The 72,089-nt window shown below is 34.4% G+C and overlaps 3 protein-coding genes and 1 non-coding gene across 4 annotated transcripts; 2 read left to right on the top strand and 2 right to left on the bottom strand.

The window, feature by feature from the left end:
• Positions 1-22,316: 22,316 nt before the first annotated feature.
• LOC139845978 (small nucleolar RNA R71) lies at positions 22,317-22,423 on the top strand. The gene has a single exon (XR_011758727.1). It is a non-coding gene; the product is annotated as a small nucleolar RNA R71 (small nucleolar RNA).
• A 9,030-nt stretch (positions 22,424-31,453) lies between these two features.
• LOC139840588 (uncharacterized) lies at positions 31,454-32,296 on the bottom strand. Its single transcript, XM_071830847.1, has one exon. It carries the CDS (start codon positions 32,294-32,296, stop codon positions 31,454-31,456), a length of 843 nt encoding a protein of 280 aa, XP_071686948.1.
• Positions 32,297-43,425: 11,129 nt separating this feature from the next.
• Positions 43,426-46,191, top strand: LOC139840191 (cytochrome P450 CYP72A219-like). Its single transcript, XM_071830419.1, has 5 exons — positions 43,426-43,708; positions 44,440-44,660; positions 44,734-44,978; positions 45,044-45,428; positions 45,766-46,191. Exons 1-5 carry the CDS (start codon positions 43,426-43,428, stop codon positions 46,189-46,191), a joined length of 1,560 nt encoding a protein of 519 aa, XP_071686520.1.
• A 257-nt stretch (positions 46,192-46,448) lies between these two features.
• LOC139845176 (HVA22-like protein f) lies at positions 46,449-48,864 on the bottom strand. The gene is made up of 5 exons (XM_071835418.1): positions 48,778-48,864; positions 48,666-48,692; positions 47,532-47,657; positions 47,146-47,392; positions 46,449-46,612 (listed from the first exon to the last, which is right to left on the bottom strand). The coding sequence occupies exons 1-5, from the start codon at positions 48,822-48,824 to the stop codon at positions 46,586-46,588; spliced, it is 474 nt and encodes a 157-aa protein (XP_071691519.1). The 5' UTR covers positions 48,825-48,864; the 3' UTR covers positions 46,449-46,585.
• Positions 48,865-72,089: the final 23,225 nt, after the last annotated feature.

The following is a 72,089-nucleotide window of genomic DNA, read 5'->3' as shown; positions in this document are numbered from 1 at the left end:
TGATTGTAGTTAAGGGTTTGGCGATTCTATAGAAATCTTGAATGAATCTACGGTAGTAACCAGCAAGACCTAAGAATAGGCGGATTTGTGTTGGAGTCTTCGGTGTTTCCCATTTACTAATGGCTTCGATCTTGGCGGGGTCAACTTTAATTCCATGTTTACTAACAACATGGCCCAAAAACTGTACTTCTTGTAACCAGAAATCACACTTTGAAAATTTTGCGTACAATTCTTCTTTCTTGAGTATCTCTAGTACCAGTCTTAAGTGTTGCTCATGTTCTTCCTTGTTCTTCGAGTAAATCAATATGTCTTCGATAAAAACAATGATAAATTTGTCTAAATACGGTCTACAGATACGATTCATTAGATCCATGAATACTGCTGGAGCATTAGTCAATCCAAAAGGCATGACTAAAAACTCATAGTGACCGTAACGGGTTCTGAACGCGGTTTTAGGAACATCTTCTTCCTTCACTCTCAGCTGATGATATCCAGAGCGTAGATCAATCTTAGAATAAACACTTGATCCTTGCAATTGATCAAACAAATCATCAATCCTCGATAATGGGTACCGATTCTTGATAGTTAATTTGTTTAATTCTCGGTAATCTATGCACATTCTCATAGATCCATCCTTCTTCTTGACGAACAGAATAGGAGCACCCCAAGGTGAAAAACTGGGACGAATAAATCCACGGTCCGATAATTCTTGCAACTGGTTTTGTAATTCTTGCACTTCTGAAGGTGCAAGTCTATATGGGGATCGGGCTACAGGTGCGGCTCCTGGTACGAGATCAATCTGGAATTCTACACATCTGTGTGGAGGTAGCCCCGGTAATTCTTCTGGAAATACTCCGGGATATTCTCTTACAACCGACATGTCATCAATGCTTCTTTCTTCAGTATCGATCTTCTTTACGTGTGCCAGAATAGCATAACAACCTTTTCTTATAAGTTTATGGGCCTTCATACAGCTGATAAGGTTCAGCTTCGAGTTGCTCTTTTCCCCATAAATCATTACTGACATTTCATCCTTACGAGGGATACGGATTGTTTTCTCAGCGCAAACAACTTCTGCTCTTGTTTTGGACATCCAGTCCATGCCAACGATTACGTCAAAACTTCCTAATTCTACGGGTATCAAATCGATTTTGAAGGTTTCACCAGCGAGATTTATTTCGCAACCATGGCAAATTTTATCGGCTTTTATCAGTTTACCATTAGCTAATTCAATAGTATATTTATCGTCTAGAGGCAATGATGCACATTTTAGTTTAGAACTAAAGTCTTTACACATATAACTTCTATCAGCACCCGTATCAAACATAATAGAAGCTAGTTGATTATTAACGGTAAACGTACCCGTGACAAGATTAGGATCCCCACGTGCTTCACTGGCACTAACATTAAATGCCCTCCTACGTGTGGGTTCTTTGTTCTTCTCCTTATCAGGGCATTGATTTATAAAGTGACCAGACTTCCCGCATCCAAAACATTTCTTGACATCGGTCGGTTTTGTCTTTACTTCAGAATCGGTGGCATAACAATCTTTCGCCACATGTCCTTTCTTATTGCACTTATCACAGACCACTTGGCAATAACCTGCATGATGTGCGTAACATCTTTTGCAGAACGGATGGGGTCCCTTATAGTTTGGACTAGCAGTTGCCCCATCTTGTTTACCTTTAAAAGTTTCTTGCTTCTTCAGGTGAGTACTTTTGCCCTTATAGTCTTCCCATTTTCTCTTTCCTTCAGTTGTCTTGACTTCGGTAATTGGTGCCTTAATCAAACTCTCTGTGATCTGGTCCATGAGTTGGTGTGCCATTGTCATGGCTTTCTGCATCGTATTCGGTTTGGACGATGTAACATTTCCTTTGATATTGATCGATAAACCGTCAATATACATTTCTATCTTTCGTTTCTCGTTTGGCACCAATTCGGGACACAACAAGGCTAGTTCCATGAAACGATTTTCATAGTTATTGAGATTCGTGCCGAAAACCTTCTGATTACGTAACTCAGATTCCATTTTTCTGATCTCGTTTCGAGGACAGTACTCCTCGATTAGCATCTTGTTCAGTTCTTCCCAAGGAGATATCATATGTCGTATCTACTCCTTCTGCTTTAGCATAATTGTTCCACCAAGTAAGTGCACCGTCTTGCAACGTGCACGAAGCATACTTTGACTTGTCTCCGTCCGCACAATTACTGATTTTGAAAACGGACTCCATCTTTTCAAACCATCGGGTTAGACCGACTGGTCCCTCGGTCCCACTAAACGTTTGTGGTTTGCATCCTTGAAAAGTTTTGTATGAGAATCCTTTTCGTGAGTTTGTGTTCATGGTTGCTGCTTTGGCTACTGCTTCAGTTGCTGCTTTGGCTTCCTCGGCTGCAGAAATTCTTTCATTCACACGTTTCTTGAATAGTTCCTCGAACTCAGCATCCGACATTTGAGACATGTTTCTTCAATAAACATATAAGATAATTTAATCACGTAGAATATTATAAATGTAGCGAGTAATTAATGGTACATCGTGTCATATTTTTAATATGAGCCAATTATTATAAAAGCCTTTTCTTCTTATTAGCATTTTATAATTATTTCTTAGGGTATTACCTGCCCGTTAAAGTTCATACTTAATAGCTTAATACAACAATTAACTACTACCGTTCAAATAATATTCTATTATGAAAAACTAATGCATTATCATTTAACGCTTTATTCTTCAATGCATTTTCGTACAACGATACAATACCACTTATTCATATAAGTTTATTTTACATAAAACATATGTAGAATAAAGTAAAGCACGCTAATTAATATTATACAATACGTGAAGTGATGTCGTAGCGGAAATGATTTTTAAAAGCAGTGAGGCTTCTTGTTATCAGATACTGGAATATCGCTTATTCGAGCGGTAGGTTTATATTTCTGTAGGGGTTCTGAGGTACATGATACCTCAATAGAGTTGGTAAGAGAAGGGTGACTAGGGGCAGCAATATTAGGAGTAACAATTGCTTTATTAATTTTTGGATTTGGCAATTCTGGGTTGGTGACTACAGGTTCCTTATCTTTGTTAACTTCTTTTTCTGTAATCTCCTTTACTTCCTCCTCCTCCTCACTGATCTCACCTAATGAACTGTCTGAGTCATGTGTAGGAGAATATGTACCGGTGGTCATGAACCGATATCTGCCAGGCGTAATCGGCACAACCCGCCCGTCGGCGGTGTATCTGGCACAATGTCCCTGTTCGTTTAGAAATGGACGATCCTCGTTTATTCCAAGGATCACGGTACCATCAAAACGATACCGTGGCTCCGAAAAACAAAGGATGGGTGGAGCTGAGACCTCCTCTGGGTTTACCTGGAGTTGAGATTCCCCGGCTAACACAATTTCTTCTTTAATAGGTATTGGAACGTCCTTTTTAGTTGTGGGAAGAATGGATTCAGTGTCCGATTCCGAGTCGTACAAAATGATAGGATTAGAAGAAGTCATCTATCACATAATTGAAACAACAATTACGTTAGCATATAAATATATCATTTATAGTGTTTTTGACAAGATGATAAGCAAAAATCGGTAAAAACAGATATGGTCATAGTCCAGACTCACTAATGCATCCTAACAATTACCAGTTAAACACATTAAATCAAATTCTGGTTCCATATAACCTCAAGCTCGGATACCAACTGTAACGACCCGTCAAAATCGCTATTGACACGGCACGTTAATCATTGATTCCACAGTGAGGTTTTGACCTCTATATGATACGTTTTGATAAAATATTGCATTCATTAAAATAAGTGACTTTCTAAACATAGAAAGTTATAAGCATGTGGGCGAGTGCTTAGGTATAAGCAAATCCCCAAAATACATAAGTCTTTATTTTACAGGTTGACATCACAGTCAAATTATTTATTACACAACGTAGTTTTGTTTTGAATGCAATAAACTTTATACAAAGCATGAGAGACTCCATGCAGGCAACAAACACATCACAGCGGAAGCAGTCTAAGGACCTGAGAATAAAACATGCTAAAAAGTCAACGCGAATGTTGGTGAGTTATAGGTTTAATTGCTCGAGTCATAAATATATATAAAGATAGACCACAAGATTTTGTCAAAAGTTTATCAATAGATTCTATGTAACAGAGCACCCTGGTAACTAAACTTAACGCTATAATGATAATTACCCTATTCGTTTTAATACACGCAAACCAACGTGTCATAAACTCAAATAACATACGTCCGTTAAAAGGCTAGCGCTCTAGCTCGGACGGGGATGTCAAGCCCTATGGATCCATATACAATTATTCGCGCCCACCAGTCCATATCCTATGTACTGGCAGCTACTAGTTACCAAAGCTAAGGGATTTTCGGTTTAACTCAGTGTAGAATTTAGTATGTACTTGTGTCTTATTGCGTTTAAAATAAATTGCATGTATTCTCAGCCCAAAAATATTTAAGGTATTTAAAGAGGGAGACTATAAACTCACGGTTCAATATTGAGATTCAATATTGTAGGCAAATTGCGTAGACGTAATGATGGTAGACGACTGTATGGTTGGCCTTGGATTCAAGAACAATACCTCGAACAATACCCAATATTTCCTTAGCTTAAAACGGTTTGAAACCCGAATTAAAACACCCTCGTATATACTTTATTATTATTAAACTTAAATTAAAATTATAATTATAATTATAAATATAAATTTAAATTACAGAAGATGTAACATCCCGCGTTTTTCCGTTAAATTATTTTAACGCCCGTCTTTTTATTTTAATAATATCCTCAGTATCTCGATTCGTATCCTCCATTAGCTTACATTCTTAAAATATTTTCGTCATTTGGATTATAACATTTCTCGTTCTCTCGTGTAATTTAAAAATATTCGTTCGGTTAATTCCCGCACCCGATTACAAACATGAGGGACTAAACTTGCCAAAGTGTCAAAGATTTAACTAGGTCAAAGGAGTCAAACACCACCTCCTCCATTCATTATTTTCATTTTCATTTTCATTTTCTTCTCATACTTTCACATTTTCTCTAAATTCTCCAAACAAAGAATTCATCATCCATTCATGATCTAGCAAGTGTTTCACAAAACAAATTACATATTTGGAATCCTCCCTTCATCCTCTTCGACTTGATACCAATTTCATCTCATTTGGGTAACTTTCTAAAATTACTAGATTTTGTGTTCTTGATGTTTTTGAATTATAAAAGTGTTAATTAGTGTCTATGGCTCGTGTATAACATGAATATATGTTTTGTTTGTTCGATTTGTTGATTTGAGTAACTAGTTTGAACACTTGAAAATGGGTTTGCTTAATCTTTGATTTTGGAAGATTAAATGTTGTTAAATTGTTAAAGTTCATGTTTTAATTGTGTTACTAGTATCACTAGATTCGTTATGATGCGTAGGTTGATTAAGAAAACTTCAAATACATGATTTGTGATTTTTGTGAATTTTGATTAGGGTTTGATGAACTTGAAATGAACTTTTGATACTTTGGATGCCATGAAATGTTGTTAGTAAGTGTTTAGTTGTATTGCATGAGTAATTACCTTCGAAACGGCATATCATATGTGTGGATTGGATTCCCGAATCATGTAATGCATTTCAAGAACTTGAAACTTTGAAAATGGACCTTGAATGACCACTTGGCGAGAAATCGGTTATTGTAAATGATGTTTTCGCTTGATGAAAAGTAGTTAGTTGTGTTCCTTGTCAAAATACCTTTCCGATGATATAAGATACATGTTTTGGTTGTTTGCGAGTCATAAATGGTGATTGTTTGAAGTTAGGTTCGTGCATAAAACTTAAAAAAAAAAAAAAAAAAAAAAAAAACTGCCAGAATTCTCTGCACAGGTAATGGCGCGGCGCGCCAAAGTGGGCTGTCCAATTTTGTCAATTTTCGAATAATGTTTGCCATGCTACGGACCTCCGATTCACATGAAACTTGTTCTAACATGCTTATATATGAATAACTAGCACAGAAAAAATAGTTCGGGACCCGACCCGAATGTGTTGACTTTTTCGTTGACTTTGACCGACCAAAGTTTGACTTTTTGTCAAACTTAACCAAATGATTATGCAATCTTTCTAACATGATTCTTTACTTGTATCTTGCATGAAACTTGACAATTTGATTCACATGCTATATAATCGAGTCGTAACGAGCCATATGACTAATTGAACATCTTTGATCGATCGTGTTTACCGTTATTGATACAACCCTATTTGTTTAGGTCAAGACTAGCTTTGTCTTTGCACGCGTTTACTTGTTGAAGTACTTTATTACTCTTGCACTCAAGGTGAGATCATAGTCCCACTTTTACTCTTTTGAACTTATATTTGGGATGAGAAAACATAAACGTTTCTTCTTAACTAAGTGAACACAAGTACAGGAAAACAAACATTCTACATACGAGTTTAGAACGAAAGCCTCAATTCGATTATCATTAGTTACACTTGCAGGGTGTAAGTGTAGGCGTGAACTTATGTTGTATGGCCATATGGGTTTGACAAACCCTCATCTTGGACGGTTCGCTACCGTCTACGGATGAAATATATTTTCGAGAAACAGTGTTGTTCTAGCACTATTAATGGGGTATCAACGGACGGAACGTTAAGCCTTGATAATTGGGTGCTCGTGAATATTAACTTTTAGAATGTATTACTATTATTTCAACTTTGCAAATCTTGTGGTTCGGCTTACTTTACTTACTCAATTACTTACTTAAACCTATGATTTCACCAACGTTTTCGTTGACAGATTTATATGTTTTTCTCAGGTCTTTGAACGATATGTGAAACATGCTTCCGCTCATTATTTGATATTTGCATTGGATGTCGAGTATATATGCACTACATGGAGCGTCTTTTGACTTTCTTTAAACTGTGTCGCATAGTATTCACTTGTACTTATAACTTTGTAACGTAACTTTGGATGAACAATTCTTGTAAACTTTGAAACAAATCTTAACTTTTGAAATGAATGCGACATACTTTTGGTCAAACGTTATTTTTAAAGACCTACGACCACGTAACGGGACCTAAGTAGTCGACGCTGTCAATGACGATTTGTAGGGGTCGCTACAGAAGAAACAAAAGAAAGAGTGTGAAGAGTTCGTCGAGCAAACTGGCGTATTTATAGTACTTTTCCATTTCCTGTAGCCCATGCGATCGCATGGGTTTTCAGTGCTTTTGCCATGCGATCGCATGGCCAGGCTGGACAGCTCAACATGTTTTTGTTTGCTAGTTCGTCGACATAATATATACTGTAGCAAATAGTGTTTTTGGTCCCCATGCGATCGCATGGGCTTTTGGTGTATCTGCCATGCGATCGCATGGCTAGTCTGGTCTTTTGTTTGCTAGTTTGTTGACATATTATACTGTAGCAATAGTGTTTACTGTAGCAAATAGTGTTTACTGTAGCAAATAGTGTTTACTGTAGCAAAGTCATTTTCACTGTAGCAAATAGTATTTACTGTAGCAAAGTCGTGTTTACTGTAGCAAATCGTATTTTACTGTAGCAAAGTCGTTTTCACTGTAGCAAATAGTGTTTTACTGTAGCTAAGTCGTTTTTACTGTAGCAAATAGTATTTTACTTGTACATCTTTGATTTAATTGTGTTTCTTCTTATAAATTTAAAAAAAACTTACATTATAAAAATAACGTTTTAAGATTCAGCATATTAGGTTCGCTTATCGTGTCGGACACATTTATCCTGTAATTAATTTATTAATATGAAATTTTCTGGGTCATCACACAGTACCTGTGAAGGTATGCGTAGCGTACTTTACTTTGTCTTCTTCAGTACATTTACTTATGGCAAACACCAATTCAACCTTCTCGGTCCACCATTTCAATCCGATTGGACCCTCGGTTCCATCAAATTCCAAAGGTTTGCAGGCAGTGAATTCTTTGTAGGAGCATCCTACACAATTTCTTGTGGAATTAGTTCCACTGCTAGAACCATAGTTATTGTTGTTATTTTGCATTGCAGCATGCACTGCGGCTATGTTCGCAGCAAGGAAAACACGGAAGTCTTCCTCACTCATGTTCAAGTTCTGACGAGTCATCGGTGCTATTTCCTTCAAAAATAGCCAAAAGAATTGAGTTAATCATATAGAATTTAAAAGTAGTCAATAGTATATTCGTAGCATAATATGAACTTATTTATAAAAGCTTTTTCTTCATATTAGCATTTTATAGTTTTAATTCAGGTAATACCTACCCGTTAAGTTCATACTTAGTAGCTACTATACAATTCAACTACTACGATTCTATATGAAAAACTTATTACAATAATATTTCGCGTTCAAACTTTTATACAATATTTTACAAACATACAATACCACTATTATACATATAGGATGAAATATAGCACATAATAACTTTGCTACACGGCAGCTATAAAGGCAATTCTAGTTAATACGCAAGTCGTTCAGCAAAAGAAATAAAGACACGTAATTCATAAGTCTAGAAACAAGTCATGCATTCGAGTTTTACTAGTATTATTTCCCATCCTTGGTCTTGTGGAAAATAACCATTATGACCGTTGGCTAGGCAGCATGTTGTAATGTCATCAAAAGGACGGGGGTTACGTAATGCGCAACAGCCCCGTAACAATCTAAAAACCTTGTTTCTCACCTCAACTACCGAATCCGTTACTTGTGGGAATGTTTTATTTAAAAGTTGCAACCCAATGTTCTTTTTCTCAATTTGGTGAGAAGCGAACATTACTAACCCGTAAGCATAACATGCTTCTTTATGTTGCATGTTAGAAGCTCTTTCTAAAGAACGGAGTCCTATGTTGGGATATGTTGAGTCAAAATAGGTTCTTAACCCGTAGCGTAAAATCGCATCTGGGTTTTTCGCACTAAATGCCTTAAAGAAAACCTGGCGTAACTTAAAGTCTCCCCAGTCTGATATACCCCATCTTTCAAAGGAAAGCCTTTTATAAACTGAGGCATGCCTGGAATGTCTTTCAAACGTTCGACAAACTATTTTTGCCGTAAATAATTGTGCTGATGAATTCTGCCCAACTCTAGACAAGATTTCATCAATCATATCCCCTGGTAGGTCTTCTAAAATTTTTGGTTGTCGATCCTTAACGTCCATTTTTTTGTTTTTATACTGTAAAATAAACAAGGATTAGATTCGTAAAAGATAATTAACAAACAATACAAGCAATTTTTACATATTTCTTAAAAGTACAAGCACACAATAATACATATATTACACAGTATGATTACAACTCTTTATTCTGACTCACTCGTTTCTTCTTCTTCGGACTTGGTTCGTTTGGCTAATTTCCTAGGGATACATGGTGATCCTCTAATATGAGCCGTCATTTTCACAAATGGTTTAGAAAAACCTGGTGGCCTAGATGTTCCCGGATTATTGTTAAAATCTAAGAAATACGGGCGTTTATGATACACATAAAGTTCATCGGGGTCGGAATCAGGTTTCTCTATTTTGATGCCCTTTCCCATATTATTCTCTTTTGCCTTATTAAATTGAGTTGGGGTAATTTCTATAACATAATCGGAATCCTCGTCGGGATCCGATTCATCAGAAAATTGGTAATTTTCTCATTATTTTGCTTCCTTAGTGGAAACACCATTGACCATTTTTAATTTTGGTACATTGGTTGAGAATTTTCTTTTATTTAATCATTTTAATGTAGGTATTAATATTTCTTCCTCCGGAACCTCTTCTTCTTCCGGTTACTCCTCTTTCGGTTCCTCTTCTTTCGGTTCCTCCTCTTCCGGTTCCTCTTCGGGAATTTGTGAATCTTCCCAAAATATATTCGACTCTTCATTATTATTAGGTGAGTCGATGGGATTTGTACTAGAGGTAGACATCTATCACACAATATCAAACACGTTAAGAGATTAATATATCACATAATATTTACATGTTAATAATATGTAGTTTTCAACAAAAAATGTTAAGCAATCGTTTTTAAAGAAAACACGGTCGAAGTCCAGACTCACTAATGCATCCTAACAAACTCAGTAAGATACACTAATGCAAATTTCTGGTTCTCTAAGACCAACGCTCGTATACCAACTGAAATGTCCCGTTCATATTGATTATAAACGTTCCATATTAATTGATTTCGTTGCGAGGTTTTGACCTCTATATGAGACATTTTTCAAAGACTGCATTCAATTTTAAAATAAACCATAACCTTTAAAATATTACGACGATTATCAAAAATGATAATCTGAAATATAGCGTTTTCACACGACCATTACATAATGGTTTACAATAATATTACTGATGTTATGCGAGGTGTATATAAAATAGCTTTATATTTTATCAGAAAATACTATTAAATACGATACAATTTTACACAAGATATTTATTTATTTAGAGAATGGATATACTTAAACCTTGCTACAACACTTATAGGCAGTGTACCTAATCGTACAGTAGTGTAGTTTTTAGTAAGTCCGGTTCGTTCCACAGGGAAAATCTTTAAACAAAGCTTAACGCTATATTAGTTTACTTTTATAAAAATACAAATATATATATAAGTAATATTATTATTATAAAGGGGGGGTTTTTTATTTTTTTTTTATCGTTTAATGACCGGTTTGTCGATTTTAATTCTTCAGTCGCAGTTAAAACCAAATGTAAAATATTAAATAAAAGACTTAATTTAAAGCGTAAAGTAAATAACGATAATGAAATTACGAATAATAAAAGTGCGATAAAATAAACTTGCGATAATTAAAAAGTACGATAATTAAAAGTGCAATTAAATATAATAACAATGAAAAAAATGCGATAATTAGAAGTGCAATTAAATATAAAATAAAGGAAATTAAATATGAAATAAAAGAATTATGCTTATTTAAACTTCCGTAACCTTGATGTTTGACGTGTTGATTTTAGCTTTATGCCCATGGGTTAATTGTCCTTTATCCTGGATTATTTAATATGTCCGTCTGGTTTTTGTCCATAACAGTCCATCAGTCATATATATAAAGTGCGAGTGTCCTCGTCAAATTATCCTTATACCCGAAGTTAAATATTCCAACTAATTGGGGACTTAAACTGTAACAAGATTTTAATACTTTGTTTAATAATTACACCAGGATGTCGACTGATTGTAACCCAAGGTTTTAATATTTTGTTATCAATTATACCAAGTGTCCTTGTACATAATTTCACCCCTGTTTTAATTATTCTAGTGGCTATTAATCCATTCCCGTGTCCAGTTAAATGAACGATTATTCGTACATATAAATACCCCGCCCATCGTGTCCGATCGAGTGTATATGGTAATTTATAGGGACGCCCAATTGTAAATCTTTATATTAACATTAACAAACTATCATTTAGTTAAACAAATATAAAGCCCATTAATAGCCCATAGTCTAATTTCCACAAGTGTCGTTCTTTTGTCCAAACCTCAATTATGGTACAAAGCCCAATTACCCAATTTTAATAATTAGCCCAACATCATGATTACTTCGGATTAAATAAGCATAATAATAACTTAGCTACGAGACATTAAATTAAAAAGGTTGAACATAACTTACAATGATTAAAAATAGCGTAGCGTTACACGGACAGAATTTCGACTTACACCCTTACAACATTCGCTAACATACCCTTATTATTAGAATTATAATTAAAATTAAAATTAAAATATAAATTATAAATATAAATATTACGTATATAGATAGAGAAATTGATGGATATATGTTTTTGCGTTCACCAAACTGCGAATTTATAGGAGATGTGGCCTGACTTTTCATGCCATGCGATCGCATGGACTTTCTTCTTCCTGGCCATGCGATCGCATGGCCAGCTGGGAGAGCTCACATGTTGCTTGTTTTCTTGTGCCGACGTTTTATAAATATAATATAATATATATATTAATTTTAAGAATTAATTATATATTATATTATATTCATATGCATAGTTAACTTGTAATTTTTAGTCCGTTGCGTCGAGCGTTGAGAGTTGACTCTGGTCCCGGTTCCGGATTTTTGAACGTCCTTGCGTACAATTTAATATCTTGTACTTTACGTTTTGATTCTTGTACTCTTGTGATTTCGAGACGTTTCTTATCAATAATTGGAACCTCTTTGATTGTATTTTGTACTTTTGAGCTTTTTGGACCTTTGCGTCTTCAATTCGTCGAATCTGTCTTTTGTCTTTACCTTTTATTATTTAAACGAATATCACTTGTAAATAGAATAATTGCAACTAAAAGCTTGTCTTTCTTGAGGAATAATGCTATGAAATATATGTTCGCTTTTAGCATTATCAAATATTCCCACACTTGAGCGTTGCTTGTCCTCAAGCAATATAGTCTTGAAATATAAGAATCACTTCTTTATTCTTCACACTTTGTACATCAGTGATTTCTTTACGGCGGTATAAACAATGGTAGTAACGATTTGGTTTACAATCCCACATGACTATAAAATTTAGATCCATTAAGGAAATTGGATCTTTATGAAAACATTTGATCTTTTAAAAATTAAATCTAGTCTTTACCCTAGATAAGTTTTCCGGAATAACCCTTCACCTGTGTTTGCAAAATATTTTTGTGGGCTTGGTGGGTTTCAGATTTGAAAATTTTAGCTCAAAACTTGCGGTTTTGTGTCACCCACTTGCTAACCTTATATTAGGAAAGCAACACGTCCAATTTACTTGTCCCGTATATTACCTTTCAGTAAACTACCGTCCGGTTGTAAAGGAAAGCGTTGAACAAGCAACTGTTAAGGCAATGTCCCCTGACATGCTTTTATTTATGGTCTATAACGTGTCGGACGCAATTACTATCCTTGGTAGGAGCAATAGTAAAGCTCACCCTTATAATTTTCCGGTCTGGCACAAAGTCCTGTCTTTGACTATGCTATGCAACCACCGTTCTTACGGTTGACACCCGATTTGGTTCAGGTGACCTAATGAATTCCAGGTGAATTCCTAGGATTTTACGTTCAATGGTAATGAACGCATTGAAAATGGGTTTTCAGAAAACAAATCGGTTTATAATTTGATCAAAATATTTTCTCGTTCAGGCTCGAGTTTAGATATCATTGAATTCCATGAGTTTGAATTCTCAATATTTAAGGTCAATCTCTAGGATTGAGTAATATCAGGCTTAAAAGCTGATTTTTAATCTTTAAGGAGATTATCCTTTCTGGGGATCTGATTCATTAGTCTTATCCAGCTAATTTGCACGGTGCCCCCCCATTTTACGAGACAGATCCTCTCATGGTTAGGATAAGTCTGACCACTTGGCAACCCTGTTTAATGCTGAGTGTATCAAATCTTAAAATGCGCTGTTTTACCCTGTTTTGTACAATCAACAATATACATACATACAAATATAATCATGCATGGCAATTTGAAATGGGACTTAATATCCCACTTTCAAATTCTAAATATGAAATATTAGTACACAATAATAATAAAAATAATAAAAATTACACAAATATATCCAATAACATAAGTTTAAACATGAAAAAGTCAAAAGATAAAAACATAAAAATCATAAAAATAACCAAATGGAACTAAATCAGTCTGGATATGGGTTCCATTTCATCTCGTCAGCTGGGTTCCATTGTTGGTTATAGGTGTTTTGATAGGCTTGGTTATAGTCATACCGGTTAAAGGGTGGTCGGATATCGGGGCTATGTGGCGGAAAATGAGCAGGTCGAGTAGGTACATAGTTATTTGGTACCTGATATGATAGCTGGCTCATGATTTGGTGCTGATGAACTAACCAGCTATCGTGTTGGCGTCGCCTATAATCCTCGTATACTCGCTCGGAGTTCCACTGCTCATACATACTATGTCTGGCCGCATTCGTCATTGCTTCCTCATCTATATGAACGTGGACGTCAAGAATAGCATCTCGAAAGACATCCCTAATGTCTTCCGCCTCCTCCATTTTCTCGTCTGAGCCTCTCTCTACCTGAGGATGAGATCCCTCATAGGGTACTGCCTGGTTACGTCTACTTTTCAATACCTTAGCACCCACATAAACTTTCAATCCTAAGGGCTCAACCTGTTCTCTACAAAGCTGTAATGGACCCCCTTGGTTCCTATCAACACCTAAATACTCTCCAATGAGAGTCACAAAAATACCTCCTCCTATTATACTCCCGTCCTGCATTCCCTCTACCATTTTAGATAAATAAAAAGCAACACAGTAAGGGATATTGACAAAGCTTCTAGGATCCCGAATACACTTTAGGTAGAATAAATCATGTAAGGTAATTTTTTCTTTATAAAGACCTCTCTGTGTAATCGAGTTAGCCAAAAATCTATGAATAATACGAAGCTCGGCTCTGTCAATATGTGTATAGGAGTGTCCTCCTGCTCGTGTAAAAACATCAAAATGTGACATACGCCTCCAAATGGCGTCAGCGTCAAAGTTACTATCTACCCTTTCACCATAATGAATCAAATTTGTACAATCGGGTAATAGCAACTCACCAGGAGTATATATCTGTAAGGCCCTGGCCATGTCCAACATGGACATTCTGTACATCCTACCACCAAGGATAAACCTACGAAATCTTCTATCATCTATTCTAACTATATTTGTATCAAGTGATACAGTACTCATCAACTCAACACACCATTCCTTATATACAGGTCTACGAATGGTGAAAAGACGTTCCCAATCTGTAAAAGAAGAACTGCCATACCTTTGAACTAAAAGTTGTCTAACACGGTCAGCTAGATGGACCGTTTCCAAAGGGGCCCAATCGATTACCCTTGGCACCTCTACATTTTTTGTTACCAATTTGAATTTGTTCCTTTGATATGTCTCGTAATCTCTCCATCTCCTATCAAATCTCAGATTAGGATGCAGAGTGTGCTCAGGAATCGTTGGGAATTCTACTGGCGGCCTCATTGGGAATACTATGAATTCATCAACAAACTGTACCGGATCATAATAAGGTATGTGCTGATCAGGCTGTTGTTGTTCCTGTTGTGGTTCTTGTTCGTGTTGCATTTCTGGTTCTGGTTCTGGTGCTGGTGCTGGTCGTCTAGATGATGATGCTCATGAACCTCCAATATCGGCTTTCTGCAAAACACATTAAACACAAAATTTGTGCATCCAAATATGCATTAGTGTTAGCAAAATAACAACTTAAAACAATCACTATAACATGTTAAATCAAAATTAAACTTATACACATTTTCACAATTTTTCACAATTCTATACTTTTCAAATAAGCACATATGAAAATGTATACAAAATTCATAAGCATTTAACTTAAATAACATGTCAAAATATTCATTACTAATAATTAAACGAGTCTCAAATGGCAAATATATCAACTTAATCAAGTTCATGAATTTTGGACTTAAAAAGTCCACTTTAATCTCCAAAAATCATGTTTAGGATCAATGTTTGGTTCATTTAACTATCTAAACATGTTACACTACTCAATTTAGCAATAATTCATGACAAAAATCGGCCATAACCTATTTATATCAAAAAGCCCCAAATTGCTCAAGAACACAAACCCTAGATTTCTAAAATTTTTGAAGTTTTTGGCTTCAAATCATGTTAAATAGCATCACTCTAGGTTATATGTGCATAAAATACTAACAATTTAACACTAATTACACTAGAAATTAACAAAATTGCATTAGGTAAAAAATTGGTAATTATCACAAAAACTAGGAATTTATAGAGTTTAGGGGTGTAATTTTTACCAATTTGCTGAAGTATGAGAATCTAGGCATGATTAGAGCAAGAAAAATGACGAATTACGGTAGAAAAATGACGAAAATTGGTGAATTTTTGGGTGAGTTTCGTGAATGTGTGTGTTTTGTGGAGAAGAAACAGACCAGTCTGCTGTATGTATCAGGCCTGTAATTGGCCTCCATGCGATCGCATGGATGGATAGGGTGATTCCCATGCGATCGCATGGGTACCCGGCTACAGTGTTTTTGGCTTTTTTTTTTTTTCAACTTTAACTTATAAAACAATTAAGTGATTAATTTTAAAATTTTGTTTCCCTTTGTCTTAGGACGAGGTCGTTTCGGATCGATGTCCTAGTCCGTCCTTCGACAAAATTTTAAAATTTGTCTTTTTCAAGCGATTGTTTTAAAAGCTTAGATTTTTGGGTTTTTTTAATTTTTTTTTTGGCATACCTTAATTCAATAAGATTAAAAATAATGATAATAAAAGTTCTCGTCCCTCCCTCGGGTAAAGCAATTTCGGTTCAATGACCTAGTCTTCAACTTACGACGAATTTTAAAAATCATATTTTTAACTTAATGAGATAAAGTAAATTTTTATTTTTAAATTCACACCAAACTTAAAATAAAAATACATAAAATTCAAAATTAATATTAAAAATTCACACCAAACTTAAAATTTGAAATGCATAAAATTAAAAATTCTTAAAAAATTCACACCAAACTTAATTTAAAAATTCATATTATAAAATCACACCAAACTTATATTATATTTTTCAAATATTTACAATTTTAAATATATTGTTTTTACAAAGTTTACAATATTAATTTAAGATTTATATATTAATTTTAAAAATATGGTAAAAATAAAATTAAAAATCTTTTTGGCTTTTTATTCGACTTTAATCAATCAAATATTATTAAAAATATGCGCCCCTCTTTTCGGTAAAGTAATTTCGGTTCCATGACCTAATTTAACTCATGACGAATTTTTTTGAAATATTTTGGGTTGATTGATTAAAGATATTTATACCTTAAGAATAAACGTTAAATTTCGCAGTGATGTAATAAATTTTTGAATGATATCAATAATTTCGGTCGCCAAATCTAATTTTATTTAATACCAATTTAATACTTTATAGCGAACAAATTAGCGTTTATTATCAAAAGGTTAAAAATAAAAAAAAAATAAAAACTGTACAGACATACCTGTGAGATAGTATTCTTAGTTATATGATCTATCCCATTCATAAGATAGTCGGTTTAATTGGTTTTCCATAGCTACATAGGCGTAACCTCGAGCATTCAGTGTCTTTTCTTCTAAACATATGAACGGTCCGTCTCTGCATAAAGTAACAAATTCGGTATTTGAATAGGTTTGATTATTTGAACATTTACCTCCATGTAACCATTTTCCGCATTTGTGACATCGTTCTAGGTGTCGTGCTCTTCTTTTCACTGCGGATTTTGATTTTCCTTTACCAAATTGTAACTTATTATCTTCGCATCTGGATTCTTTTCTTACTCCGTCCAATCTTTCTCTGATTACTGATACTATTTCACTCGGTAGTGTGTCATTATTACGTTTAGTGATCAAAGCGTGTAGCATTAGACCATGGTTTAGTTCACAGGCAGTCTTCATTTTGTAAAAACCTAAAAAAATAAAAATTTAGAATGGGGGGAGAAGACTAGTTCTTTAGGGTCTGCTAGGGAAAGACCATTCGGGTTCCATTTTCGAGAACTACATGAAAACATAAAATCTAACTCTAACAGAAATACATATTATCCTTTAAAGACTTGATTCTCCCCACACTTAGTTAGCTGTGGTATCGAAATTGTGATTAACTTCGTTGTCGAATTCCATTGGACTATCTATGTAGTGTTTAACTCTGTGACCATTAACTTTAAATTCAATCCCATTTGAATTTATTAATTCTATCGTTCCGTATGGGAAAACTCTTTTGACTATGAATGGTCCAGACCATCTTGATTTCAATTTTTCAGGAAATAGCTTGAATCGTGAATTGAAAAGAAGAACTCTGTCTCCTTCTTTAAATTCTTTTGAACTTCTGATTCTTTTATCATGCCATTTCTTCGTTCTTTCTTTATAGATTAACGAATTTTCGTATGCTTCATGTCTTAATTCTTCTAATTCGTTTAGTTGACTTAATCGTAGACGTCCGGCTTCATGTAAATCAAGATTACATGTCTTCAAAGCCCAAAATGCTTTGTGTTCAATTTCTACTGGAAGATGACATGCTTTTCCATAAACAAGTCTAAAAGGTGTGGTTCCAATTGGAGTTTTGTAGGCTGTTCTAAAAGCCCAGAGTGCATCCTCCAATTTAATGGACCATTCCTTCGGAATTGATCCTACGGTTTTCTCTAGAATACGTTTTAAAGCTCGGTTGGTATTTTCAACTTGTCCACTTGTTTGTGGATGATATGCGGTGGAAATTTTATGAGTTACTCCATATCTTTTAAGAACTTTCTCAAGTTGATTATTACAGAAATGAGTACCCCGATCACTTATTAAAGCTTTCGGTGTTCCAAACCTTGCAAAAAGACGTTTTAAAAAGTTGACTACAACTCGTGCATCGTTAGTTGGGAGAGCTTGTGCTTTCGCCCATTTAGATACATAATCAATGGCTACGAGTATATATAGATTATTATGAGATTTTGGAAATGGACCCATAAAGTCAATACCCCAAATGTCAAATACTTCACATACTTGGATGACATTTTGTGGCATTTCATCACGTTGACTTATTTTTCCGGCCCTTTGACAAGCATCACAGGATTTGCAAAGAAGGTGTGCGTCTTTGTAAATTGTAGGCCAATAGAATCCAGCATCATAAACTTTTCTTGCTATTAGTTAAGGCCCATAATGCCCTCCTGTTGGTCCTGTGTGACAATGGTTTAAAATTTTACTAGCTTCATCTCCAAATACACATCGGCGTATTATTCCATCGGGACAACTTTTAAACAGATGTGGATCTTCCCAAAAATAGTGTTTTATATCACTGAAGAATTTCTTTCGTTTTTGGTACGATAATCCTTTTTCAAGGAATCCACAAACTAAGTAGTTTGCATAGTCTGCAAACTATGGAATTTCTTTATAATCTATCTTCAATAGATATTCATCAGGAAAGTTGTCTTGTATGGCCGATTCATTTAGAACTTCTAACTCAGGATTTTCAAGACGAGAAAGATGATCAGCGGCGAGATTTTCTGCTCCTCTTTTATCTCGGATTTCAATATCAAACTCTTGTAAGAGTAAGATCCAACGGATTAATCTTGGTTTAGCATCTTGTTTCGAAAATAGGTATCTAAGAGCAGAATGGTCGGTATAGACCACCGTTTTTGCTAGAACGAGATATGATCGAAATTTGTCAAAAGCAAAGACAATAGCAAGGAGTTCTTTTTCAGTAGTTGTATAGTTCGTTTGTGCTCCTTGTAACGTCTTACTAGCATAATATATAGGTTGAAATCGTTTTTCAATCCTTTGTCCTAAAACGGCTCCCATTGCAAAATCACTTGCATCGCACATTAGTTCAAATGGTAGATTCCAATTTGGTGTTATCATGATCGGCGCATTAGTGAGTTTCTCTTTAAGAATATTAAAAGATTTGATACACTCATCTGAAAAGATGAATGGGGCATCCTTTTCTAGGAGTTTATTCATAGGAGTGGCAATTTTAGAAAAATCTTTTATGAAACATCGGTAAAAACCGGCATGCCCTAGAAAACTCCTAACTCCTCTAACATTGGTGGGATGTGGAAGTTTAGCAATTACATCTACTTTAGCTCTATCCACTTCAATTCCTTCTTTTGAAATTTTATGTCCAAGAACAATGCCTTCTTTAACCATGAAATGACATTTCTCCCAATTAAGTACTAGATTTGACTGTTCGCATCTAATGAGCATTCGTTCCAGATTAGCTAGACATGATTCAAATGTATCACCGAAGACTGAAAAGTCATCCATGAAAACTTCCATGCATTCTTCTATCATGTCGTGAAAAATCGCCATCATACACCTTTGAAAGGTTGCAGGGGCGTTGCAAAGTCCAAATGGCATGCGTTTGTAAGCAAAAGTACCATAAGGGCACGTGAATGTGGTTTTCTCTTGGTCCTCTGGTGCTATTGGAATTTGAAAATATCCGGAAAATCCATCTAGAAAACAATAGTAACTATTTCCGGCTAATCTTTCCAACATTTGATCAATGAAAGGTAAGGGAAAGTGATCTTTTCTGGTGGCGTCATTTAATTTTCTATAATCAATACACACACGCTATCCTGTTACAGTCCTAGTAGGAATAAGCTCATTTTTCTCATTTGTAATGACAGTCATGCCACCCTTCTTAGGCACGCATTGAACTGGGCTTACCCATGGACTATCAGAAATTGGATAAATTATACCTGCGTCTAGCAGTTTAATAATTTCTTTTTTAACTACATCTTGCATATTAGGATTTAGTCTTCGTTGGCGTTGCACATACGTTTTATGACCTTCTTCCATAAGGATTTTATGTGTGCAATACGAAGGACTTATTCCTTTAATATCATGAATCTTCCATGCAATGGCTGGTTTATGAGCTTTCAATACAGAAATGAGTTGTGATTTCTCATTTTCAGTAAGAGAAGACGATATTATTACAGGTAATTCAGATTCACCATGTAAATAAGCGTATTCCAAATGGTTTGGAAGTGGCTTTAACTCTAATTTCGGTGGTTCTTTTATCGATGATTTATATCGATATCTGTCTTCTTCTTTTAGCATTTGAATTTCTTCTGTTGTTGGTTCATATCCATTAGCTATAAGTGTAGCTAATATTTCAGCTTCATCAATTGGTTCATTACCTTCTCCTAAAGAACATTCTCCTGTTCCTTGTAATTCTGGAAATTCTTCTAATAATTCTGCATGTGCATCTATAGTTTGAATATAATAACATGTATCATCTGCAGATTGTGGTTGTTGCATTGCTCTATCAACTGAAAAGGTAACACTCTCGTCCTCTATACTTAGGGTCAATTTCTTATCGAACACGTCTATCATTGCTTTAGCCGTATTTAAGAATGGTCTTCCTAATATGAGAGGAACTTGAGAATCTTCTTCCATGTCCAGAACAACAAAATCTACTGGAAATACTAAAGTACCAACTTTAACTAGCATGTTCTCCATTATCCCTCTAGGATATTTTATTGATCTATCGGCTAGTTGTATGCTTATTCTGGTTGGTTTCAATTCTCCAAGGTCTAGTTTAGCGTATAGTGAATACGGCATTAAATTTATACTAGCACCTAAGTTTGCCAATGCTTCTATTGAACTAAGACTACCCAGAAAACATGGAATTGTGAAACTTCCTGGATCAGATAGTTTTTCTGGTATCTTATTCAACAGCACTGCTGAACAATTAGCATTCATAGTAACAGCCGAGAGTTCTTCCATTTTCTTTCTATTCGTGATCAGATCTTTCAAGAATTTAGCGTATCTAGGCATTCCTGAAATCACATCAATGAAAGGAAGATTTACATTTATCTGTTTAAACATATCCAAGAATTTGGATTGCTCGGCTTCAAGTTTCTCTTTCTTCATTCTACTCGGGTAAGGAAGTGGTGGTTGGTATGGTTTAACATAAGGTTTAGCCTTAACTGTGTTATCTTCATTAACCTTCTCAACTACCGGTTCTTTTTCCTTATCTTGATCAGGTTGTGGTTCTTGTGGAGTAGGAATAGCTTCATCAGAATTTACAGGTATTTCAGGTGGTTTAAGTGTTGTACCACTTCTTGTGGTAATAGTTTTAGCTGTTTCATTTCGGGGGTTAGCATTTGTATCACTAGGTAGACTTCCCGGTTTTCTTTCACCTATTAACCTTGCTAGGTTACTTACTTCTTGTTCCAGATTTTGAATAGAAGCTTGTTGATTTCTAAATGCTTGAGCATTTTGTTCATTAGTTTGTTTCTGAGATGTGAAAAACTGCGTTTGAGTTTCAACTAGCTTCGTCATCATATCTTCTAAATTTGGCTTTTTATCATCGGTTTGTTGTGGTGGTTTGTTTTAAAAATTAGGTCTTTGCTGATTGTAAGTATTGTTGGATACTTGTTGATTGCTAGGACCTTGTTGGTTGTTGTATGGAATATTTCGGTTATAGTTCTGATTTTGATTGTAAATAGGTCTTGGCGGTTGATAATTATTCTGATAATTATTTCCAGGCCTTTGGTTTATGTATGAAATATTCTCTATTTGTTCCATTGTTAATTCAATACTGAGACAATCTTTTGTCAAATGTGGTCCTCCACACTGCTCACAACTAATTCGTATTGAGTGAATATCTTTAGTCATCTTTTCCATTCGTCTCTCGACAGCATCTATCTTTACGGAAATGGAATCTAAGTCATGGCTAGAATCGGCTCTAGCTGCTTTAGATGATCTAACGATATCTTTTTCTTGGTACCACTCATGTGAGTGGGAAGCAGTGTTATCAATAATTTTGTAAGCATCAGTTTCGGTTTTCTTCATAATAGAACCACCAGCTGCTATATCTATGTCTTTCCTTGTAGTGATGTCGCATCCTTGGTAGAATATTTGTACTATTTGACAGGTATCTAAACCATGTTGCGGACATCCTCTTAATAACTTTCCAAATCTTTTCCACGCCTCATATAGAGTTTCATTTGGCTTCTGTGTAAACGTAACAATTTATGCTTGAAGTCTTACGGCTTTAGATGCCGGAAAGAATTGTTTAAGAAATTTTTCAACTAAAACGTCTCATGTATCAATCGCCCCTTCAGGTAACGATTCCAACCAATCTTTGGCTTCTCCCTTTAAAGTCCAGGGAAATAACATGAGATATATCTGTTCATCCTCAACTTCTCTTATTTTAAATAGTGTGCAGATCCTATTAAAGGTACGTAGATGTTCATTTGGATCTTCCTTCGGCGCACCACTAAATTGGCATTGATTAGTCACCATGTGTAGAATTTGTCCTTTGATTTCATAATCAGGCGCATTAATGTCTGGATGAGTAATTGCGTGACCTTGGCCAGTGCGTTTAGCTCTCATTCGGTCTTCCATACTTAATGGTTCTGTTACTTCCATAATTGAATTTGTTGAATCGGAATCACTAGAGGATTCGGATTTAATGGTTCGTTCCTCAACAATCTCTGTTTGAATGATTGGTGGTTCCGGAGGAAAATTTAATGGTTCAGGATCTATGAATCGTCCCTGAATATTCTCCGAATTCTCAATTGTGAGGTCGGGTTCAAAAAATGGATTATCAACGGCGACAATATTAGTTAGATGTCTTGATCTAGTTACAGGTGGTGAACGTACAAAAGGTGATGAATGTCTTGCTCGGTGCATTCACTGAATATCCTATTAGTTTTTAAAAGGAAAGAAAAATTATAATAAGTTATCCAATCAATAGACTTTTCTGATTTTGTCCACGTTTCGAATAGCCAAAAGATGCAGCAGAGGGGCAGGATTCGTTTGGTCTCAATATAATTGAGGACTGTTTGGCTCCAATAACCCGGTCCACGTACAAATCCAACTATTACTACGAACCAGAAAATTTTGATGTCTATTAATTTAACCACTTAAAATAAATTTTCGTAATTTTAAGAAATTTAGATAAGAAGTAGATTAAAAAACTATGTCCTAAAAACTAAGATAGCGAGAAATAAGAAAGAAAAAGAGTGCGTCGAAAAAGGTCGAAAAGGAAAAATGGTTGAAAAATAAAAGGTGACGGAAAAATAAAAGAAACTTATAAAACTTAAAAACACTTGACTATCCCAACCTTATCACTACAACTAACTTAAAATTATAATCGCAAATTGAAATTACTAATTGGAATGATAATTGATACATAGGTAAAAGGTGTCTAAAAATATTAAAGCTTACAAGAAAAACTATATCCCAAATGGCAATAACTTAAAAAGAAACTAAAACTTAAAAAGGCGTCGCAAAATTCTAAAGCACCTAAATCTTAGTTTAAAGAAAAAGCACTTAAGAGATTTTACGGCAAAGCCTAAAAAACTAGAAGTAAAAATAACTATGGCAAAAACTATGAGTTAAAAATAAATACGAGCGAAAAATACAAAATTACGCTAAAACTATTAAAAAAAAGACAAAATATAAAAATATACAAAAAGTTGTAAAAAGTACAATTTTTATAAAAATATTATTTTTATATTATTTATTTTATAAAACTATTAAATTTATAATTTATTTAAACTAATTTAACTAAATAATACAAATAATAAATAAACTAAACTAAATAATATAATATATAACCCTAATTAGGGTTTAAATATAATAATAATTATTATAATCCGTAATTAATGCAGTACGATGTCAAACTGTGGCGTGTCAGACGGGCTCATGCGATCGCATGAGTCCTAAGTTACCCAGCCATGCGATCGCATGGGCTAGGGTTTCGGGCCAGTTACTGGGCTGCTACAGTACTGGACTCGAGTGTTTTTTTTTTCCTGATTTGTGTTTTATTTTTCTGTTTTATATATTTATATAATATATTTATATAAATTAAATAAAACTTATATTTTTATAAAATAAAGATAAAGAAACTTTTATAGAACTTAAATATTTAACAAACTCTTAAAAATATTTATATTTATATTTTTCTTTTTATATTTTAGAATATTTAAAACATATTTTTACAAAAGCGTATTTTTTTTTTATAAAAGTAAACTTAAAAATAAAAATCTTTTTTTTATATAGCGTTGCGCTTCCGGCTTTTAAGCTAGATTTGTCCCCGGCAGCGGCGCCAAAAATAACTTGATGTTATGCGAGGTGTATATAAAATAGCTTTATATTTTAGCAGAAAATACTATTAAATACGATACAATTTTACACAAGATATTTATTTATTTAGAGAATGGATATACTTAAACCTTGCTACAACACTTATAGGCAGTGTACCTAATCGTACAGTAGTGTAGTTTTTAGTAAATCCGGTTCGTTCCACAGGGAAAATCTTTAAACAAAGCTTAACGCTATATTAGTTTACTTTTATAAAAATACAAATATATATATAAGTAATATTATTATTATAAAGGGGGGGTTTTTTATTTTTTTTACCGTTTAATGACCGGTTTGTCGATTTTAATTCTTCAGTCGCAGTTAAAACCAAATGTAAAATATTAAATAAAAGACTTAATTTAAAGCGTAAAGTAAATAACGATAATGAAATTACGAATAATAAAAGTGCGATAAAATAAACTTGCGATAATTAAAAAGTACGATAATTAAAAGTGCAATTAAATATAATAACAATGAAAAAAATGCGATAATTAGAAGTGCAATTAAATATAAAATAAAGGAAATTAAATATGAAATAAAAGAATTATGCTTATTTAAACTTCCGTAACCATGATGTTTGACGTGTTGATTTTAGTTTTATGCCCATGGGTTAATTGTCCTTTGTCCTGGATTATTTAATATGTCCGTCTGGTTTTTGTCCATAACAGTCCATCAGTCATAAATATAAAGTGCGAGTGTCCTCGTCAAATTATCCTTATACCCGAAGTTAAATATTCCAACTAATTGGGGACTTAAACTGTAACAAGATTTTAATACTTTGTTTAATAATTACACCAGGATGTCGGCTGAGTGTAACCCAAGGTTTTAATATTTTGTTATCAATTATACCAAGTGTCCTTGTACATAATTTCACCCCTGTTTTAATTATTCTAGTGGCTATTAATCCATTCCCGTGTCCAGTTAAATGAACGATTATTCGTACATATAAATACCCCGCCCATCGTGTCCGATCGAGTGTATATGGTAATTTATAGGGACGCCCAATTGTAAATCTTTATATTAACATTAACAAACTATCATTTAGTTAAACAAATATAAAGCCCATTAATAGCCCATAGTCTAATTTCCACAAGTGTCGTTCTTTTGTCCAAACCTCAATTATGGTACAAAGCCCAATTACCCAATTTTAATAATTAGCCCAACATCATGATTACTTCGTATTAAATAAGCATAATAATAACTTAGCTACGAGACATTAAATTAAAAAGGTTGAACATAACTTACAATGATTAAAAATAGCGTAGCGTTACACGGACAGAATTTCGACTTACACCCTTACAACATTCGCTAACATACCCTTATTATTAGAATTATAATTAAAATTAAAATTAAAATATAAATTATAAATATAAATATTACGTATATAGATAGAGAGATTGATGGATATATGTTTTTGCGTTCACCAAACTGCGAATTTATAGGAGATGTGGCCTGACTTTTCATGCCATGCGATCGCATGGACTTTCTTCTTCCTGGCCATGCGATCGCATGGCCAGCTGGGAGAGCTCACATGTTGCTTGTTTCCTTGTGCCGATGTTTTATAAATATAATATAATATATATATTAATTTTAAGAATTAATTATATATTATATTATATTCATATGCATAGTTGACTTGTAATTTTTAGTCCGTTGCGTCGAGCGTTGAGAGTTGACTCTGGTCCCGGTTCCGGATTTTCGAACGTCCTTGCGTACAATTTAATATCTTGTACTTTGCGTTTTGAATCTTGTACTCTTGTGATTTCGAGACGTTTCTTATCAATAATTGGAACCTCTTTGATTGTATTTTGTACTTTTGAGCTTTTTGGACCTTTGCGTCTTCAATTCGTCGAATCTGTCTTTTGTCTTTACCTTTTATTATTTAAACGAATATCACTTGTAAATAGAACAATTGCAACTAAAAGCTTGTCTTTCTTGAGGAATAATGCTATGAAATATATGTTCGCTTTTAGCATTATCAAATATTCCCACACTTGAGCGTTGCTTGTCCTCAAACAATATAGTCTTGAAATATAAGAATCACTTCTTTATTCTTCACACTTTGTACATCAGTGATTTCTTTACGGCGGTATAAACAATGGTAGTAACGATGTGGTTTACAGTCCCACATGACTATAAAATTTAGATCCATTAAGGAAATTGGATCTTTATGAAAACATTTGATCTTTTAAAAATTAAATCTAGTTTTTACCCTAGATAAGTTTTCTGGAATAACCCTTCACCGGTGTTTGCAAAATATTTTTGTGGGCTTGGTGGGTTTCAGATTTGAAAATTTTAGCTCAAAACTTGCGGTTTTGTGTCACCCACTTGCTAACCTTATATTAGGAAAGCAACACGTCCAGTTTACTTGTCCCGTATATTACCTTTCAGTGAACTACCGTCCAGTTGTAAAGGAAAGCGTTGAACAAGCAACTGTTAAGGCAATGTCCCCTGACATGCTTTTAATTATGGTCTATAACATGTCGGACGCAATTACTATCCTTGGTAGGAGCAATAGTAAAGCTCACCCTTATAATTTTCCGGTCTGGCACAAGGTCCTGTCTTTGACTATGCTATGCAACCACCGTTCTTACGGTTGACACCCGATTTGGTTCAGGTGACCTAATGAATTCCAGGTGAATTCCTAGGATTTTACGTTCAATGGTAATGAACGCATTGAAAATGGGTTTTCAGAAAACAAATCGGTTTATAATTTGATCAAAATATTTTCTCGTTCAGGCTCGAGTTTAGATATCATTGAATTCCATGAGTTTGAATTCTCAATCTTTAAGGTCAATCTCTAGGATTGAGTAATATCAGGCTTAAAAGCTGATTTTTAATCTTTAAGGAGATTATCCTTTCTGGGGATCTGATTCATTAGTCTTATCCAGCTAATTTGCACGGTGCCCCCCAATTTTACGAGACAGATCCTCTCATGGTTAGGATAAGTCTGACCACTTGGCAACCCTGTTTAATGCTGAGTGTATCAAATCTTAAAATGCGATGTTTTACCCTGTTTTATACAATCGACAATATACATACATACAAATATAATCATGCATGGCAATTTGAAATGGGACTTAATATCTCACTTTCAAATTCTAAATATGAAATATTAGTACACAATAATAATAAAAATAATAAAAATTACACAAATATATCCAATAACATAAGTTTAAACATGAAAAAGTCAAAAGATAAAAATATAAAAATCATAAAATAACCAAATGGAACTAAATCAGTCTGGATATGGGTTCCAGTTCATCTCGTCAGGTGGGTTCCATTGTTGGTTATAGGTGTTTTGATAGGCTTGGTTATAGTCATACCGGTTAAAGGGTGGTCGGATATCGGGGCTATGTGGCGGAAAATGAGCAGGTCGAGTAGGTACATAGTTATTTGGTACCTGATATGATAGCTGGCTCATGATTTGGTGTTGATGAACTAACCAGCTATCGTGTTGGCGTCGCCTATAATCCTCGTATACTCGCTCGAAGTTCCACTGCTCATACATACTATGTCTGGCCGCATTCGTCATTGCTTCCTCATCTATACGAACGTGGACGTCAAGAATAGCATCTCGAAAGACATCCCTAATGTCTTCCGCCTCCTCCATTTCCTCGTCTGAGCCTCTCTCTACCTGAGGATGAGATCCCTCATAGGGTACTGCCTGGTTACGTCTACTTTTCAATACCTTAGCACCCACATAAACTTTCAATCCTAAGGGCTCAACCTGTTCTCTACAAAGCTGTAATGGACCCCCTTGGTTCCTATCAACACCTAAATACTCTCCAATGAGAGTCACAAAAATCCCTCCTCCTATTATACTCCCGTCCTGCATTCCCTCTACCATTTTAGATAAATAAAAAGCAACACAGTAAGGGATATTGACAAAGCTTCTAGGATCCCGAATACACTTTAGGTAGAATAAATCATGTAAGGTAATTTTTTCTTTATAAAGACCTCTCTGTGTAATCGAGTTAGACAAAAATCTATGAATAATACGAAGCTCGGCTCTGTCAATATGTGTATAGGAGTGTCCTCCTGCTCGTGTAAAAATATCAAAATGTGACATACGCCTCCAAATGGCGTCAGTGTCAAAGTTACTATCTACCCTTTCACCATAATGAATCAAATTTGTACAATCGAGTAATAGCAACTCACCAGGAGTATATATCTGTAAGGCCCTGGCCATGTCCAACATGGACATTCTGTACATCCTACGGCCAAGGATAAACCTAAGAAATCTTCTATCATCTATTCTAACTATATTTGTATCAAGTGATACAGTACTCATCAACTCAACACACCATTCCTTATATACAGGTCTACGAATGGTGAAAAGACGTTCCCAATCTGTAAAAGAAGAACTGCCATACCTTTGAACTAAAAGCTGTCTAACACGGTCAGCTAGATTGACCGTTTCCAAAGGGGCCCAATCGATTACCCTTGGCACCTCTACATTTTTTGTTACCAATTTGAATTTGTTCATTTGATATGTCTTGTAATCTCTCCATCTCCTATCAAATCTCAGATTAGGATGCAGAGTGTGCTCAGGAATCGTTGGGAATTCTACTGGCAGCCTCATTGGGAATACTATGAATTCATCAACAAACTGTACCGGATCATAATAAGGTATGTGCTGATCAGGCTGTTGTTGTTCCTGTTGTGGTTCTTGTTCATGTTGCATTTCTGGTTCTGGTGCTGGTGCTGGTCGTCTAGATGATGATGCTCCTGAACCTCCAGTATCGGCTTTCTGCAAAACACATTAAACACAAAATTTGTGCATCCAAATATGCATTAGAGTTAGCAAAATAACAACTTAAAACAATCACTATAACATGTTAAATCAAAATTAAACTTATACACATTTTCACAATTTTTCACAATTCTATACTTTTCAAATAAGCACATATGAAAATGTATACAAAATTCATAAGCATTTAACTTAAATAACATGTCAAAATATTCATTACTAATAATTAAACGAGTCTCAAATGGCAAATATATCAACTTAATCAAGTTCATGAATTTTGGACTTAAAAAGTCCACTTTAATCTCCAAAAATCATGTTTAGGATCAATGTTTGGTTCATTTAACTATCTAAACATGTTACACTACTCAATTTAGCAATAATTCATGACAAAAATCGGCCATAACCTATTTATATCAAAAAGCCCCAAATTGCTCAAGAACACAAACCCTAGATTTCTAAAATTTTTGAAGTTTTTGGCTTCAAATCATGTTAAATAGCATCACTCTAGGTTATACATGCATAAAATACTAACAATTTAACACTAATTACACTTGAAATTAACAAAATTGCATTAGGTAAAAAATTGGTAATTATCACAAAAACTAGGAATTTATAGAGTTTAGGGGTGTAATTTTTACCAATTTGCTGAAGAATGAGAATCTAGGCATGATTAGAACAAGAAAAATGACGAATTACGGTGGAAAAATGGCGAAAATTGGTGAATTTTTGGGTGAGTTTCGTGAATGTGTGTGTTTTGTGGAGAAGAAACAGACCAGTCTGCTGTATGTATCAGGCCTGTAATTGGCCTCCATACGATCGCATGGATGGATAGGGTGATTCCCATGCGATCGCATGGGCACCCGGCTACAGTGTTTTTGGCTTCTTTTTTTTTTAACTTTAACTTATAAAACAATTAAGTAATTAATTTTAAAATTTTGTTTCCCTTTGTCTTAGGACGAGGTCGTTTCGGATCGATGTCATAGTCCGTCCTTCGACAAAATTTTAAAATTTGTCTTTTTCAAGCGATTGTTTTAAAAGCTTAGATTTTTGGGTTTTTTTAATTTCTTTTTTGGCATACCTTAATTCAATAAGATTAAAAATAATGATAATAAAAGTTCTCGTCCCTCCCTCGGGTAAAGCAATTTCGGTTCAATGACCTAGTCTTCAACTTACGACGAATTTTAAAAATCATATTTTTAACTTAATGAGATAAAGTAAATTTTTGTTTTTAAATTCACACCAAACTTAAAATAAAAATACATAAAATTCAAAATTAATATTAAAAATTCACACCAAACTTAAAATTTGAAATGCATAAAATTAAAAATTCTTAAAAAATTCACACCAAACTTAATTTAAAAATTCATATTATAAAATCACACCAAACTTATATTATATTTTTCAAATATTTACAATTTTAAATATATTGTTTTTACAAAATTTACAATATTAATTTAAGATTTATATATTAATTTTAAAAATATGGTAAAAATAAAATTAAAAATCTTTTTAGCTTTTTATCCCACTTTAATCAATCAAATATTATCAAAAATATGCGCCCCTCTTTTCGGTAAAGTAATTTCGGTTCCATGACCTAATTTAACTCATTACAAATTTTTTTGAAATATTTTGGGTTGATTGATTAAAGATATTTATACCTTAAGAATAAACGTTAAATTTCGCAGTGATGCCATAAATTTTTGAATGATATCAATAATTTCGGTCGCTAAACCTAATTTTATTTAATACCAATTTAATACTTTATAGCGAACAAATTAGCGTTTATTATCAAAAGGTTAAAAATAAAAAAAAATAAAAACTGTACAGACTTTTTTTTTTTTTTAACGGCAAAGGAAGTATGTATTATATATATCAACACGAAATAATTACAATAATGTCACGCTTACAAAAACGGAACTACATCTAGGAAAACAAAACGACAAATATATAACCGAGATAGTAAGACTCCACAAGTGTGCAGGAAAACGCCGTAGTCCGTTCATTATCATTAAGGTCGAGATTGGACTTGAGAAGAATTAACTAAACAAGCTGGAGTGGGGACAGAGCACAGTGTTGGCAATTCAACGACAAAGCCCCCTGATCCACCTCAAATTCTCTCGACCAAAACGACTACTCCAGGAGTGGGGCAAAAAACCTGCGTGGAGAACAATTAATTAACCTATCCCGGATCTCCTAGACGATAAAGCTAGCGAATCATAACCTCGTGGATTTGCAAGCCAGACATCCCATTCAATATTGGTGCCTTTGATCCTATTAGAGATCCATTCGAAGCATTTAAGTTGGATGTCTTTGAATACCATTGCGCATGTCGGTTTTATCTTAGTGAAAGTGAAAGCGTTCCTACTTTTCCAAATCATGTATCCCGTAACCCATTCCGTAGCTTGCCACAACAGTTTTCCCAAGTCGGAGGTGAAGTTATATCCATTTCCAAGAAAAGATTCATTTATACCCAAGTTTGTAAAAGGGCCGAGCTTCCACCAATCATAGACACGATTCCAAATGTCAAAAGCGAAAGTGCATAAGATGATGGAGTGCTCTACTGATTCTAAACCATTGTCACAAACCGGACAACGTACCGTACCCAAGTCCATACCTCTCTTGTCAAGTTCAACTCTTGTAGGTAACCTTTTGTGTCGAGTACGCCAAATAAACAACTCAACTTTGAGGGGGACCAGTTTGTTGCGGAGCGACTTTATGCTCACGGTTGCGATGTCAGGGCTGCTCTGGACCAGAATATCTGTAAGCTTGTGAACCGAAAACGAGCCATCCTTACTCCAAGACCATGACCATTCTTCTTTACCTGAGCTACACGGGACAAAACTAGATAAAAGATTAGTAAGAGTGGTGAGGTCCCCGGCCAATCTCCCCGAGATATCGCGGGACCAACACCACGTGGCATGAAAGTTCCCGCCCTCCCATCTCGCCCGGTCAAGAATTGTGGCAAATTTATTTGTGTCTAGTCTATAAAGCCTATTAAATTTGTCTTTAAGAACCATTTCCCCAAGCCATAATTCATCCCAAAAACATGTACTAGACCCATCTACGACTCTTTTTTTTGAAAGAATTAGCGAAAGCGGAGTTTGCATTAAAGATATTTTTACCCACCTTAAGGATACCCGCCCAAGTAGAAGAAGCTCGTGAGGAAGGGGGAGAAAAAGAAGTGTTAAGGCCCCCGTCCTCCCCGTAAATATTTTTAATAATAGACACCCAAAGTGAGTCATTCTCATGTTTAAACCGCCACCACCATTTTGCAAGTAAGGCACGATTTTTAAACGCAAGAGGGGCAATATCTAACCCACCAAATTCACGAGGCTTAAGACAAGTATCCCATTTAACCCATGCCATTTTTGAGACCTCGGAAGATCCGCCCCAAAAAAACCGACGTCTCAACCCCTCAAGTTTATCAATAACACAAGACGGGGATATGTAAAGCGAAAAGAAATAAAGAGGTAGACTAGATAATACCGATTTAATTAATGTAAGTCTACCACCATATGAGAGGGATCTAGCTTTCCAATCCGCCAGCCTCTTACCAAACTTGTCAAATACCGGATCCCATGACTTCGAGAGTTTCATCGACGATCCAAGTGGAAGCCCAAGGTAGGTAATAGGGAGTGTACCTGCTGCGCACCCAAGCCAGGCCGCCATATTTTCCGTTTCAACTTTTGAGACCCCGTGTCCATAAACGCAGCTCTTATGAAAATTGATTTTTAGTCCCGATGTCAATTCAAAGCACTTAAGAATTTTAGTAAGATTTTGCACATTACGCCTATCCCATTCACCAAAAAATATAGTGTCGTCCGCGTATTGCAAATGCGTGACCTGTAATTCCCTCCGCCCAATTGGGATCCCAGAAAATCGGCTATGAAGTGCAGCAGATTTAATTAGATGGTTCAAACCTTCGGCTACCATGATAAAAAGATAAGGGGAGAGGGGATCCCCTTGCCTCACGCCTTTCTGAAGAGAAAATTCTTTAGTTGGGGAACCGTTGACCAAAATCGAAATGGAAGCGGAAGAAAGACTTGCGAAGATCCATTGTCTCCATCGAAGACCGAATCCCATTAACTCCATGATTTCCATTAGAAAGTCCCAACTAATGCTATCAAAAGCCTTCTCAAAGTCAACTTTAAAAAAGAAGCCTTTTCTTTTGGTTACTTTGATATCATGAAGGACTTCATTCGCAATTAACACGCCATCAAGAATATAACGATTTTTAATATAAGCACTTTGTTCGAAACCGATAACCGAAGAAATAACCCTTTGTAGCCTTTTGGTCAAAACCTTAGATAGAACTTTATAAAGGCTCCCGATTAAACTGATAGGACGATAATCACCAAATCCCTGTGGGTCATTTTTTTTCAGGAGTAATGCAACAAAAGAGGAATTACAACCTTTAGAGATCTCACCAACCTCCCAAAAACGAGTGAATACCGCGAGAAGGTCTTCTTTGACAACGTCCCAATATTTTGAGAAAAATTTCATGTTAAAACCATCGGGTCCGGGGGCCTTTTCACCCCCACATTCTAATATAGCAACATGGATTTCAGAGAGTGTAAAAGGAGATTCAAGGTTCGACGCCTCCTCATCATTAAGTCGTTTGCTCAGGGGGCCACGAATTTTGAAGGTACGAGAATTATGTTCACTAAAACGATTTTTGAAGTATGTGAATGCCGCCATTTTGATGTCCTCTGGGTTCTCGATCCATAAGCCATTTGAATTTATACCCCTTATGTTGTTTTTGTTTTGCCTCCTTTTAATACACGAATGAAAAAATTTGCTATTTTCATCCCCTTCCGTAACCCATTTAATCCTTGCCTTTTGTTTCAATATATCGACTTTCTCCTTATCCTTTTTAAGCCACTTTTTTTTCGAATCTAACCAAGATGCAATTTCAACTTCCGAAAGGTCACGAGTACCGATGATGTTTTCCCACTCAGAGATTTCTTTATGAAGTGAGTCAATTTCGGCATTTAGACTATTATATTTAGGATTACATTTTTCCTTCAACACCCCTTTTACGTTCTTAAGTTTATCACGAAATACACAATCAGCCCTTGGATTACAAATGGTAACTTTCCATGCATCTTTTATCAAATCATCACATTTATCATCTTCGAACCAGTTGTTGAAAATCCTAATAGGTTTCGGCCCGAAGTCATTGTTCATATCCTTCAAAACGATTGGGCAATGGTCGGAGTAATCCCTATCGAGAGTACATGCAGAAATTCCATCCCATGATGCATAACACGCTTCCGAGACTAAGAACCTGTCAAGTTTACTATATTTCAAACCGTCGTCACTAATCCTAGTAAACTTCATTCCCCCCAATGGAATTTCAATGAGATTAGCTTTGTCAATGAAATCGTTGAACATCTTTGCTCTACTTTCGATAAATTCGCAATTTTTCCTTTCCGCTCTGCGCCTTACTTCATTAAAATCGCCACAGAAAACCCAATCATCAATATCCACCTGCATAATATTGTCAAGACTATCCCAAAATTTTTGTTTCAATTGATCATTATGTGGCCCATAAACGTTTAATATAATGGAGTCCGCCATTTTGCCCACCCATCGACCTCGTATACCCAAGAAAAATTCTCTTTCAACCGCCCCGGTCACACAAAATCTAGTAGGGTTCCAAATTAAAATTGACCCGCCCGATAACCCCACCGATGGTTTAAAGATATATTCAAAATTTTTGTTACCCCATAACAACTCAATCATAAAATCAGTAACACTTTTTCTTTTGGATTCTTGAATTGCAAAAATGTCCGGATTATGAAAACGAATTAATTTTTTAATCCAATTAAATTTTTCTTTTTCAAGTTTCCCGAGCCCACGTACGTTTAACGATATTATCTTCATTTTAAACACATAAATAAAGAGAAAACGAAAGAAGGGTAAAGTTACTTCCCTGACGGAGCCCCGATCCACTCAAGCCCAATGTCGTGTCCGAAATCTTTTAAGCCCAAGCTATAATTCGATAGCGATTGTTCGTTACTAGAAGCAGGATTGTTTGGAGCTCTGATCCTTGAAACCTTACATTCCTTCTCAGAATTAATTGAACCGGTCCTATTGGAACCCCCATTACAGTCGTTTGCTAGATTTTGATCAACAGGACCCATGACAGAAACATTCGGCTCAGCCTGGGCTGGAACACAATTAGTATCAGTTGGAGTATTGGAGTTGACATCTTTATTATTCATGGTGTCATTGATCTCGTTGTCACTTTCTTTATCTCGTTTATGTAATTCGTGCGTATATCGTGGGGTCGGTTGAAAACCTGGAGGGCAGTCAACATCCACATGTCCCACAGCATTACCTTGAATGTTATCGTTATCACCTGTAGGATTAAGGATAGAATTGTCCTTTTTTTCAACGTACGACACATATGGTGAGTCGGGTGTGAACTTAGGAATGGGAGGAGGCCCGTCTTGAAATCCAGGCCCGTGAGAATTGTTGGGCTGGACAGTTGCGATGTTCTCGCCACCTTTTGGAACATTATCGAATATTATTTGTTCCAACACAAAATTATCGTTGACAGTAACATTTCCCGAACCTGTAATATCACCGCAAGCCCTCTGGGCCAGCCCTTCAGCAGACATTTGGGCTAATCCCATATCATTCATTTTTTGGTCCACCTCATTTGAATGTTCATTAACAGAATGATTATCGATATTGTTAACAGAGGATGTACCATTCACATGTTCTTTAATAGGACCAACAAATGAGCTTTCAGCCACCCAACATTTTGAATTATTGTCACCTGGTTCAACCTCATTAGTCTTTAAATTCGGTTTATGATTAAAGAAGTCATCAGAGAAGTCTGATTTTGATTCATCATCAAAATTTGCATATTCGACATTACCCAGTAACTCAGACTCCGATATCCCATCACTTCCATCACTTTCCACGTGATCTGGGTTAACATTAACTTCGAAAATCCCATTGGTTTCTTCCATTACATAAGAAAAAAAGATGGAACTATCGGATGTGACACGCACAATGTCATGTACCAAGTGTGCATCTCGTAACTTAACTAATACTTTAGCTACAACGAGATTTTGGTTACCTTTTAAAGAACAATTCGAGAAGTCAATAGGTTCGCCCCACCATTTTGCGATGGCAGTAAATGTTTTTTCGTTCCAAAACTGGACAGGAATACCCGTGATTTTTAACCATGTAATTCGACCTTAGTATGAGTGGTTTTCATCCCATTTACGAATGTTGGTCATCCATTTGTGGATACAATGGTGTTTCGCATTAAGAATAGATGAAGCTTGCTCCTCGGACTCAAAGATGAACATAACTTCCATCCCACCAAGATACTTTACCAGAACATTATTCAGATTCTCCATTTCGCACAAAAATAAGATATGTTCAAGATATTCAAGTTTGAGGATGGTACCGATAATAGCTTTATTCAGGATTTCAGTGTCATTATGTTTATCCACAACGGAGATTTCTCTAAATTTACCATTGCAGTCCCAACGATTGAACCACCCGATGCTAGTTAGTTCTTTCGTGATATCACTAGTGTATCCGTCCATATTCCCAACCACCTTGTTAAACGGACGCCCATCAGTGAACCCCTTATTCGGAATGGTATGATGATTAGGTAGAGACGATGAAACGGGTTTTGTAGAAGGGGGTTGTATAGGTTTATCATTCGAGGCAGAAGCTTTTCGATCAAGGGCCTTATAAGCCTTTAGCCACCCATTACCAAGATTTATGGAGTTTAGTCGTTTAAGCAAGAAGTTAAGGTCGGTAACGTCAATGAATTTAACAAAAGCGAATTTATTACCGTTTCTTAATCTTTTCATGAAGGGTATGAAGATGTCGTGTACATTCCCATACCTGCTAATGAAGCAACGGAGATCAATCTTGCTCCATGAATCTGGGAATCCGAAAACCATAACCGATGTGATAGGCGCTGATGCCGGGACATGTTTTGGGGAGAAAGGTTCGTGAACACGAGAGCTAGATTGTTGGTTCAGTGCAATGTTATTAGGAAAAGTGGCTGCACTTTTAGGGTTTGTAGGTTTGGTTGCTTGTTTTGGGTTTGTGGTATTGGGGTTTGTAGTATTCTCTGTATGGTTAGGGTTAGGGTTAGCCGATGAAGATGGCACCCATTTCTGTTTGTATACCGGATGATGTGTGTTTGGATTACCAAAACGGTGGATCAGGTTTCTTGCAAACGAGTGATTAGTAGAGAGTTTTTTGTTGGCTTTTCGCCTTCTTTCAACCAACACCCACACCTCATCAGCCGAGGGATTAGGAAAAGTCGATGGGGGATTGTGATTATTCTGATGGTTATATTGACGAGATGATTGCGCAGGTAGTGGATGAAGACGACGACGGCGGCCAACAGTGGCCGGAGTAAAAGGCGAGGTTGGAATATTAAACGCCATCCGAGAGGCCATGACTTGCTATTTTTTGTTGATTTGAATAAAACACAGATCGATTTTTTGTTGATTAGATTCCTTAATTCATTGTAGCTTTCGTGGATCTGATCTTGGAAATGGAGTCGTAATCTAAGCCCGTAACTCCTTCCTAAACTGTACAGACTTACCTGTGAGATAGTATTCTTAGTTATATGATCTATCCCATTCATAAGATAGTCGGTTTAATTGGTTTTCCATAGCTACATAGGCGTAACCTCGAGCATTCAGTGTCTTTTCTTCTAAACATATGAACGGTCCATCTCTGCATAAAGTAACAAATTCGGTATTTGAATAGGTTTGATTATTTGAACATTTACCTCCATGTAACCATTTTCCGCATTTGTGACATCGTTCTAGGTGTCGTGCTCTTCTTTTCGCTGCGGATTTTGATTTTCCTTTACCAAATTGTAACTTATTATCTTCGCATCTGGATTCTTTTCTTACTCCGTCCAATCTTTCTCTGATTACTGATACTATTTCACTCGGTAGTGTGTCATTATTACGTTTAGTGATCAAAGCGTGTAGCATTAGACCATGGTTTAGTTCACAGGCAGTCTTCATTTTGTAAAAACCTAAAAAAATAAAAATTTAGAATGGGGGGAGAAGACTAGTTCTTTAGGGTCTGCTAGGGAAAGACCATTCGGGTTCCATTTTCGAGAACTACATGAAAACAGAAAATCTAACTCTAACAGAAATACATATTATCCTTTAAAGACTTGATTCTCCCCACACTTAGTTAGCTGTGGTATCGAAATTGTGATTAACTTCGTTGTCGAATTCCATTGGACTATCTATGTAGTGTTTAACTCTGTGACCATTAACTTTAAATTCAATCCCATTTGAATTTATTAATTCTATCGTTCCGTATGGAAAAACTCTTTTGACTATGAATGGTCCAGACCATCTTGATTTCAATTTTTCAGGAAATAGCTTGAATCGTGAATTGAAAAGAAGAACTCTGTCTCCTTCTTTAAATTCTTTTGAACTTCTGATTCTTTTATCATGCCATTTCTTCGTTCTTTCTTTATAGATTAACGAATTTTCGTATGCTTCATGTCTTAATTCTTCTAATTCGTTTAGTTGACTTAATCGTAGACGTCCGGCTTCATGTAAATCAAGATTACATGTCTTCAAAGCCCAAAATGCTTTGTGTTCAATTTCTACTGGAAGATGACATGCTTTTCCATAAACAAGTCTAAAAGGTGTGGTTCCAATTGGAGTTTTGTAGGCTGTTCTAAAAGCCCAGAGTGCATCCTCCAATTTAATGGACCATTCCTTCGGAATTGATCCTACGGTTTTCTCTAGAATACGTTTTAAAGCTCGGTTGGTATTTTCAACTTGTCCACTTGTTTGTGGATGATATGCGGTGGAAATTTTATGAGTTACTCCATATCTTTTAAGAACTTTCTCAAGTTGATTATTACAGAAATGAGTACCCCGATCACTTATTAAAGCTTTCGGTGTTCCAAACCTTGCAAAAAGACGTTTTAAAAAGTTGACTACAACTCGTGCATCGTTAGTTGGGAGAGCTTGTGCTTCCGCCCATTTAGATACATAATCAATGGCTACGAGTATATATAGATTATTATGAGATTTTGGAAATGGACCCATAAAGTCAATACCCCAAATGTCAAATACTTCACATACTTGGATGACATTTTGTGGCATTTCATCACGTTGACTTATTTTTCCGGCCCTTTGACAAGCATCACAGGATTTGCAAAGAAGGTGTGCGTCTTTGTAAATTGTAGGCCAATAGAATTCAGCATCATAAACTTTTCTTGCTGTTAGTTGAGGCCCATAATGCCCTCATGTTGGTCCTGTGTGACAATGGTTTAAAATTTTACTAGCTTCATCTCCAAATACACATCGGCGTATTATTCCATCGGGACAACTTTTAAACAGATGTGGATCTTCCCAAAAATAGTGTTTTATATCACTGAAGAATTTCTTTCGTTTTTGGTACGATAATCCTTTTTCAAGGAATCCAAAAATTAAGTAGTTTGCATAGTCTGCAAACCATGGAATTTCTTTATAATCTATCTTCAATAGATATTCATCAGGAAAGTTGTCTTGTATGGCCGATTCATTTAGAACTTCTAACTCGGGATTTTCATGACGAGAAAGATGATCAGCGGCGAGATTTTCTGCTCCTCTTTTATCTCGGATTTCAATATCAAACTCTTGTAAGATGGGTCGATATGATATGTCAAAACATTGTATACGTGCCTATGGTATCCCAAGATTATATAATATATGTTAGAATACATGTATAATACAATATAAGTTAGTTAAGTTATGATTTGTATAGATTTGTTACAAATTTCACGTAGCTACAACAAGCAAAAATATCCAATTTTGTTTTACCCATAATTTCTTCGTTTTAAATCCGTTTTGAGTGATTCAAGTTGCTATGGTTTCATAATGAACTGAAATTTATGAAACTAAACAGAAAAAGTATAAATTTGTAGTCGGATAAAAACCTGAAAAGGTCGAAGAAATCTGCCCGAGATCGCAGGGACTCGCCGGGATATCCTCCGGAAAATAAAAGCTAAGCTAACTACTACTAAAAACTAACTAAAAGCTTGAAAATATAAAATGACTTACAAATTGAGTGTGTGTTGAAATGGATGGAGAAAGCCCTTTAAATATACTTGATTTTTGCCTGCAAACGGCTGGCAGGACATTTGGCGAGCCGTTTGGCAGGCCGTTTGAAGGGGCCGTTTGCCAGGCCAGCCCGTTTGCAGGGGCCGTTTGTCTGACCCGTTTGGCAGGCCGTTTTTGAGCCAGGCAAGCCGTTTGGTAGGCCGTTTGGCTTGCCTGGTCAGCTGAATTTCCTGGATTGTAACTTGATTTCTTGTCTTTCACCGTTTTCACTCTAGAATCTTCGTTTTAGCTCCGTTTTGCTTGATTCTTTTTGCATCGCCTTCGTAATTACTTAATCTACAAAATCAACCGAAAAAGCGATAATTTTGCCGGCAAAGTTTAAATCTTTATTGTTCTATGGCTTAATAATGGGGGTAAAAATGTGACTTTTTGGCCGATATCACCGGTGCCTTCTAATAATTCTTTGAGAATTTTCAGCGTTATCTTCTTCGTCTAATATATCGAGCGATTCGATTACATTAAGCGCGTTGTAACCGTCTTCAATTAAATTTTAAGCGGTATCCGACTATTGGCTCTCGTTCTCGCTATCAGAATTTTTAAAAGGATGCATCATTATAATTTTTTTTTTTTTTTTTTGAATGAAAGATGATAAAGTATATATGTTGTGTGAGAAAAATGGTCGTGAGTGTATGTGTATTTATAGTGTAAGCTTCTTTAGTTTAAAAAATCAATATTTATACAGACGGCTATAAAATCTAACCACTGAAATTTTATATTCTTTTTCTAAGAGGTTAAAATCAGTAAAAATCAAAAACGAAATTGAAAAGTGGACGAGGGGTCCCACTTGCTGCATGTATTGCTTCCTTAAAGGGCTAGCTGGCGGTGGGAGTTGGCGAATTGATGCCTATCCCCGCCAAGCCTTGGCGACACTGACGGAAGTTTAACGAAGACATATAGGGAGTGGTCTTAGGTGGAATGTTGCTTCTTCAAAACTTCATTTTCATAGTCCACAAACACAAATAGTCAATTATCAAAATAGTATTGTCAAACATTAAATTTGAATTATTTCAACTTTAATAATAAAAATAAAAAAAACACTATTAAAATGCAACGTCCAACACTCTCCTAAAAAAGAAATAACAAACTGCAGTAGATTCAATAATAATAAATTATTGGTAGAAAATGAGTAACTGAGATACAAATAACCACCTTTTTAGTCAAACCATAGATAGTAGAATGTCACATTCTATGTGTCACTACCACAACGTTAAAACACATTTAGTGGGAGTTTTTGGCCGGCGTTTGTGCTGAATCAGCGGATACGTCAGCTCAAATGGTGTGACTCATTTTTCTATTTTTCTTTTTTGACCAGCTTAGTAAAAATAAGCTTTTCTAAAAATAAATAAACATAAAAGTAAAATCCTTTTAATAGAAAAGGTAAAACAAAAAAGTCAATTGAAATAAGTTGTACTTATTCATCGGGGAGGTTTACATTGAAAAAGACACTGATGATACATCTTTATTTTTTAGTATATCCACGTTTTTGTTTCGGACATGAAGTAAAGGAAGCAGAAAAAAAAAAAAAAATTTGTGTCTCGATTTTGATAGGAAAAAAAGAAAATGAAGTGCATGGATGATTTTTTGTCTAATTTTTCTTTTAATCTTTCTTTCAAATTTTATCCCACTTTATATTCTCTATGAGGCCATTTCTAACAGTTAGCCATGAGTTGCCATTGGGCTAGTCATCCATGACAACGGAAGACATTGTCTAGTTATCCATCGCCATTTATCACTTAGCCATCCAAATTGTCTTTGGAAAGCATATCGAAAGCGAAGCAATGTGCTTCACTTTTTTAAAATATGTTTTACATTGTTCATCAACATATATACTATGGTTAAATAAATAAATTCAATGATTAAGGAAAGGTGTCATGAATAATATTGATCCGTCACTCCTTAGTGATAGAGATGAAGTGTTGACGTGACGCTGAGGTTATAGTAAATTATAGAATAAAGTTATGTGATGGTTAGGAGTAATCTCATAAACTAATAGTTTGTTTTAGTTAAAAAATAGTTTAATCCACACCCTTTGTAGAGTAGAAAGAATATAAATAATCTGTATATAATCAGTCATTGTATGTCTGTATATAAATTTGTTTTAGATAAAGAATAGAAAATCAAATTAATTTGATGAGCTATACCTCCACAACTTGGCCACAACCTTTTTCTCATAACCTTTCTCACTACACACCTCTATCCACAACATTCTTACAACCTATGACAACCTTGTCATAACTCTTAAAGATTCCATCACTAAAAGTGGTCTTAAGGTTTAAGTTGAGAGGTCGAGCTCTCTTCACCAATAACTATATGTTTATCTCAAGTGTAAATTGTAATGATAGTAGCTATTTTGCCACTCAGGATCTTTAAGTGATTTTAACTTAGGGTGTGTTTGTTTACCTCTTAATTGAAAGCGTTGAACGTTGAACCATTCAGCATTCAACACAATTGTTTCAGACCTATGAATGACATATGATACGAAATGGTTCAACATTCAGTGTTGAACTATTCAGGGTTATAACAATCTCTTAACCATTAAACCCATAAATTGTATGCAATATCCTCCTCAGATCATATTCTAGAACACTTAAAAAACATGTATATTGAATATTTTATTCATGTAACACGTTAATAAGATAACTTTACCCAATTCATATCGTTCATTGAAAATAATTATCAAACAAACTACTTTCATTTAAAACTAAGCTTATTTGGAGATTTTGAATCATTCAACACTAAATCATTAAGTTTTATCAAACACGACCTTACAAACTCCAATATTCAAATTTTCTCCATCATGGGCCAATGATTACTTAATTCGTGCAACTTATTTTAAGAATGTTCAACATTGGTTGTTTGACTTGTCTCTATCATAAGATATATATGGGACATGACTATGGCAAGATGCTACCCTTATATATGCAAGTGTCAGTTAACCAATCTACACAAAATCTTAAACCAATAAATCACTAATTCTACAACTTCTAGTTGACTTCCCAATTAATTCCCTTCCCATGGAGGTTAGTAAAATGTGTTATTATGTTGGGGTAGTAATAATAGTAATATTGTTAGTTTCATGTGCATGGAGTCTTTTGAATTTGGTGTGGCTCAAACCAAAGAAAATGGAGAAGTTTCTTAGAGAACAAGGTCTAAAGGGCAATCCATATAAATTTTTATTTGGAGATTTGAAAGAGATGGTGCAGTCAATGGTTAAAGCTAAATCAAGAGCGATCGGTATAAATGATGATATAGTTCCTCGTGTGTTACCATTTACCCTTAAGTCAGTCACTACTCATGGTATGCACAAATGTTTTTCTTGTTATAATTTCTTGATTTTCTTTGTAAAATGGTATAAAAGGTCCAAATTATACTGGCTGAATGGCTGATTAGTTCTTCGAAAGATACTTCCAGTTTTAAACATGTGCAATAATGGTAGTTTTTAAAAGCTGGAAGTGTTGTGCCCAATAAAAATGATCAAACAACACACGGTAATAATAAATATGGATCGGCCGAAATAATGAAAGTGTATCGATATGAATCATGGTTTACAATATAGAATAATTCCACGACTTTCTCTCTATACAAAACGCTAGCTAGCACTGAATAAATGACTAGGGAGGGAGTATTTATAGCCCGGTCATACTTACATTTAACCTAAAAGCCACAGCACCATTGGGCTAGTTTTCGGCCAACATGAAGTCTATTTTACCTTTACTTTTCCTGACACTCTTTCGAGAACAAACAAAAAATAGAAATATATAGACGCTTATTTTAAAACTTAGAGATAACCATAACCATCCCAAGATAGCCCCGGTGGATGGGCCCAAGTTCTTCTCAAGGGGTCTTAGGTTCAAACCTCATTTGAAGCATATCTTGAGGTGGTCAAGAATAAGGGTCAGAAATAGTCACGAGATACCCGATAGGTCACATACATCTGAGTAAAAAATAATTCTCTTTTTCTGGGTAGCATGAATAGGAAAGCTTTATTTCTTTAAACGTAAATTACCATATCGGACTTTCTTCTATAGGTAAAACTTGTTTTGCATGGATGGGATACAAACCGGTGCTGCAAGTCTCCGAACCATTGTTGATACGCGAGATATTTACAAATTATCGTCAGTTTCAAAAACTAAGGGGAGTGAATCCATTAACAAAATTGTTAGTGAAAGGGCTAATTAACACTGATGCTGATCAATGGATTAAACATAGAATAATCATTAATCCTGCATTTTATGTGGAAAAGCTCAAGGTTTGTTGTAATACAATGCCTTCTCCTTTTTATCACGAAAACATCATATTAAAGTATTTATATTGTTTCGTAGAATATGGTACCCGCTTTTTATGTAAGCTGTTATGAAATGGTCAACAATTGGGATGAAATGTTAACTAACGAAACTTCATGTGAAGTGGACGTGTGGCCTCATCTTCAAACATTTACTAGTGATGTAATTTCACGCACAGCGTTTGGAAGTAGCTTTGAAGAAGGAAGAAAGATATTTCAACTTCAACGAGAACTAGTAGAGCTTATTATAGCGGCTGAACGATCAATTTACATTCCAGGGTCAAGGTAATTAAGTAAGTTTTCATACTAGATTCATGAACATGATCATTTAACTAAACGTGATTTCATAGATTTTTGCCAACACGGTCAAACATGAGGATTAAAAAGATTAATAGAGAAGTTATGGATTCAATAAGAAGTATTATCAACAAGAGAATGATGATGATGGAAGTTGGGGAAGTTAATAACGACGATCTTTTAGGCATTCTTTTGGATTCCAATTTCAGAGAAATTAAAGAAAACGAGAATAATAGATTAAGATTGAGCACAGAAGAAGTCATTGAAGAGTGCAAAGTTTTCTACTTCGCAGGGCAAGAGACCACGGCAAATTTGCTCGTTTGGACTATGATTTTATTAGGTCAATACACAAATTGGCAAACACGAGCTAGAAATGAAGTGTTAGATGTCTTAAGAGATAAAAAACCGGAGATTGATGGATTAGCTCATCTAAAAATCGTAAGTCTTTCTATTCGTTTTTTTGTTTTTTGTTAACGATGACTCTTTGAGCTGTCAATAACGTGCAGAAAATGCTTTATAGTTGATAACCGCCATTAAAAAGTCAACAGTAACATACAATTTTTTTGTGCATGTTAACGAGAGCCCTTCACCTGGGCTGCTGTTAGCAAAACCCTTGTTTTTTATATATATCTGTCTACATCGCATGTGTCTAAGTTTCTTTCTTAAAAAGTCATGTCATTGCTAGTCCTGGTCTTCAATGATGTCTAAGAATGGTGTAGATTCATAGAAATGTTCTTAAATTGTTAAAATCTGTATTAAATGTATTGATTTGTAGGTAAACATGATACTTAATGAGGTTCTTAGACTATATCCACCGGTGGTAGCATTAGGAAGGATGATACATGAAGAAACAAAATTAGGGAGCATAACGTTACCGGCTGGAACACATCTACAACTAAACACGTTGCTTTTGCACCATGATAGCGATTTATGGGGCTACGATGCAAAAGAATTTAAACCCGAGAGATTTTCTGAAGGTGTTTCTAAGGCAACCAAGGGACAAGCGTCGTTCTACCCTTTTGGAGGTGGCCCACGTATATGCATTGGACAAAACTTTGCTATGATCGAAGCAAAAATGGCCCTTGTTATGATTCTACAACGCTTCTCCTTTGAGTTGTCTCCATCGTACTCACATGCTCCGCACACCATTATCACTCTGCAGCCTCAATTCGGTGCTCACTTAATCCTACATAAAATTTAAGTAGTTTGTCGAATATTTTTAAAGCTTGTTGCATTATATCTCCATGTTATTCTGTATATTTCTGGTTGTAACATGTGCTGTACTCAAACAACATGCATCTTATGGGTAAACAAGTTCATATACTTGCAAAGATAAAAAAAAAAAAAAAAAAAAAAAAAAAAAAAAAAAAAAAAAAAATATATATAATAATAATAATAATAATAATAATAATAATAATAATAATATTAAATTACATGAACTCTTTTTATTTTGGTAATATTGAGACGCTTAATAAAATTTTCAGGACCACAATGGGACATTGAAATTAGTTACTGTATAAGATAAGAAATCAAACAATTTAAAGCATATAGAATCATTTGTTTCGAATTGAAAGAATTGATGCCCATATTTCTTCTTATTTCCTGTTTGCTTCCTTTTCGGCCTGTAATAATCCGCAATTACAATCAGCAAAAAACATTTTGGAATCTGTTTTTAATAATTAGAACTTCTTTAGCATAGATTGTAGTTAATAAGTGGAATGATGAAACTTCTCTTGTTTAAATCTGGACTTAAGTGGTAATATGAGTGGGTCGGGCAGGTTGAATAGGTCAATTGTAGAAAGTAAAAGTTTTATTGGGATTGACACGGGTCAGGGTTGAAGCGGGTTGGGCAGGTTGAATAAATCGGTTATTCCATTATCTTCATATAAATTGATATAAAATGTTCTGTGCATATTTTGACCCATATGATCACTCAATGAATAAACATGTTTTCGTATAAACATTTTACTTTTAATTTAACAATTTTTGTTTAACCTTTAAATATCTTAATTTTATCAATTGACCCTCTGCTAAAAAGTTATTATAACAAATATCAACCCATTTACGTGCAAATGGGTCGAAACTGTCACTGTCATATCCACAAGTATGGTGATGTGACCAACAAATCTATCTTGGAGGGTTATAACATTATTACCGCTTTGACAACGCGATCAAATGCATCAGGCCCGTATCTATCAATGTAACGCTCAACAGACTTTCGAGCATCAAGGCTCATCATTTGAAGGACTTTACGCTGCCCTTCAGAATACTTTGAGTTCACATTGCTTCCAACCTTAACATATTTCCTTGCTACATTTGCATATATGTATGCTGCCCCATTAATCCCCGGTAGAACCAACCACATACAAAACAAAAGCTTCAAGTACGGCCAAAATGGAAGCCTGTTTTTATTTCATAACCATCAAATGTTAAGTACAAAACGTTAACAAGAAAATAAAATAAATTTAGTGATTTTTGTAGCAACCCGCAATCTTGATCTTACGGTTTGCTATTAGGTTTTCGAATATATGTACGAATTACCATTGGAGTACTTTCCAAAAGGAAAGCTCGAACAGAGTAATGAACGAGTATAAAACCCAATAAGTGAGCCATTGTTGATCATCTTCGGTTGTTGATCCTTGCTCGATCGCTAGCATTGAAGCGTACCTTTTCATAAGCCGTACAATCATAGACATTACTTAAACGTTCAACTAGCACACAAGTTTGTTTATTGTGTGTATTTATTTTTCTCAAATATTACTAGTGTTTAGAATTAGAAAACAGATCATTACTCGATCGCAACGACGAAACTTGAACCCGACCATAGTTGGAGCAAAACTACTCACATGGGTTAAAGGCAAAAAAAACTTACTTTTTGGTTAAACTTTTTTTTTTTTTTTTTGTGTAAATTTTTTCCCCTCAAATCCAGGTGGAGCGAGTACCCCTTTGAGTTACCCTATGTTCCGCCGGTGCTCAATCGGGTATCTTTATTGAATGAATATGGATTGTGGTAAACGTAAAACTAAAACTGATCACTGATAACATCTTTTTTATTTGTGATAGTTTTAGTAAATAATGTAAACAAAATACCTTTGTACTTGTCAATAAAATTTGTCAAATAGTTAAACTTGAAACAATATTAAGGAAAAATTTTTGTATCTTTAATGTCGAAAACAAAGTTATTGCTTGGTAAAAATTAAAACAAGAAACCAAATAGGTTTAATATTAAAGATTCAGGTAAATAAACAGCCCATTGGGACCATACGATCACCAATTGCTGGATCAAACAGCCCAATTAGTGGGCTTTAACTTCCCCTTCTCCTTTCTCTTTTATTTTATATTTTTGTTTAATTTATGAGTTCTAACTTCTAATAACGAAGCAAGTTTTCACCTCCTTAAATTTATGAGTTCTACTAATCAAACAAGCTTAGAACATGACCCTCAAAACGAACTGACATTCTTTAGCCAACCAAAAAAAAAAAACATGTATCGACATTTGTCCTTAGGATGGCATTAAAGGACCAATAGCGAAAAAAAAAAAAGTCTTTATGCAATCGTTTGTAATAGTTGGCCTCACCATCCATTTTGATATGGACGGTTGTACATTAAGCAAAAGGCTTACAGAAACATAAAAATTATTGAAAATGTATGTGAATCAAGGGAAGGTGCACTTACAATGGGAAGAGAAGCATTACTCCCGGCCTGGATTAAAAGTACAACATAAAACAAATCAGTCAAACGAAATAATTAAATCTTCAAATTTTTCGATATAAACCCAAGTACGTACCCGACAAGTGTATCCAAACTTCTAGCAATAGTTGCAAGAAGCCCCATTGTTATTTTGTGTTTTCAACGTTGTCTACTTGTTTCCAAATCGAACAAGTTAATAATTATGTAATTGACTTCATTATGCATCTTACAAGTTATATAAGTAGGTTGATTTGTTTGTTTAACATGAAGCAAAGCATAACTTTTGGGTATAATCTTCTTTACTTTAGTTACAAGTAATAAAGATGGTGCATGGAGCATGACAAAAGTCTATCAAATTGGCTTTGGAATCCTTTCATATCCCTTTAGTAATGGACATCTGCTCGATTGAATATGGGAGCATGCCTATTGATACCTAAATGAAAAAATATTTATGGGCAGGTGGCAAAAGTAGTTTGTAAAAGGGAGTGTGACTGGAGAGTGCGCATAATGCGCAATTCATTGTTATCAGGTTTCGCGCTCGGAGGGCGTAATTACTCGAGGTTTTATTTTCTATGGGAGAGTCAATATGCTCGTTCATAGAAGAGTTTCCTCGCTTAACAAAAAAAACGTGGAAAAAAATTAATAACTAGAGTAATAAAATCACATAGATATTCAACTTTACCTTTTAACGCTAGCTAATTACGTTTTTCTATACCTAAGTAAAAGGTAAAAATGACATTGACTCTTAATAATAGGAGGACGCTACTTTAACTTTGTATTAGACACCAATCAAATATTTATTCTGAAACATATGGAGTATATATGTCAAGATAATTTCAATTATCAACAAACCAAATATATATGTTTCTAAAAATGTGTTTAAACCCTACATACATTCATTTATTTCTTCTTCCTCTTCTTTCGTTAATAGTTTTATCATTTGAAATAATGAAATCTTTTGACATAGTTTTAGTTATTTGTTTTTAATCACACTAAAAATAGAAGTCAAAGAACGGTTAATAAAAACAAATATGAAAGGGGATGATTTAAAAAATTATCTATATAATACAAGTTAGAGAATATTATTGAGTACGTTAAACTTTATATGATAAAAGGTTTATTTATATTTATTTAGCCGAAATATAAAGCGTCACGGCCACGTTTGAAGTAGTGCATGAAAATTACAAGACAACTAAGGGCCAAATACGTGGAAATGTGACATGATTGGAAGGTAGCTTTTGGATAAACCATGTGAATGGGCTATTGTTTACAGTGACATTTAATTAATTACCGTGTTGCTTTGTTTGCAACAATGCATTTGCATTATTTGAGTACGTCTACTTATTTTATTCTTATATATAAATTTGATATCATATCTTGCAATCGACCAAGTATACGAGGTTCAAGTGTATCCACATTCTATTTTCATTAGTGAAACTGTGAAAGTGGTTGACATTAGTTAGTGAAATAAAAGTAATGCAACACGTACTACTACCACTAAAATTCACATCACAAACAATCTAAAAGTATCGTCACGAAACTGAGAATGTTGATATACAATGACGTTGGCGGGGTTTCCCCATGATAGATTAGTAGTAGGGGGATGATTCTCACACACAATTTTTTGATCCTCACACACCAATTAAGTATTATTAGAAGAACAAAAGGTTAAAATAGGTATGTGAGGATCAAAAAAGTGTGTGTGAGAATCATCCCCCTTAGTAAAATGGTGCACTGATTTATTATTAATGTATAATATTTATATCAATATCAATATTAATATTAATGGTGAATTGATTCACTATTAATTGTCATGGGATCGCTTATGGTTCCAAAACACGTCTGGCTAGGAAAGATTTCCACACTCGTATAAAACATGCTTTGTTTTCATCTCCAACCAATGTGAGACGGATATCACAGGAGTCGAGTATATATATATATATATTGGTAGGATCAAGAGGGAAGTAACCATTCGGGGGGAAGCGGGGGGAAGCAAAAACTTTTTTTTTTTCGTTTTTTGAAAAAACTTTGTTCACGAACATTATAGATGAGATGAAAATATGAACATTTAGTAGAGACACTTTGTGATAAATATTTTTATTTTGGCACGAAAACGCTCGAAGAAGTGATATATAACAATTATCGTGTTTTTCGAACGTATTTTGAGGTTTTAGCTATTGAGGTTTAGATATTAGAGTTTATAGGGTTTAGATATTAGGGTTTAGAAATTTAGGGTTTAGGGTTTAGATTTAGGGTTTAGATTGAGTTTTTAACACGAACGGTTTAGAGTTTAGGGTTTAGGGTTTAGGGTTTAGGGTTTAGGGTTTATGGAATAAACCCAAAACACCAAACCCTAAACCCTAAACCCTAAATCCTAAACTCTAAATCGTGCTAAATTTTACTTCACAAAACATTGAAAAAAAACATTCATATTCTTTACAAACAATATTATCTTGAATGTTATTTTTGTCGATCATTTTTCCACCTAAATAATAACATTCATTACAAAGTGTCTCTTCTAAATGTTCATATTTTCGTGTGATCTTGATGCCGGAAAAAAAAAATTCAAAAAAAAAGAAAAAAAAATAATTTGCTTCCCCCCGCTTCCCCCCGATTGGTTACTTCCCCATTGATCCTGCCCCTATATATATATATATGGTGAGGATCCCCTGAGAACTCCAAATTGGAGAGAACCGAGAGAACTCATAATTCGAACAAAAAAAAACTAGGGGCGAACAATTTTGGACTTGTTCGAACATAATTTTTTGGTGCACCTTTTTTTTTGTAGAACATAACCATGTAGAACATGTTCGAATTGGGCTAATATTGTTCGAACTCAACTTTTTTATGTTCGAATTCAGAATTTTGTTGCATCTTTTTTGTAGAACAAAAAAGCTTTAGAACAAAAACATGTAGAACAAGTTCGAATTGGTCACTTTTTGTTTGAATTGAGCCTTTTTTGTTCGAATTTAGATTTTGGAGGACATAAAATTGTTCGAACAAGGACAAAATTGTTCGAAATCCTTCAATTTTGTTCGAATTACTAGAAATTGTAAAAATTGAATGTTCTACGATTCAATTGAGTGTAGAACAAAAAAGATGCAACAACTTGCATCTATTTGTTCGAATAGATACAAAATTGTTCAAATTCAAATAGATGCAAGTTGATGCACCTATAAAATACGTAGAACATAGGATGTAGGACAAAAGTTGCATAACAAAAAATGATTGATTTCAAGCATTATATGTTCGAAACTTAGTAAAATGGTTCAAAATTTCAATTTGTTGAATCAAAATTGTGTTCGAACTTAATTTAATTTTTGTTCGAAGTTAAAATTGTTCGAACTTGGTTCAATTTGGAAAATCAAATATGAGGTGCAAGATCGAAGATGCCACTTACCTGGATGATACTCTTCGTATATTTGTTACCATTTAAATCTCACATGTCACTAAAGTGAGTGTATTTTATTCTTTAGGTAGAAAAGTTGCTATCCACTGAGCAAAAAGCCACCGATTTTAAATTGGTTAATTAATGAATCATGGAAAGTGAAAACTAAACACATGGTGGTAGGTGGAAATAATTTGGTAAACAAAGTGATTGTAGTGTTTGATGCTTTACAAGAAATAGAAAGAACTACTAGCTATTGATTGGGCTAGTAAAACAGAGTATCATAAGCTTTGATTTATCCATCATATGAGTATCATACTCTCAGATCTATTATTTGAAGTTTGCAGTTTTGGTTTTAATTTTTTTATTGTAAGAAGGAAATGGTTATAAAGATGAAGTTTTTGATTGTGCTCTAATTGAAAAATATTGGGGATCTGAAGTTTTGACTGTGCCCTAATTCAAAAAAAATTGGGGATGTGAAGTTTTTGTTGCATCTTTACAAATTGTTCGACCAACTCCCAATTTGTTCGCCCGCGTCCCTTTTTTGTTTGAATATGAAGTTCTCAGAGTTTTCGTTGCTAAAAAGTTCTCATTTGATCCCTCTACTATATAGTCCAGGGATCAAATGAGAATCAATTTTGCATTAAGAACTGTGAGACTCCTATATTCTAACAATTTTTTTAGCGGGCGAACAAAAATGCTTTCAGTCGAACCATTTTGATCAGATATACTATTTTGGATTTGGATCTCAACATATTTACACAAAGACAATATCATAACAACAAATGAATTTAGTCTCAATTTATTTTTGCTATTGTACACGTTCCATACTCAAGTTCATATGATTACTTCATTGCTATTCAGATCATAACATAATACTCAAGTTGTTCATCTTCATCGTTCATCGACTTTTCACGTCATTTTGGTCTCCAGATTGATTGTCAACGAATTGATGAAAAGTAAAAGTGTAGATTTGTTCTAAATCTGTTTGTGATTGTTTCTGTAACTTTTAAGATCCAAACACGAAGAATCAAGCTCGAATTTGAAAGGTCAAAGCTTGAACACTTTAGGTCAATATTTCAATTAATTTGATTATGTGATTTTCTGATGAAGATGAGGATTGACGAAGATTAGAAACGTGATTTTGAACAACTTTCATGAAGGTTTTGAGGTCTTAATAATCCTCTGATCGTGAGTTTCGGTTTTGAGCTTCATATGAAGAAAGTATCATGTTCATCGATTGATTCTAACAAAGAACTGATGTTTTGGGTATGATTTATTCACATAATTTCTTAGTCGATGGTTCCGGAATCCATTTCCTTTAATTTGAAGCTTCAAATCAGTTATTTGATGAGCCTCAATTTTTGTGTGTTGAAGAAGAAGCTGGTCATGAACAACTTGCTCCAAAATTGGTTCTACATTTTATGCAGGCCAAATGCGAACAAAATTGGTGAAATTACTATTACTAATATAACTAATACTGAGTAGAAAAAATTTGTGAGAGTACTATTTAATATTTTATTTTTCACACCCAACCCCCTAACCTTCATTAAAATACAAATCGAACCCCCCTATTTTATAATACTATTTAATATTTCATTTTTCACACACCCAACTCCCTAACTTTCATTAAAATACAAATCGAACCCCCCATTTTATACCTATATTCTAAAATATTATTTATCCATCACTAACACTAAAAATATTAAATAATAACACTCACCACGCTACTACTGTGCTACTTTTTTTTTTTGTCTCAAACGATAAAAAAACAACTTTCATAAAAGGAACAACCCTTCAATGCTACCAAAAGATGTCAAAAAATATTCTTTTTTACAAAATAGATCAACTAACTTTTTTTTTTAAAAACCCGAACGCTAAAAGAAGCAACTTTCACAAAGGAATTTTTTTTCAAAATAGATCAACACTTTTTTTTTAACTCGCATTCAAAACGGAGCCCCTGCGCGAAGCGAGGGCTCCACAACTAGTCTGAACAAATTTGGAGAAATTTGAACTTATTTATGTTCTACAAGATCATAATTTGAACAAAATCATGTCCAATTTGAACAAATTTTGAAAATTTGAACATATTCTACAATTTTGTGCTCTAAAATTTATGTTCTACATTTTCGTTCTACATTTTAAGCAGCTCATTTTTTTGCTCGAATTTCTTCATTTTCGCTCGAATTTCACCATTTTTGTTCGTCCGCCATTTTTTTTTTTGCTCGAGTTTCTTGTTTTTGCTCGCCCACCAATTTTTTTTGCTCGAATTTCACCAAAAATGCTCGAATTTCACCAAAATTGCTCGAATTTCAGTGTTTTTTCCTCTCCCGCCACTTTTTTTTGTTCTAATTAGAGTTCTCAGAGTTCTCTCAGACTTGGAGTTCTCAGGGGATCCTCTCCCTATATATATATATATATATATATATATATATATATATATATATATATATATATATATATATATATATATATATATATGTCTACAACTTAATTATGTACGGTAGTTAAATGATTTTAAACTTAAACATTTGAGATTAGTGCTTGCTTCCTATTAGTTCACAGTAATTGAACTATAAACAACAGACTCTCAATTGAACAATAAATAAGAATTATAAGAACACGAATTGAGAGAACACGATATGAAATATATGTTTTATAATATTGATCGTGCCAAAAGATACATCGAATGAAAAGCACACGTCCCTATTTATACAGATCAAAAACCAAATCTGGAGATTTGGTTTTCAAAACTACTTAGCTATAAATATGGAAAAGATAAACTAAAAACAAACCAAATTTGCTAATAACTAGGAAGTAAATTCTGGAGATAAAATCAAATCTTCAAAACAAATCTTCTTAAATAACAAGCATATCTCCAGAATATTCTATGGCTTTTGCTTCAAGAAATTTTCAAGCGTTTACTCCAGCAATTTCAGAGTCTGCAACTGCAGACTCTAAACCTTCAGACTCTAAAATCTGCAAAATACTTTTGACTCATCAGATTATTATTTCTATTTTTCCCAACAATCTCCCCCTATCTGATGATGTCAAAACAACCTGTACTCCTAAACAAACATCTTTGCATACTCCCTTTCAATTAGCTTGCACTTGCCCTTCATATGAAAAATTTTCTTCAACATGCTCAGCTTGCTATGCAAGTGTTTTAACAACTGCACCCTGAAAGGAGTTGTCTGCTGTGTTTTACATCTGGACTAGTAAACTGATCAACATATCAATGCTAGCCCCTTCAAACTGATCACACATAATTAACATCCTTTGATTTCCATTTGTCTTGATCATCAAAGCATCAAAATACTCAACATACTTATCATCAACAAACTCTAAATGTTCAGGAACATCATACCTTTCAACATGTCCCTTAGCTCTTCTCTCCTTCATCTCTAAATCAAACATTCCACAAAATACCTCATAATCCTTAAGACTTATAAACCCTTTTTCAAACACCAAATGTACCAGCATATAAACTCTCTTCAACACTTCTTGCACAATAACTTGATCATCTGTATACTCCTGGATACACATAGCTATGCCTTTCCACTCACAAAAACCCAATCGAACAATTTGATTCAATTTAACTCTTATTCTCCTTGCATAGCAGCAACCACAACAGCACTAGTGCTTCCTTGAATATCACCAACACCACCAACAGCAACCATTTGAGTATCACCAACACCCCTATCAGTTATATTCTCCCCCTCAACCTGATGCTCCCCCTCAATTTGAGCTCTCTTTGATTGCTCCCCCTCAACACTTGCAAAACCTGCATCTGCAGTACCTGTACCTGCATCATCTGACCTCTTTCTTTTCTCCCCCTTTTTGACATCATCTAAAGGCAGAGAAGATATGACCTTCCAAATTTCAGTATGTTGATTCTTGAGAGAACAAATATCAGAAGCAAGCCCAGTAAAACATTGTCTCAGTTCATCAACAACAATCATCCTTTTCTCCAGCTCAGCCAACCTGTGATTAATTTCTGTTACAGACCCTGAACCACCTGAACTAGTCAACCCCTGCATATCCCCAACCAACCTCCTTACCTCCAACAGCTCATCTTTTGAACCAAAATTATTATTAAAGTTAAGATTATTAATCTTAGACTGCACACCAGAGAGCTTGTCATCAAAACTCCTTAGTCAACTTGGTCAAAGCCTGATGTAGGTCAACTATGGTGACTGGTGCCTCAGTCTGAGAAGTAGTGCCAGAAGATAAGGGTAGGGTTGGTATGTCCTCACAGCCTTCCTGTTGAAAAGTAGGGCGATCTTTGGACATAGAAGGATTTGAGGCATGTATCACACCCTGTGACATGAGTGTAACATTGGCAGCCTGTGCAAGAATGTGTAAGGATGAAACATTTTGGATGGGTAGTGACAGACTTAAGTTTGGGGTAACAGTTGGCTTGGTCATTGCAGCTGGTTTTTGGATTTAGTTATTTGAGTCCAGGATTGGGACTTCTTCAAATAAGTCAACTGAGTGGGTTTCTTCAGTGACTGTAGTGAGGGTATTCAAGTTAACTATCCTATCAGGTTTAGGTTGGGTTAAAGCACTGCCTTCACCAACCTCTGGCAGAGGTGATGAAGTAGTACTAGAAGCACCTTGCCTAGTAAATTTTTGAGGTAAATTCACAAGTGCTGTAACATCTAGGGTTTTAAGTATGGTGGTATTCTCAATATGAACTGGTGAGTTCATAAGGTTGGTTAAATGGAGATTTTGTTCAGTAGCAGCGGGAGAAGATGGGTTAGAATGAGGTGGGATTTTCTCATTCATGTCCTCAGCCTGCTCTGTATGTGTAACATCATGGGGTGGAGTGTACCGTTAATTCCAATGATACCAAAAAGGCTCTCGTTATTAGTTTTAGCCCCAATAAGGCTCTAGTGTGCGGTTCATCCGTGGGTTACAAGCTTGTGTATTCAAAGTTGTTCCCTGTTTCAAAACAACCACACGTCGAGTAAAATTACCGAGCCAACTAAACCCGGTGTCGGTGTAGGGCGAAAAAGATACTCGAGAATGGCAATTTGTACAATCAATTCAATTCAATTCTGGGGTAACAACTCAGACTTCGATTGCTCAGAATCTGCAGGTTGGTCTGCACGGCCAAGATTGATCCAATGCATTATAGCAAAAAGTTATCAAAAAGATTGACACAATCATTATCAAATTAATACTCCTGACAAAAAATTTCAAAAGGTTACCATTAACCCTCAAAAGAAATTACCGATTTTCCCCTTGTAAAATAACCCTTTTTACTAAAGAAAAGAAATATTTTAAGAATTAAATAAGAAAACAAATATACACCAAAAATAAAATCTTTCCAGACTCTGAATAATTTGATGTCACCCAGACTCTGAAAATGACATATTCCAGACTCTATACACACATTTTTTTTTTTCATTTTTCAATTTTTTTTTTTTTTTTTTTTTACAAGAACAATTTAGAGAGTATCTTCACTTGACAACATTTTAACAGATGGATTTAACATCCCAAGTTGTTCAAGAAGATAAAAATGCCTTTTCTTCAGGAAGTGCTTTAGTAAAAATATCTGCTAGTTGATCTTTAGTACCAATATGCTTCAAGACCATTTTGCCCTTCTCAATACAATCTCTAATAAAATGATGTCTGATCTCTATATGCTTGGTTCTGGAGTGAAACACTGGATTCTCAGTAATAGCAATAGCACTCTCATTATCACACATTATTGGAGTTTTGGTCAATGTTAACCCAAAATTCAAAAGTTGATGTTGCATCCATAGTAATTGAGCACAACAACTTCCTGCAGCAACATATTCAGCTTCTGCTGTGGACGTGGCCACAGAATTTTACTTTTTACTGAACCAGCTTGAAATGTCCCGTTCTTATTGATTAAAAACGTTCCATATTAATTGATTTCGTTGCGAGGTTTTGACCTCTATATGAGACGTTTTTCAAAGACTGCATTCATTTTAAAACAAACCATAACCTTTATTTCATCAATAAAGGTTTAAAAAGCTTTACGTAGATTATCAAATAATGATAATCTAAAATATCCTGTTTACACACGACCATTACATAATGGTTTACAATACAAATATGTTACAACAAAATAAGTTTCTTGAATGCAGTTTTTACACAATATCATACAAGCATGGACTCCAAATCTCGTCCTTATTTAAGTATGCGACAGCGGAAGCTCTTAATAGTCACCTGAGAATAAACATGCTTAAAACGTCAACAAAAATGTTGGTGAGTTATAGGTTTAACCTATATATATCAAATCATAATAATAGACCACAAGATTTCATATTTCAATACACATCCCATACATAGAGATAAAAATCATTCATATGGTGAACACCTGGTAACCGACAATAACAAGATGCATTTTTTAAGAATATCCCCATCATTCCGGGACACCCTTCGGATATGATATAAATTTCGAAGTACTAAAGCATCCGGTACTTTGGATGGGGTTTGTTAGGCCCAATAGATCTATCTTTAGGATTCGCGTCAATTAGGGTGTCTGTTCCCTAATTCTTAGATTACCAGACTTAATAAAAAGGGGCATATTCGATTTCGATAATTCAACCATAGAATGTAGTTTCACGTACTTGTGTCTATTTTGTAAATCATTTATAAAACCTGCATGTATTCTCATCCTAAAAATATTAGATTTTAAAAGTGGGACTATAACTCACTTTCACAGATTTTTACTTCGTCGGGAAATAAGACTTGGCCACTGGTTGATTCACGAACCTATAACAATATATACATATATATCAAAGTATGTTCAAAATATATTTACAACACTTTTAGTATATTTTGATGTTTTAAGTTTATTAAGTCAGCTGTCCTCGTTAGTAACCTACAACTAGTTGTCCACAGTTAGATGTACAGAAATAAATCGATAAATATTATCTTGAATCAATCCACGACCCAGTGTATACGTATCTCAGTATTGATCACAACTCAAACTATATATATTTTGGAATCAACCTCAACCCTGTATAGCTAACTCCAACATTCACATATAGAGTATCTATGGTTGTTCCGAAATATATATAGATGTGTCGACATGATAGGTCGAAACATTGTATACGTGTCTATGGTATCTCAAGATTACATAATATACAATACAAGTTGATTAAGTTATGGTTGGAATAGATTTGTTATCAATTTTCACGTAGCTAAAATGAGAAAAATTATCCAATCTTGTTTTACCCATAACTTCTTCATTTTAAATCCGTTTTGAGTGAATCAAATTGCTATGGTTTCATATTGAACTCTATTTTATGAATCTAAACAGAAAAAGTATAGGTTTATAGTCAGAAAAATAAGTTACAAGTCATTTTTGTAAAGGTAGTCATTTCAGTCGAAAGAACGACGTCTAGATGACTATTTTAGAAAACATACTTCCACTTTGAGTTTAACCATAATTTTTGGATATAGTTTCATGTTCATAATAAAAATCATTTTCTCAGAATAACAACTTTTAAATCAAAGTTTATCATAGTTTTTAATTAACTAACCCAAAACAGCCCGCGGTGTTACTACGACGGTGTAAATCCGGTTTTACGGTGTTTTTCGTGTTTCCAGGTTTTAAATCATTAAGTTAGCATATCATATAGATATAGAACATCTGATTGGTTGATTTTAAAAGTCAAGTTAGAAGGATTAACTTTTGTTTGCGAACAAGTTTAGAATTAACTAAACTATGTTCTAGTGATTACAAGTTTAAACCTTCGAATAAGATAGCTTTATATGTATGAATCGAATGATGTTATGAACATCATTACTACCTTAAGTTCCTTGGATAAACCTACTGGAAAAGAGAAAAATGGATCTAGCTTCAACGGATCCTTGGATGGCTCGAAGTTCTTGAAGCAGAATCATGACACGAAAACAAGTTCAAGTAAGATCATCACTTGAAATAAGATTGTTATAGTTATAGAAATTGAACTAAAGTTTGAATATGATTATTACCTTGTATTAGAATGATAACCTACTATAAGAAACAAAGATTTCTTGAGGTTGGATGATCACCTTACAAGATTGGAAGTGAGCTAGCAAACTTGAAAGTATTCTTGATTTTATGTAACTAGAACTTGTAGAATATATGAAGAACACTTAGAACTTGAAGATAGAACTTGAGAGAGATCAATTAGATGAAGAAAATTGAAGAATGAAAGTGTTTGTAGGTGTTTTTGGTCGTTGGTGTATGGATTAGATATAAAGGATATGTAATTTTGTTTTCATGTAAATAAGTCATGAATGATTACTCATATTTTTGTAATTTTATGAGATATTTCATGCTAGTTGCCAAATGATGGTTCCCACATGTATTAGATGACTCACATGGGCTGCTAAGAGTTGATCATTGGAGTGTATATACCAATAGTACATACATCTAAAAGCTGTGTATTGTGCGAGTACGAATACGGGTGCATACGAGTAGAATTGTTGATGAAACTGAACGAGGATGTAATTGTAAGCATTTTTGTTAAGTAGAAGTATTTTGATAAGTTTATTGAAGTCTTTCAAAAGTGTATAAATACATATTAAAGCACTACATGTATATACATTTTAACTGAGTCGTTAAGTCATCGTTAGTCGTTACATGTAAGTGTTGTTTTGAAACCTTTAGGTTAACGATCTTGTTAAATGTTGTTAACCCAATGTTTATAATATCAAATGAGATTTTAAATTATTATATTATCATGATATTATCATGTATGAATATCTCTTAATATGATATATATACATTAAATGTCTTTACAACGATAATCGTTACATATATGTCTCGTTTAAAAATCATTAAGTTAGTAGTCTTGTTTTTACATATGTAGTTCATTGTTAATATACTTAATGATATGTTTACTTATCATAGTATCATGTTAACTATATATATATCCATATATATATGTCATCATATAGTTTTTACAAGTTTTAACGTTCGTGAATCACCGGTCAACTTGGGTGGTCAATTGTCTATATGAAACTAATTTCAATTAATCAAGTCTTAACAAGTTTGATTACTTAACATGTTGGAAACATTTAATCATGTAAATATCAATCTCAATTAATATATATAAACATGGAAAAGTTCGGGTCACTACAGTACCTACCCGTTAAATAAATTTCGTCCCAAAATTTTAAGCTGTTGAAGGTGTTGACGAATCTTCTGGAAATAGATGCGGGTATTTCTTCTTCATCTGATCTTCACGCTCCCAGGTGAACTCGGGTCCTCTACGAGCATTCCATCAAACCTTAACAATTGGTATCTTGTTTTGCTTAAGTCTTTTAACCTCACGATCCATTATTTCGACGGGTTCTTCGATGAATTGAAGTTTTTCGTTGATTTGGATTTCATCTAATGGAATAGTGAGATCTTCTTTAGCAAAATATTTCTTCAAATTCGAGACGTGGAAAGTGTTATGTACAGCCGCGAGTTGTTGAGGTAACTCAAGTCGATAAGCTAATGGTCTGACACGATCAATAATCTTGAATGGTCCAATATACCTTGGATTTAATTTCCCTCGTTTACCAAATCGAACAACGCCTTTCCAAGGTGCAACTTTAAGCATGACCATCTCTCCAATTTCAAATTCTATATCTTTTCTTTTAATGTCAGCGTAGCTCTTTTGTCGACTTTGGGCGGTTTTCAACCGTTGTTGAATTTGAATGATCTTCTCGGTAGTTTCTTGTATAATCTCCGGACCCGTAATCTGTCTATCCCCCACTTCACTCCAACAAATTGGAGACCTGCACTTTCTACCATAAAGTGCTTCAAACAGCGTCATCTCAATGCTTGAATGGTAGCTGTTGTTGTAGGAAAATTCTGGTAACGGTAGATGTCGATCCCAACTGTTTCCGAAATCAATAACACATGCTCGTAGCATGTCTTCAAGCGTTTGTATCGTCCTTTCGCTCTGCCCATCAGTTTGTGGATGATAGGCAGTACTCATGTCTAGACGAGTTCCTAATGCTTGCTGTAATGTCTGCCAGAATCTTGAAATAAATCTTCCATCCCTATCAGAGATAATAGAGATTGGTATTCCATGTCTGGAGACGACTTCCTTCAAATACAGTCGTGCTAACTTCTCCATCTTGTCATCTTCTCTTATTGGCAGAAAATGTGCTGATTTGGTGAGACGATCAACTATTACCCAAATAGTATCAAAACCACTTGCAGTCCTTGGCAATTTAGTGATGAAATCCATGGTAATGTTTTCCCATTTCCATTCTGGGATTTCGGGTTGTTGAAGTAGACCTGATGGTTTCTGATGCTCAGCTTTGACCTTAGAACACGTCAAACATTCTCCTACGTATTTAGCAACATCGGCTTTCATACCCGGCCACCAAAAATGTTTCTTGAGATCCTTGTACATCTTCCCCATTCCAGGATGTATTGAGTATCTGGTTTTATGAGCTTCTCTAAGTACCATTTCTCTCATATCTCCAAATTTTGGTACCCAAATCCTTTCAGCCCTATATCGGGTTCCGTCTTCCCGAATATTAAGATGCTTCTCCGATCCTTTGGGTATTTCATCCTTTAAATTTTCCTCTTTTAAAACTCCTTGTTGCGCCTCCTTTATTTGAGTAGTAAGTTTATTATGAATCATTATATTCATAGATTTTACTCGAATGAGTTCTCTGTCCTTCCTGCTTGATGTTATGCGAGGTGTATATAAAATAGTTATTAATTTTAGCAGAAAACACTATTAAATACGATACAATTTTACACAAGATATTTATTTATTTATAGAATGGATATACTTAAACCTTGCTACAACACTTATAGGCAGTGTACCTAATCGTAAAGTAGTGTAGTTTTTAGTAAGTCCGGTTCGTTCCACCGGGAAATCTTTAAACAAAGCTCAACGCTATATTAGTTTACTTTTATAAAAATACAAATATATATATAAGTAATATTATTATTATAAAAGGGGGGTTTTTACCGTTTAATGACCGGTTTGTCGATTTTAAGACTTTAGTCGCAGTTAAAACCTAATGTAAAATATAAAATAAATACAAGACTTAAATTAAAGCGTAAAGTAAATAACGATAATGAAATTGCGAATAATAAAAGTGCGATAAAATAAACTTGCGATAATTAAAAAGTACGATAATTAAAAGTGCGATTAAATAACAATAAATAAAAGTGCGATAATTAGAAGTGCAATTAAATATAAAATAAAGAAAATTAAATATGAAATAAAAGAATTATGCTTATTTAAACTTCCGTAATCATGATGTTTGACGTGTTGATTTTAGTTTTATGCCCATGGGTTAATTGTCCTTTGTCCTGGATTATTTAATATGTCCGTCTGGTTTTTGTCCATAACAGTCCATCAGTCATAAATATAAAGTGCGAGTGTCCTCATCAAATTATTCTTATACCCGAAGTTAAATATTCCAACTAATTGGGGATTCGAATTGTAACAAGGTTTTAATACTTTGTTTAATGAATACACCAGGTTATCGACTGCGTGTAAACCAAGGTTTTACTACTTTGTTAACAATTACACCAATTACCCTTGAATGTAATTTCACCCCTGTTTTAATTATTCTAGTGGCTATTAATCCATTCCCGTGTCCGGTTAAATGAACGATTATTCGTACATATAAATACCCCGCCCATCGTGTCCGATTGAGTGTATATGGTAATTTATAGGGACGCCCAATTGTAAATCTTTATATTAACATTAACAAACTTTCATTTAGTTAAACAAATATAAAGCCCATTAATAGCCCATAGTCTAATTTCCACAAGTGTCGTTCTTTTGTCCAAACCCCAATTATGGTACAAAGCCCAATTACCCAATTTTAGTAATTAGCCCAACATCATGATTACTTCGTTTTAAATAAGCATAATAATAACTTAGCTATGAGACATTAATATAAAAAGGTTGAACATAACTTACAATGATTAAAAATAGCGTAGCGTTACACGGACAGAATTTCGACTTACACCCTTACAACATTCGCTAACATACCCTTATTATTAGAATTATAATTAAAATTAAAATATAAATTATATATATATATTTTACGTATATATGAGAGAAGAGAGAAATAGAATATGAAAAATGATCAGAATTCGGTTTGCTTTATAGCCAGAGTTGAAATTTGGGGCTCCGCGACTCGCGGCAAAATCCTCTTCAAACTCCGCGAGTCGCGGAGAATGTATTTACAGCTCAGTCCTTGGAGTTTTTCTCTGCCGACGGTTTTTTATTTATAAATATAATATATATATAATTAATATAATTAATTATATATTATATTATATTTATATACATAGTTAACTTGTAATTTTTAGTCCGTTGCGTCGAGCGTTAAGAGTTGACTCTGGTCCCGGTTCCGGATTTTCGAACGTCCTCGCGTACAATTTAATATCTTGTACTTTGCGTTTTGAATCTTGTACTTTTGTAATTTCGAGACGTTTCTTATCAATAATTAGAACCTTTTTGATTGTCTTTTGTACTTTTGAGCTTTTTGGTCGTTTGCGTCTAAAATTCGTCGAATCTGTCTTTTGTCTTCACCTTTTATTATTTAAACGAATATCACTTGTAAATAGAACAATTGCAACTAAAAGCTTGTCTTTCTTGAGGAATAATGCTATGAAATATATGTTCGTTTTTAGCATTATCAAATATTCCCACACTTGAGCGTTGCTTGTCCTCAAGCAATATCGTCTTGAAATACTAGAATCACTTCTTTATTCTTCACACTTTGTACATCAGTGATTTCTATACGGCGGTATAAACAATGGTAGTAACGATATGGTTTACAGTCCCACATGACTATAAAAATTTAGATCCATTAAGGAAATTGGATCTTTATGAAAACATTTGATTTTTTTGAAATCTAATTTTTACCCTAGATAAGTTTTCCGGAATAACCCTTTACCGGTGTTTGCAAAATATTTTTGTGGGTTTGGTGGGTTTCAGATTTGAAAATTTTAGCTCAAAACTTGCGGTTTTGTGTCACCCACTTGCTAACCTTGTATTTGGAAAGCAACACGTCCAGTTTACTTGTCCCGTATATTACCTTTCGGCAAACTACCGTCCGGTTGTAAAGGAAAGCGTTGAACAAGCAACTGTTAAGGCAATGTCCCCTGACATGCTTTTAATTATGGTCTATAACGTGTCGGACGCAATTACTATCCTTGGTAGGAGCAATAGTAAAGCTCACCCTTATAATTTTTCGGTCTGGCACAAGGTCCTGTCTTTGACCACTATGCAACCACCGTTCTTACGGTTGACACCCGATTTAGTTCAGGTGACCTAATGAATTCCAGGTGAATTCCTAGGATTTTACGTTCAATGGTAATGAACGCATTGAAAATAGGGTTTTCAGAAAACAAATCGGTTTATAATTTTGATCAAAATATTTTCTCGTTTAAGCTCGAGTTTAGATATCATCGAATTCCATGAGTTTGTAATTCTCAATCTTTAAGGTCAATCTCTAGGATTGAGTAATATCAGTCTTAAAAGCTGATTTTTAATCTTTAAGGAGATTATCCTTTCTGGGGATCTGATTCATTAGTCTTATCCAGCTAATTTGCATGGTGCCCCCCCCCCATTGTACGAGATAAATCCTTCTCATGGTTAGGATAAATCTGACCACTTGGCGACCCTGTTTAATGCTGAGGTCCGTGGATTTCCTGCTGATTTTAGTGATGACTTTTCTAGATTTTTCGTCAACCTACAGCTGGTCTGGACGACAACTTCATGACCTAAATCAAGAAGCGCGTTTCTTTTTCGGAAGACTTTACTTCCTTTTAATGATGGAATTGATTCATCATGTAGATCCATCTCTTCTTTTCTTTCATCGGGTAAAACAGTTTAGTTTAGTCCAAAGCAAAAGTATTTTCAGTTATTTGTTACAGATATATGTGACATATGTTTAAAATAACTTGGTAAATTTTCCCACACTTGGCTTTTATTTTCCTTTTTATCGTCCTCTATTCCACTTTAAATGAATTTTAACATTTTAGTTTGTTTCTCAATTTATGTCCTTTCCGAGGTAACAATAATTTCGGTGTTAAAACCTAGTTTTATCGTTCATAAATATGTATAACATGATTTTGAGTTCATTTAATTGAAAATTTTTTTTTTTTTTTTTTTTAAAATTTTACTAGAATTGGGTAGTCAGTATATAAGACTAGGGCTGTTCTTTTTTATCAGAGAGCACTAGATTCTAATACAACTACTGCTTTACTAGTATTTTTAATGGTAACCAAGTGTTTAATATAAAAATTTTAAAATCCGAAAGAATTTAACCCCTTCCCACACTTAAGATCTTGCAATGCCCTCATTTGCAAGAAATCAGTAACAATTTAAATTATTGAGGGTGATTTGTGTGAAAATGATTAAATTTTACCAAAGTTTCCAAATATATTGGCGTTTGTTTGCTGAATGATAAATGGTGCACATCATTTGTTCATTCCGTCTTGTTGTTATTTCACATATATTTTGCATCTTGTCGTCAAAATTAGTTGCTTTTGCTGAACTTAATGCCAGTCTTTGAAAATGCGTTGTTTTACCCTGTTGTGTACATAAGATAAACTGCAAACATATATACATATTTTTGAAGTTTGGTATATTACCCCACATTCAAAAATTATTAAAGTCTAAGAATAAAAGTTAGATAATTATAAAAATGATTACAATATTAACAAAAGTATTAAACGTATCAATAATTACAAATTACAAAATAATAAAAAATAATAAATAAACTAAGGATGATATTGGTACCAATAGGGGTTCCAGGCATAACCATAAGTGCTATAGAATGCTTCGGCAAGGTCATACGTAGGATATGGTGGCTGCATCTCTATCGACCAAGGAGGGAAGATGGGTTTCGGTGTAGGAATATAGTTTCTACCTATATGTTGGCAATGAGCTATGATCTGGTTCTGATGAACTTGCCAATCTTCAAATGCTCTCTGTCTAGCATTTTCGTATTCCTGAGAAGCTATAAACCTATGCATTTCTTGCATCTCATTCCCCCCTCCTACATTACCTTGCTGCTGGTTTCTCTCCACCTGTGGATGTCTACCATGGTATCGTACTGCGGCGTTATTTCGCCTCTTCAAAACTTTCGCACCATGGTATACATTTAAACCTATAGTATCGCGGGGTTCTGGTTCTTCTACTAATAATCCCCCCCGACTTATATCCACACCGAGATATTCACCAATCAAAGTAATAAAAATTCCACCTCCTATTATGCTATGTGGTCGCATCCCCCGAACCATAGCTGATAAATAATAACCCACACAATATGGTATACTTACAGCGCTTTGTGGGTCTCGAATACACATATGGTAAAACAAATCCTGTTCATTTACTTTTTCTTTGTTTTTACCCCTTTGTGTAATCGAATTAGCTAAAAACCTATGTATCAGTCTTAATTCGGCTCTATCTATATCCAAATAAGAGTAATTTCCCCCTTTGAAACGGTGATGGCTTGTCATTTGACTCCACACACCGTGTGTATCAAAATTTTCATCTATCTTTCTACCGTTTAGTATCAATCCTCTACAATCGGCAGACGCTAACTCCTCAGGCGTATATATACGTAAAGCCTGAGCCATGTCCAGTAAAGACATGTGGCGCATCGAACCGCCTAACAAAAATCTAATAAAAGAACGATCGGTTAAACTAGCTACCCGATCATTCAACTCTATACTACATAACAATTCTTCACACCATACTTTATATACAGGTCTACGTATGGTGAATAAACATATCCAGTCATTAAAAGAAGAATTACCATACCTCTGTACAAGTAATTCCCTAATTGGCCCGGCTAATTCTACAGCTTCTAAGGGTCCCCATTCTATGACCCTCGGTACCTCAACAACCTTAGAGTGAAGAGTATGCAAACCCCGTTGATATTTTGGATAATCTATCCAAAGTCTGTCAAATCTCAGGTTCGGGTACAACTCTTCCAAGTGCATATCGGAAAAGGTCATGACTGGATGAGGTACATCCTGCTTGTAGTAGTTATCCACCTCCTGTTGTTCCAAATTCTCAGCAGGAGCATTGCGGGCTTGGGATGAAGATTCACCCCTTTCATTCTGCAAAACACATCAAACACAATTTTTGTGCATCCAAATATGCATTAGTGTCAGCAAAATCATCAATCAAAATAATTACAATGACATTATCAATTTATATCAAACTTAAGCTTATTTTCACATTTTTATCAAATCTACACTTTTTCAAATAAGCATATACGAAAATGTTCGCCAAGTTCATAAGCATTCAACTCAAATAACATGTCAAAATAATCATTACTAGCAATTAAACAAGTCTCAAATGGCATTATCTTTCAAAAATCAAGTTCATGAATTTTAGACTTGAAAAAAAGTCCACTTTAATTCTCAAAATCATGTTTAGGCTCAAAGTTTGGATCATTTAACTACCTAGACATGTTACACTACTCAATTTAGCAACAATTCATGACAAAAATCGGCCATAACCTGTTTATATCAAAAAGCCCCAAATTGCTCAAGAACACAAACCCTAGATTACTCAAAATTTGAAGTTTAAGGCTTCTAATCATGTTAAACAGCATCAATCTAGGTTATACAAGCATAATACATAAACAATTTAAGCTTAATTACACTAAAAAGCATCAAAATCAAATTGGGGAAAAATTTGCTCAAGAACACCAAATTTCAAATTAAATGGTGTTTAGGTGTAGAAATTTACCGTTTTTCTTGAGTAATTCTTAGATAGCATCCTTCTCAACATGATTTTAGCAAAAAATTTGGTGATTAACGGTTAAAAATTGGGATTTTTGGGGGTGTTTTTCGGGTTTTTCGGGTCTATTTTCGCAGCAGTTTTTGAGTTTTTGGGTTGGGGACTGAAACTGATCGTGCAGCTCTTTTTATTTTTTTCTGTAATCCGGCCCCTCCGCGAGTCGCGGGGATTTACCCTCCAAACTCCGCGACTCGCGGAGTTTGGTATATTTTTTTTTTTTTTTTAATCATTAACTTATTAAAACAATTAAGTAATTAATTTTAAAATTTTGTTTCCCTTGTTATTTAGGACGAGGTCGTTTCGGATCGATGTCCTAGTCCGTCCTTCGACAAAATTTTAAAATTTATCTTTTTGTAGCGATTGTTTTAAAAGCTAAGATTTTTGGGTTTTTTCAATGTTTTTGACATACTCTAATTCAATAAGATTAAAAATAATGATAATAAAAGTTCTCGTCCCTCCCTCGGGTAAAGCAATTTCGGTTCAAAGACCTAGTCTTCAACTTACGACGAATTTTAAAAATCATATTCTTAACTTAATGAGATAAAGTAAATTTTTGTTTTTAAATTCACAAAACTTAAATATGAAATTCAAAATTAATATTAAAAATTCACACCAAACTTAAAATTTGAAATGCATAAAATTAAAAATTTATATTTTAAAAATTAAAAATTCACACCAAACTTAATTTAAAAATTTATAAATTCATATCAAACTTATATTAATTTTTCAAATATTTACAATTTTAAATATATTGTTTTTACAAAGTTTACAATATTAATTTAAGATTTAAATATTAATTATAAAAACATGGTAAAAAAAAAATCTTTTTGTCTTTTTATCCCACTTTAATCAATCAAATATTATCAAAAATATGCGCCCCTCTTTTCGGTAAAGTAATTTCGGTTTTAAGACCTAATTTAACTCATGACGAATTTTTGAAATATTTTGGGTTGATTGTTTAAAGATATTTATACCTTATAATAAACGTTAAATTTCGCAATGATGTAATAAATTTTTGAATGATATCAATAATTTCGGTCGCCAAACCTAATTTTATTTAATACCAATTTAATACTTTTTAGCGAACAAATTAGCGTTTATTATCAAAAGGTTAAAAATAAAAATAAATAAAAACTGTACAGACATACCTGTGAAATAGATTTCTTAGTTATATGATCTATCCCATTCATAAGATAGTCGGTTTAATTGGTTTTCCATGGCTACATAGGCGTAACCTCGAGCATTCAGTGTCTTTTCTTCTAAACATATGAACGGTCCGTCTCTGCATAAAGTAACAAATTCGGTATTTGAATAGGTTTGATTATTTGAACATTTACCTCCATGTGACTATTTTCCGCATTTGTGACATCTTTCTAGGTGTCGTGCTCTTCTTTTCGCTGCGGATTTTGATTTTCCTTTACCAAATTGTAACTTATTATCTTCGCATCTGGATTCTTTTCTAACTCCGTCCATTCTTTCTCTGATTATTGATACTATTTCACTCGGTAGTATGTCATTATTACGTTTAGTGATCAAAGCGTGTAGCATTAGACCATGGTTTAGTTCACAGTCAGTCTTCATTTTGTAAAAACCTAAAAAAAATAAAAATTCAGAATGGGGGGAGAAGACTAGTTCTTTAGGGTCTGCTAGGGAAAGACCATTCGGGTTCCATTTTCGAGAACTACACGAAAACAGACAATCTAACTCTAACAGAAATACATATTATCCTTTAAAGACTTGATTCTCCCCACACTTAGTTAGTTGTGGTATCGAAATTGTGATTAACTTCGTTGTCGACTTCCATCGGACCATGTATGTAATGTTTAACTCTGTGACCATTAACTTTAAATTCAATCCCATTTGAATTTATCAACTCTATCGTTCCGTATGGGAAAACTCTTTTGACTATGAATGGTCCAGACCATCTTGATTTCAATTTTCCAGGAAATAGCTTGAATCGTGAATTGAAAAGAAGAACTCTGTCTCCTTCTTTAAATTCTTTTGAACTTCTGATTCTTTTATCATGCCATTTCTTCGTTCTTTCTTTATAGATTAACGAATTTTCGTATGCTTCATGTCTTAATTCTTCTAATTCATTTAGTTGACTTAATCGTAGACGTCCGGCTTCATGTAAATCAAGATTACATGTCTTCAAAGCCCAAAATGCTTTGTGTTCAATTTCTACTGGAAGATGACATGTTTTTCCATAAACAAGTCTAAAAGGTGTGGTTCCAATTGGAGTTTTGTAGGCTGTTCTAAAAGCCCAGAGTGCATCCTCCAATTTAATGGACCATTCCTTCGGATTTGATCCTACGGTTTTCTCTAGAATACGTTTTAAAGCTCGGTTGGTATTTTCAACTTGTCCACTTGTTTGTGGATGATATGCGGTGGAGATTTTATGAGTTACTCCATATCTTTTAAGAACTTTCTCAAGTTGATTATTACAGAAATGAGTACCCCGATCACTTATTAAAGCTTTCGGTGTTCCAAACCTTGCAAAAAGACGTTTTAAAAAGTTGACTACAACTCGTGCATCGTTAGTTGGGAGAGCTTGTGCTTCCGCCCATTTAGATACATAATCAATGGCTACGAGTATATATAGATTATTATGAGATTTTGGAAATGGACCCATAAAGTCAATACCCCAAATGTCAAATACTTCACATACTTGGATGACATTTTGTGGCATTTCATCACGTTGACTTATTTTTCCGGCCCTTTGACATGCATCACAGGATTTGCAAAGAAGGTGTGCGTCTTTGTAAATTGTAGGCCAATAGAATCCAGCTTCATAAACTTTTCTTGCTGTTAGTTGAGGCCCATAATGCCCTCCTGTTGGTCCTGTGTGACAATGGTTTAAAATTTTACTAGCTTCATCTCCAAATACACATCGGCGTATTATTCCATCGGGACAACTTTTAAACAGATGTGGATCTTCCCAGAAATAGTGTTTTATATCACTGAAGAATTTCTTTCGTTTTTGGTACGATAATCCTTTTTCAAGGAATCCACATACTAAATAATTTGCATAGTCTGCAAACCATGGGATTTCTTTATAATCTATCTTCAATAGATATTCATCAGGAAAGTTGTCTTGTATGGCTGATTCATTTAGAACTTCTAATTCGGGATTTTCAAGACGAGAAAGATGATCAGCGGCGAGATTTTCTGCTCCTCTTTTATCTCGGATTTCAATATCAAACTCTTGTAAGAGTAAGATCCAACGGATTAATCTTGGTTTAGCATCTTGTT

The sequence above is a fragment of the Rutidosis leptorrhynchoides genome, chromosome 4, assembly GCF_046630445.1.
Source record: "Rutidosis leptorrhynchoides isolate AG116_Rl617_1_P2 chromosome 4, CSIRO_AGI_Rlap_v1, whole genome shotgun sequence".
Taxonomy (NCBI): Eukaryota; Viridiplantae; Streptophyta; class Magnoliopsida; order Asterales; family Asteraceae; genus Rutidosis; species Rutidosis leptorrhynchoides.
The sequence above is the reverse complement of the archived record's forward strand: the minus strand, read 5'-3'. Positions and strand labels throughout refer to the sequence as shown.

Excerpts from the sequence above, each read along its gene's own strand:
- LOC139840191 (XM_071830419.1), top strand. The coding sequence starts at position 43,426 with ATGGAGGTTAGTAAAATGTGTTATTATGTTGGGGTAGTAATAATAGTA. Across the intron at positions 44,661-44,733 it reads TTTATGTGGAAAAGCTCAAG|AATATGGTACCCGCTTTTTA; the intron begins GTTTGTTGTAAT and ends ATTGTTTCGTAG. Across the intron at positions 45,429-45,765 it reads GATTAGCTCATCTAAAAATC|GTAAACATGATACTTAATGA; the intron begins GTAAGTCTTTCT and ends ATTGATTTGTAG.
- LOC139845176 (XM_071835418.1), bottom strand. The coding sequence starts at position 48,824 with ATGGGGCTTCTTGCAACTATTGCTAGAAGTTTGGATACACTTGTCGG. Across the intron at positions 48,693-48,777 it reads AGTTTGGATACACTTGTCGG|GCCGGGAGTAATGCTTCTCT; the intron begins GTACGTACTTGG and ends CTTTTAATCCAG. Across the intron at positions 47,658-48,665 it reads GTAATGCTTCTCTTCCCATT|GTACGCTTCAATGCTAGCGA; the intron begins GTAAGTGCACCT and ends GCTTATGAAAAG.
- LOC139840588 (XM_071830847.1), bottom strand. The coding sequence starts at position 32,296 with ATGGTTCTTAAAGACAAATTTAATAGGCTTTATAGACTAGACACAAAT.